The sequence below is a fragment of the Carettochelys insculpta genome, chromosome 5 (assembly GCF_033958435.1).
Source record: "Carettochelys insculpta isolate YL-2023 chromosome 5, ASM3395843v1, whole genome shotgun sequence".
Taxonomy (NCBI): domain Eukaryota; kingdom Metazoa; phylum Chordata; order Testudines; family Carettochelyidae; genus Carettochelys; species Carettochelys insculpta.
Genome location: NC_134141.1, coordinates 72,221,426 through 72,293,514, shown reverse-complemented (window position 1 = coordinate 72,293,514; position 72,089 = coordinate 72,221,426). Strand labels below are relative to the sequence as shown.

The window sequence follows — 72,089 nt, the reverse complement described above, 5'->3', positions numbered from 1 at the left end:
AGGCTTCCAGATCACCACAGAACTGTATCATGTTTGTGCGTGTGGTGGGGCAAAAAGAGAGTCCCCGAGAAAGGGCAGACTCTTCTGCTGAGCTGAGTGTGTAGCTGGACAGATTGATGCTATTGCTGGCTGAGTTAGTGGTACGACTGCTGTGGCTTTGTGTGGCAGGCAGGAGTTTAGAAAGTTTGCAGTCCTTTTTCTTCTGTATAGTAGTGAAGTGTCTAGTGTAAATCTTTTGTCTTATTTTAGTAAAGTTCAGCGGCGTGGAAGTTTGTGTTGAAGGTTGGTTATTGATGAAAGACTCCAGATTGGAGAGCTCTTTTTTGATGTTCTCCTCTTTGTTGTACAGGACGCTGATCAGGTGGTTCCTCAGTTTCCAATCTACACAGGAGATCCACTTCCTTGACACTACCGTGCTTATACACAATGGACACATCAGTACCACCCTGTACCGTAAACCCACTGACCGCTACACCTACCTTCATGTCTCCAGCTTGCATCCCAGACACACCACACGATCCATCGTTTACAGCCAAGCACTTAGATATAACCGCATTTGTTCCAACCCCTCCGACAGAGACAAACACCTACAGGATCTGCACCAAGCGTTCTTGAGACTGCAATACCCACTTGAGGAAGTAAGAAAACAAATCAACAGAGCCAGACACGTGTCACGAAGCCTCCTACTACAGGACAAGCCCAAGAGAGAAACCAACAGAACACCACTAGCCATCACCTACAGTCCTCAGCTAAAACCTCTACAGCGCATCATCAGGGATCTACAACCCATCCTGGACAATGATCCCACACTTTCACAGGCCTTGGGAGGCAGACCTATCATTGCTCACAGACAACCTGCCAACCTAAAACAAATCCTAACGAGCAACTATACACCGCACCACAGTCACTCTATCTCAGGGACCCATCCATGCAACAAACCTCGTTGCCAGCTCTGCCCACATATACACACCAGCAACATCATTACAGGACCTAACCGGATCAGCCACACCATCGTGGGCTCATTCAGCTGCACATCTGCCAATGTAATTTATGCCATCATGTGCCAGCAATGCCCCTCTGCCATATACATCGGACAAACTGGACAGTCTCTACGTAAAAGAATAAATGCACACAAATCAGACATCAGAAATGGCAATATACAAAAACCCATAGGAGAGCACTTCAATCTCCCAGGACACACAGTAGCAGATTTAAAAGTAGCTATCCTGCAGCAAAGAAATTTCAAGAACAGACTCCAAAGAGAAATTGCTGAGCTACAATTCATCTGCAAATTCAATACCCTCAGCTCAGGATTAAACAAAGACTGTGAATGGCTGGCTAAATACAAAAGCAGCTTCCCCTCTCTTGGAGTTCACACCTCCAGATCTACTGATGACAATACAACTCAGCCTGCCTGCCTGAGCTAACCTCGTTATCCCCAGCCTTGCTCTGGCCTATTTATACCTGGCCTTGCAGATTTCCAGGACCAGCATCTGAAGAAGTGAGTTAACTCACGAAAGCTCATGCTCTAAACTTTTCTGTTAGTCTATAAGGTGCCACAGGACCCTTCGTTGCTGCTACAGATCCAGACTAACACGGCTACCCCTCTGATACTTGAGATGTACACAGTTACTCTGGTACCTTGTTTCAACATAAGGTTTATATAAACAACATTGGTAAGCACACTGAGCTTTGCTGGCACTTGCATTAGCCCCCTTAGATGGTGTACCGTATGTTAAAGCTTAAGTGCACTTTTCAACTTACTAGCTACAGTCACAAGCTCCTTTCACATGTAGTACTTTAGAACTCTGGCTTGTTGGTAGTATCATAGAAGGTCAGGTTCAGAGATAGGAGAGCAAACAGAAGAAACCAAGCATAAGACTATCTAACCAAGACACATTTTAGATACAGCCAGGGATTTTTTTTTTTGTGCTGGTATGGGACAGTACACCGTACCGGTACCTTGGCAGTCCCAGTTGGGACCCCCTGCCAGGTGGTGGGGACATTGCTAGCACCACAGCCGTGATCCAGCCAGGGCACGAAGCCCCATCGGCAGCTCCAACCTTGGGGACCCAGTTGGAGGTCAGGGGTCCCTGGCAGCCCTGCATTGGAGAGCTGGCTGGGGTGCAGAACCTCACCAGCAGCCCCAGCGGTGGGTACCCTGGCAGGTGGAGGGAGAGCAGGGAGACGGGGTGGGGAGCTGGCTGCATACAGACTCTGCACACTGATTTTTTTTTTTTTAACAAATAAAGAACTGGATATAGCATCTCAAACCCATGTTACAACTGTACTCCCATTTCTTAGCAGAAAGACTGGCATGCAGTTTTTTCATTGGTATTTTCCCTTTACAGTTGTATTTAAAACTTCAGTAGGATCAGGCCTGTCATTAAAATTGTGTATTCTGAATAATGAAAGCTATTTATAGCCAAGACACAGAAATGAAACTAAATTCAGTACATTCAGCTCTTCATTGACAGAAGGTTGTTTATTTGTTTTGATAGATTTACCAACTCATTTAGGGCCACTCTACATGATTAGAACTCTGCCAGGCAGCCATGGATTAGAACTTGCTGAACTACAACAGGAAAGAAAAATCCATCCAGAAAAATATTTAAAACCATTCTTAAGGGCTTTTCCTAGCTTGATTCAGAGGATCAGGTCTGATATAAGGGAGAGAGAACCCTGTTTCATCAGGGCTCAGCTAAACCCTTTAGGTCCTCCCTTGCAGCAAAGGAGATAAATAAGCTGTCCCACAGCACACCCTGGCTCATTTATATTTCTTATACAGTGAGAGAGAAGGCCCACCTAGTTTTGTTATGAAGGAGAAAAACCAGTCATGTCTGAAGGCCCCTTCTATGTTAGCTTCCAGGTCTGGCAGATAAGCCCTCCAGATTAAGAGTTTTGGTTCTGGCTTCAGTCAAGACTAAATTTGAAGCTAGATTCTGAACAGGACTCTTCTCCCAATGTTTGTGCCCCCCGCCCCCCGCCTCTCTCTCTCTCTCTCTTTCTCAGAGTATGTGAAATTTGACTTTTGACCTAACCTTTGCGGTCTGAACCACTGCAAAGGTATTTTCATAGTATGAATGCCTTTTCTAATACAGTAAACTCTTTCATATTCTGCAGCCCTGGGACTGGGAAGTTGCCAGATATTCAAATATCCTGGGTAACAGGTATACCTAGCAATGCATAACACTAAAGAAAAACAAGATTAGATATTAACAGACAAACAAAAATGTATGCAGAGTACTTTATTTACCAAAGACAGTAGCATTGTACACTATAAAAGTACACTGTATTTGCTGTATTATTTGTATTTACTGTATTTACGGCACACGTAACTAAAATTTACTTATGGTTAAAATGATGGTTATTTGAGAATTCTGGGTGATAGAATGCTGAATATGAAAGAGTTTAGTGTAGCAGAGTATTGAATGAAGACCCTGAAGTCATTTCACAAACATTCATTTCACTCCCATTAGCAATTAGAAGTACAGAAAGTCAAACAAAATTAGAGCTCTGACTACAAACATTTAAATCCAAGATGTAGTAGATGATCACTATGATTTCAAGCCTTCTTCTGTCAGATAGTCCTCAGAAATCTATGCTAAAAAGTGTTCTAAACAAATCCATCTTTTATTCTGACACCCTGATTCTGTGTTGAGCACGACAATGGCAGACATCTCTATCCACACAGTACTTTGTTGGATCAGAGTATTTGTTTATTCCATACTAGATGTTAATTAACTGAACTTAATACAGCTTTTCCTTACTATTTAGGAAACACATCAGTTTTGGATCAAGTAACAGAGAGTAAGCCGTGCTAGTCTATACACTATCAAAACAAAAAGCAGTCAAGTAGCACTTTAAAGACTAGCAAAATAGTCTTAAATATTGAGTCTGTTCTGGTCTGGCTATGGTCTGAAGAAGTGGGTCTGTCCTACGAAAGCTCACCTAATAAACTATTTTGCTAGTCTTTAAAGTGCTACTTGACTGCTTTTTGTTTTGGATCAAGGTTATTCTTTTCCTCTGGTGATACATTCTTACAGCTATTAACTGTAACATTTTTAGTATTCCACCTTCTTGCTTTGACCTCCTGTTGTGAGCACTGTGACTAAATAAAATCAAACTGTATTTTCATATTTAGAAGTCTGGTTTCTGTTTTGTGAGAGCGCATTGTGCATGTCAATCAGATAATAGTCTATTCTCTGAGCACATCAGTAAAAATAGTTGCTAGTTTCCATTCCTAGGAGTCTTAAGGAGTTTGGACATGTCTATAGTCTTCTCTGAAAAGACAGATTTTTGTGCTTCAAAAACAAGATCTTGGGCTATTGGGAATTGTTAATATCTGGTGATAGTATCAGCAGTTTTGGAGGCGGAGTGAAAGTTAATGATGTTGGGGAAACAAGAGATCAGCTGTAAGAGGTCTGAAGAAACTTGATCAGATGCAAAACATTTCTAAAAGCAAGATAGCTCCCTGGAACAGGACGATGCAGAAGCTTGTTGACATTCTTTGGGCAGTGGAAGTAAGTCATTTGTCAACACCTCAGTTCATCCTCTTCCTCGGAGCATTCTGCCTCCAATAGATGGGTGATTTGGGTCCAGCCCTTCAAAAGACTCAATTAAAGTCCTCCTTTCAGAGCGGAAGTTTCCCAAAAGGAAGCTGTTTAGAAGACAAGACTTAAGAGGCTCTTGTTCAGCTATACTGAACCCACCCTCACTAGGTGAAACAGGTCCTCACCCCAATGATGCAGATTTGAAAGCTTCCCTTCTTCATTGGAAGCTCCAACTTCAGACCTCCAATCCACCAATGCAAGTCTGCCTTGGGCTATTTTATACCCAACTCCCCAGCCCTTGTCCTTCTGCATTACAATCTCTTCACAGGCCTTTTCACAAACTGAATGTTTACTTTGCTCAGGCTGGTCCCCTGCTCCTTGAGCACTCGCTCTCAGCACCTATTGCTTCTAGTTGCGTACAGCTCCAGAGCTTCCTCCACTGCCATTTCTACTGAGACCAGAATACTTGTTTATCTACTCCTGACAGTCACATTGTTCCTCCCCCTGTGTCACCTGAGTCCATCAGTCCCTGTTGGGAAAGCACCTTTCTCAGCATTCCCTTCCCGTAAAGGGCCAAGTCAAGTAAAAGGCAGCCCTCCCATCCTCCTCTCAAAGGTGAATGCATACAAAACTGCGGTCTTTGCCTCCCAGAACATGCCCTTTGTGACCACAGGCTCTCCAGTCCGTCAGAACTGGCCATGTTGTATCCTTTGTCATCTTCTTGCTCCATTCATACTTCGTTTCAGAGAACTTTTCTATTCTGTTAACATTCTTCTTGCTGACTTCAGAGCTGCATCTCTTCTTTGCCATGAGCTCCTTGGAGGTGCACTGTACATTTGCCCTACTGAACGATGGGAATGATTTGAGCAATCTTTCTCTTTCCCCGCCTTTAGCACTGCTTCCTCCAAACCTCTTTTCCCAATTAATCCTTCTCCTACACTAACCTACTTATTAGTGATCAGATGATACCCTTCTTTGCCAAACTTTTTCAGATTTGCCTTGCCTCTTTGCTTGGGATTGTAAGGCACATTTAATGTTCCACATAAGAACAAAGTGAAAATTAATCAAGGAAGTGTTGTCCTGTGCTCGTATAGCTAATTTTTTTCTATGAAAATATTAGACTGTTCTCAGACATTTCAGGCAAGTGAAACATTTGTCATTGGAAAAAATAGCTGATTCTAATAAGAAATGAAAGTGCGGTACCAAATAATTAATTAAGAGAAAAATGACTAAAGATCTGAACGGTAGGAGAACCATGAGTAACGAGCAACCAATCTCAAGACAAATTTGATTCTTTCAATCCATTCCCCACCCCCACCTCCCCCAAAAAAAGCAACTATGATGAGTGCTTAGGGGACTACATTTGATGGCAAATATAATATATTTTGATACTAGGAAAGCATTTGATACAAGGGCTAGGTCTCATTTTATTCAATATCTTCATTAATGATCTGGGAAAGGAAGTAAATAGGGCAATAAAACCTGACACTGGGGAAGAGTTACAAACATCACAAAGAATTTAAAAATTATATAAAGAGAGATTAGAAAATGGAGCAGAAAACATATAGAGATGCACCTTAGAAAAACAAATAAATAGACACGGTGCAAGAAGAAGGAAGAAGCAGTAGCACTGAAAAGCTGTATGCATGATAATGTACAGCAAGTTACACAATGGCTGAAACAAAGCCCAAAGCAATATGAGGTATCATCATAAGGTAGAGAGGAAAGTGTCTCCCTACATTAATATGATGCTGTTCATCCTGGGATATTGTGTTCATTTCTGGGCAATTCACTACCAAAAATATATTAACAAATTGGAAGGAGTTCAAAAAGTAGTAATAAAAGTGATTGTGAGCAGTCAGAGTGGACTGATCTATGAAACCACTAACAGCTTGGTAATTAGAGCCTGCCTTGGAGAAGCAACAGCTCAAGGGAAAGGGAAAGGAGGAACATCGTAGTTGGGATTTAAGGACCCAAGCAAAACAATGGTGTCAACTCTCGCAATCATGGGTCATGTAATATTTTGTTTTTGTAAAGCTTCTAGCCCTCATGATTTCTGAGAAAAGCTCAAAACCCAGGGGCCAGATTAAAAACATCAGAACTGTGAAAATTTCCCAATTTTTAATCCAATATATTTTTAAGAGCTGGGGAGTCTGACCTGTGATTTTTGAAAGGTTTGGGATTGGCAACATTGCCTCAATGAAATAAAGAAAAGGTGAATGTAGCTTAAACACCAGGAAGAACTGATAGTGGAATCTGTTTTGCTGAGAAAATCGTTTCCATGGGAAGTGCTAGAAGCTTGGATACTTGACATTTTTGAAATTAAACTGGACAGAATATTGGAAAATGTGCAGTTGGGCATAATGATACCTTAAATGAAAGGAAAGAGATTGAATCATCTAATAGTCTTTACTATCACTGACAGATAATACTGGAACTCAAACTGCATAATCTACAGTCTACCTTGGTAAGCAAAGAAAATGCAGCACTGTATAGTTTTCTCTGAACTACTCTAATTGAAGTATCAATTGGGCCTGATAGATCATAAACCTTTTACAGGAGATAGAGACAAAAGGACAGTGACAAAGCTATAAAATATAATAGTTTATGCTTAATAATTATGGGTGGTGTTATAAGGGCCAATGGTCGAGTAACTTTAATCGTCTGAAAAGTACAATAACTGCCCTCAGATGCTCTGCCAGGAATGTCTTAACTACTGTTATCAAATAAGATTTATTAATAAAAATAAGACAAACAATCAGGCCAGTAACTGACTGAGCATCACTGGCATGGATTTAGCATAGCTGCCAGAGTTGAGTCACCGTTTGTGACCAGAGCTCCAAAGCCCATCGGTGAGTTACTAATTCTAGCTAATATTGACAAGACTATTGTTCTGGCACATTCTTCATATACTAAAGACCCTCGTCTGTTGCTGTGTGACGTCTGTTTCTGGGAAGTCTTTAATGAACAGAGTTTCAAATCACACTGAGCAATGCGCACTAATTGGATTGGCAACAGCAGGGGGTTGCCTGGAAAAGATTATATGGAATCTAAAGAAACAAGACTAAAATCCTATCACATTACATAAAGTTGACATTCATTGTAAGAAGGGCATGGTTACTGGACTTTCTGTTCCCTGAATATTATAGTAAAAGCAAAACTGCTGGAGCAATACTATATTCTTCTAGGCAGTATGACATACAACACAAGTTTTCATAGATACAGTAATAATGTAGACAACCAATGAGATCACCTCCATAATAATTCACTATATGAAGCATAAGGAAGAGCCTGAGAGCTGGGGCCCAAGCCTTTGTAGCTGAATTGGTGCTGGTGGGCCGAATCCTGATTTCACTGGGGAGTGTTTGCCAAACCAAAGTAAACAATGTCTGTAGACAAATATCCAAAATGGCTGTACTGTTTTGGTGGCCTCTTGGCTGTTCTCTACTCAGGCTTTCAGATCTTTAGCTTAGGGGAAAATGTTCCCCTTCCCTCTCCGTTACTTGTAGCTGATTTGGAATGACTGTTTCGAAAAGAATGCAATATAATGCCACATTTCAGAGGTCACTTTGAACTTCTTCTGTTTACCTTTTTAAAACATTTGGGATTGTTTTGACCCCCAAGAGACAGCCCATCCTGTTTGACCTTAGTCTCCAATTTGTTATGGGTCTTATTTAGGATTTCCCTGCAAGAAAGTTGACAGTGAAGAACATACTGTACTGCAAATTGTTGTATGGCTCACAGTGACTTCTATAGGTCCTAGCTGCAGTGAGGGAGTTTTGTTCTGCAAAGTGTTAATATAAATATGAGGTCTGATTCTGATCGTTAACATCAATGGATCTACGTGTGAAGAAAAAGGCTATCCCTATAAAAGATGGTTCCTTCCTCATACTGCTCACGATCTAGAGATACACGAGGCATGTGAGAAGGTACAATATACCAGCAGAGTGCTCCAAAAGATTGTGAACATAAGAACGGTCATACTGGGTCAGACCAAAGGTCCATCTAGCCCAGTATGCTGTCTGCTGACAGTGGCCAAAGCCATGTGCCCCCGAGGGAGTGGACCAAACAGGTAACGATCAAGCGATCTCTCCCCTGCCATCCATCTCCAGCTTCTGATAAACAGAGGCTAGGGACACCATTCCTTACCCATCCTGGCTAATACCCATTAATGGACCTTTCCTCCATGAATTTATCTAGCTCTTTTTTAAACCCTGTTCTAGTTCTAGCATGTTATAGTGAGTTGCATATGTTCTACTTTCCAGGAAAATGCACCATCTCCGCTCTTTGCAAGCAAGCTGTTTAAGCATGGGCATCGGATAACGTAGGCAAGGTAGGGCACTGCCTTCCCAAGACTGTCTGCATTCTCCTGCTGCTGGGTTAGGGCGGGGGCCATGGTACAGCAGCCCAACAGTCTGGGAAGGGCAGGGGCTGGAGCTACAGCCTGGTTGTCTGGCAGCTGGGCCTACGGCAGCTCAGCCTTCTGGCCACATGGCGCTGTGCCCAGCCAGGCAGTGGAGGGCGGGGAGAGATACTAAGGGGGCTCAGCAAGGTCAGGGGCTAGGGGGAGTAACCTGATGTAGGTCTTGGGCTTGGCTCCTCAGAGCTGTTTATGCAGTATATGAACAGCTAGGGAGTAAGAGTGTCTGTGAACCTGGGCTAAAGTTGGCCCTGTATGTCTGAGTCGGGCTGCCTCTGAAAATCCTGTGCTGAGTACTCCCTTGAAAAATGCAGAAGAGCAGTCTGAAAGAGCGGCTGCAGAGCTCCCTGCAAACTGAGAGCAGGGGATGCCTGTAAAAATTTCTGTATGAAGCAAAGGAAAGCCATTTTGTTAAGAAAATTTGATTCTTCAGCAAAGCAGCAGCATTTCGTCTGCAGGTGAAGGATTTGCTATGTAGGGAACATAACAGGAACCAATGGGACATTGTAATCACCAGCATGGCCTTCGCTCAGAAACAAAGCACTGCTTCTGAGAAAGGGGATAGATATGAACCATGATTATGGTGATTACTGCCACAGATTGTTTGCACGTCATAATCAGCTGATCTGTGCTAAAGGATCCAATTATTTTGTCACCCCATCCTTCTTCTCCCCTCCCTGCTCATTTGTTTATTATATCTTGTGTTTTATACTGTATGTTATTTGGAGCAGGGATTTTAATACTCTGTTTACACAATACCTAGCACAATGTGGTCTCCACCTCTCTGAGGCCCCTCGTTCTTAGAGTAAATTGTTAAATGCTGCTGTAGATTCACATCCCTATCACCTAAATGTGCATTTTTAAACCAGCATTACATATACAAGGAAGTCATTCCAGGCCTGGTAAGAAGAATCCAAAGGTAGATGGAAGTTTTAAAGTAGTTATAAGGCACATTGCACAAAGCCACAGACTATGACTCCACTCCCTCAATTAGACATTGTTGAATATATATTGGTACTGCTGTTGTGCTTGGAGCTATGTTGTATACAGATGCAGTATCTTTCTTTTCTTAGGATCACCAGCAGTAGCTCGGGAAGAGCACTTACAGAAGACATTCTTCTGCCATTGGGGTTGAAGGATCTCAGTCAGTTCATCTTCACACCTGGCTCCCTGTGTAGAAGACTGTTGGGCTTGAGGGGGCACAAAATGTAGGCTCAGCTCCATACCTGCACCAAGTGCAGTACAGGGGAATTGGGAAATCTGGCTCACAGATTCCAGACAGGTGGAAAAACTTCACAGCGCTTGAGTCCCGCAGTTCTCCAGATGCACATATGCAGGAGTATATTATTGTCCTGATTTTTCTCTTTAAAGTTAATTTGATTATTTGCTTGGGTTTTCTTCCAACCCAAGTGACAGAGAGAAATGGAAGCCAAGCCTGCACTAGAAGCTTTTGCTGGTATAGTAATCTTGGCTAGAGGCATCATTTGGAAAGATCACATTTAAATACCAGCAAAAGCCAGAGTATAAACATACTTATACAAGTAAAAGAACATTTTATTTTGTTCAGAGACCTGTTATAAGCTCTATCAGCAAAAGCACTTTTTTGTTAGCATGAGCTTCATCTACCTCAGGGAAATCCAGGATAATATAAGCAAGGCCTAAACTGACGTGTTTTTTGGTGGTAACCAACTGACAGGAAAGGAGTTCTCACTTCCTGTTTTTGCAGATGAATGGGGGTGGAGGTAGTCCATGACTATGGGACCTATTTCAAGTTCTTCATATGATCATGCTTCTGGACAGAGTTCCTCTGGGCAGCATCCCCTGACTCCTTAGATGTCTCTGAGGAGTGGTGGCTGCTGTCCAGGGTTCTCTACTCAGTGCCCATTCATTTTTTACTTTGACCTTCCTCCTGTTCTGACCTGAGTTGTCCCACATGCTCAGTTGTGACCTGTGCTGAGGGAATGGGCTTTTAGTTTTGGCAGGCCTACAACTAGTACAGTCAGATAGAGAACGGGGGGCTGAATGGTATTCTAGCTGGCAGAACACCAGATTTGGGAACACTCTTAAGACAGTCTAGACAGCATCAACTGCTGTAACGATTCAAGCTTTCACTATATTGGGGAACTGAACGTTGTTGCTATGTCCCCCACACATGTTTGACAGTGCACATGAACTCTTTTAAAAAAAAACAAAAAAACCCAGAAAACTCCCTTCAATCATTCCCTGTGGATTCAGGTGCCAGAAGATTTCTCACCAAAGCGAAAAGGTTGCTCTTTAAAATGTAAGTGACTAACTGTGCTGCCAAGTTTTTCTTGGCTTAGTTCTTTTGAATGGGTTGCAAGACCATAGTGCTAAAATAGAAGAAAGTAATTGGCCAACTAAGTTTCAGTTCTCTTTGAGTTAATTAGGATGCTTGTACTTATGTCAGTTTTTAAAGAGAAAGGAAGACAATCCATACCATGCATTGCAACTTGAAGGAGACATACTTGGTTCCAGAAGCCTGTGTTATGGGCCAGCATTTTCAAAAAGAGCTAGGGAGTTAGATACTCATATGCCACTGAACACCAAAAGGGAACTGGATATCAAGCATCTTCAAGCTTTCTGAAAATCCCAGTCTTTATTAGTCAGAGAGCCTTTGCTAAATATTAATTTGTAATTATAGTGTGGAGGCTTTAGATGAGTTAAGAGCTGTCGCTGATGCCCCCACTGCTGAGCTTACACAACTGCAATTGACTTCACTGGGAGTCAAGAGCCCTCAATTTCTCTGAAAATCAGGACACATTAATTCATATGCTTGAATATGACCACAGATGCCAGATCCTCAGCTGGTGTTAATGGGCATCGTTGGAGTCAAATAAACTGCAACTATGAAAAATCATTTCCAAGACCTCTGACATACACTGAAAAACCAAGTGGGGGTTTATTTAGCCATCACCCCTTCATATGGGGCATCACCTGCCACACTTACTTCACAGCAAGCAGCAAGGCTCTGGTAGCAAATGTTAGGGTTGCCTTTTCTCAGGGGGAGTTGGGCAAATAGCAGCCTCTCAAGGAGGCCCACCTTCCCATAGGGGGGAGCTAGCAGGCAGCAGAACTCAAGCTGTTCCTGGCTCCAGTCAGCTGTCTTCTCTCCACTCCAGGAAGCACCCAAGTGAGCAGTGCTTTCCCCTTTTAACCTCCTCATCAGCTGAGGATCTGGCCTGAAGTGCCTCACCTTGGACACCCCCGTTGGGAAATGCTGCTCTTTGTCTTTGAGGCTTTAGGAGTCAGGATGTTTGCAGGAGTGAGTGATCCCAGCGAGCACGAAGGCATGTGATTTTAGAACAAAAGCTACAACTGATCAGCAATCAACAGTAGAAAGATTCTGTGATATTACTGTCCTGAGCATCACTGAGATAACTAAAACAAGACAATGTAACAATAGTAACTTACGGGGGAAGGAAGAAAAAGAAAAAAAGCAGAAAACACTCTCTGGTCTATGCCTTCCTCTCCCCAGTTCACCATCTTACAGTTTTCCCATTCCCCCCACCTGCAATGTGATGATGTCTGATTGTATTGGAGATCTAGATTCACCTCTCTGAAGACAGTGAAGTTAGTCAGAATTTACACAGGGGAAGTCAGCACAGAATGGCTGCGTCTACACGTGCACGCTACTTCGAAGTAGCGGCAGTAACTTCGAAATAGCGCCCGTCACGTCTACACGTGTTGGGCGCTATTTCGAAGTTGAAATCGACGTTAGGCGGCGAGACGTCGAAGTCGCTAACCCCATGAGCGGATGGGAATAGCGCCCTACTTCGACGTTCAACATCGAAGTAGGGACGTGTAGACGATCCGCGTCCCGCAACATCGAAATAGCGGGGTCCTCCATGGCGGCCATCAGCTGGGGGGTTGAGAGATACTCTCTCTCCAGCCCTTGCGGGGCTCTGTGGTCACCGTGGGCAGCAGCCCTTAGCCCAGGGCTTCTGGCTGCTGCTGCTGCAGCTGGGGATCCGTGCTGCATATACAGGGTCTGCAACTAGTTGTTGGCTCTGTGTATCTTGCACTGTTTAATGAAAGTGTGTCTGGGAGGGGCCCTTTAAGGGAGCGGCTTGCTGTTGAGTCCGCCCCGTGACCCTGTCTGCAGCTGTGCCTGGCTCCCTTATTTCGATGTGTGCTACTTTGCCGTGTAGACGTTCCCTCGCTGTGCCTATTTCGATGTTGGGCTGAGCAACGTCGAAGTTGAACATCGACGTTGCCAGCCCTGGAGGACGTGTAGACGTTATTCATCGAAATAGCCTATTTCGATGTCGCAACATCGAAATAAGCTATTTCGAAGTTGGGTGCACGTGTAGACGTAGCCAATATGTCCCCAAGCTTGTATGTTTTTTATGGTCTTAGATATATGTAAAGCACTGCACACTATGAGATTACATGATTATAATAATAGTGCCTCTAAATCAGTGGTTCCCAACCTTTTCACTAGTGCAGACTCCCAATCATGCCCTCCAAACAGTTTGTTGACCCCCATCAAAGCCAATGCTAGCCACTACACACAAGTCATTGAATGAAAAAGGAAACCATAACAGATTTTCGGACAGCAATTATTGTTGGAAGATATTTAATTTAAAAATTATTGTAACTTTGCAATTTAGTTAACATGTATTTTCTATGACCATTTTTATTTCTTTATTTTTCCATGGACACCCCTGCAATACTCTCGCAGATACCCAGGGGTCCACAAACCTCAGGTTGGAAACTGCTGCCCTAAATCATCTGCTGAATGATGTCCTCTATGGCCAAGAACCACCTGCAACACCAGAAGGGCAAAGCTCTGATACAGTGACAAAGTCAAGCATCTCATTGACAGCTGTGAAAATCCTGCCCCTAAGTTTGCTCATTTGGAGAAGCCAGGTTAAAGTTGGTGCAGTCACCACACAGATCCATCAGAGAGGCTAGGTTGAAGCCCACAGGCAAGCCAGGAAGCTCTGTTTCCTTCAACACCCACCTGGCAGATAGATCTAGCGTCACTGTGAGAAGGCTTGCCACATGCTCATTAGGCTCTTTTTCCATACCGTGCGTAAGCACCACTGGCAAACCAACTTTGTCCCACTTCCTTTCAGCTGTCAAGACGCTGTACAGACAATAATAATTTAGATAATATAGTTTATCATCTTGGCAAAAAAGGAGAAGTTACTCACCTGTGTAGTAACGATGGTTCTTCGAGATGGGTCCCTGTGGGTGCTCCACAGTAGGTGTTGGGCTCGCCCCGGCGCCGCAGCTCGGAAAATCTTCAGCAGTCTCCGTCAGGTCGCGCATGCGCTGATGCACATCGGCTCTTCGCACGCTTACGGTCATGTGCGCGATCCGGTCCCCGCCAGTTCCTGATCAACCGCTCCGGATGCCCCTGAAAAACACACAAACAGAGCTCCGAAGTGGGGAGGAACGGGTGGGTAGTGGAGCACCCACGGGGACACATCTCGAAGAACCATCGTTACTACACAGGTGAGTAACTTCTCTTTCTTCTTCGAGTGGTCCCCGTGGGTGCTCCACAGTAGATGACTACCCAGCAGTAACCCCCACCCCCAAAAAAGGAGGTGGGTACCCGATTTATGTGCAGCTTGCCCATGAAAGGACTGCTGTCGACAGGCGTGTATCCTCATCAAGCATCCTGTGCATGGCGTAGTGCTTGGCAAAGGTGTCATAGGAAGACCACGTTGCCACTCTGCAGATATCTCTCAGCGCGGTGCCTTTGAAGAAGGCCGTTGACCCCACCATCGCCCTAGTAGAGTGGGCTCTTGGCGGAACTGGCAGAGGAGTCTTGCAAATCTCGTAACACAGTCTTATACAAGACACAATGTGATTTGAAATCCTCTGTGAAGATAGCGCTTCTCCTTTTGACCTGGATGCAATGGACACCAGGAGTCTGTCCCTTTTCTGGAAAGGTTTAGTTCTATCGATGTAGAAGGCCAGTGCCCTTCTTACGTCAAGTAAGTGCAACCGTGCCTCTTCATTTGAGTTGTGAGGCTTAGGATAGAACAAGGGCAGCACTATTGGTTCGTTGATATGAAAGTCTGAAGAGACCTTCAGAACGAAGGCTGGGTGTAATCGTAAGACCACCGCTTCTTTTGAGAAGATCGTGCAGGGTGGTGTGGACATTATGGCTGCGAGCTCACTCACTCTGCGAGCTGACGTGATTGCCAGGAGGAAAGTCGTTTTAATAGTAAGTAGTCGAAGGGGGACCGTAGCCAATGGTTCAAAGGGCAGTCCCGAGAGGGTGTGTAGAACTAGGTCTAAACTCCATGATGGCGGTATTGGTTTCCGAGGGGGGTACAGATTCACCAGCCCCTTTAGGAAACATGAGACAACAGGATGGGCAAATGTGGTTGATCCATCCTCTTCATGCCGAAACGCTGATCTAGCCGCCAGATGCACCTTTATAGAGGATAGTGAAAGTCCGTTTTGTTTGAGTTGTAGCAAATAATCCAGAATCGTAGGTATGGTGGCGTCCTGGGGTATTAGTTGCCTGGAGGAACACCATTCGGAAAAACGCAACCATTTGTGCTGATAAGTCTTTCTGGTGGAAGTTCTCCGACTACACTCAAGGACTTGTTGTACTCCCTCTGAGCATGTAGTCTCTAAGGTGCTTAGCCATGGATTAGCCATGCTTGTAGCCGAAGTCTCTTCGGGTGCGGGTGCAGTATTGACCTCCGAGCCTGAGTGAGAATGTCCAGTACTGTTGGTAGGGGAAATGGCCGATGTTGAGCCATGCACCAGAGCAATGGGAACCACTGTTGCCAGTCCCACGTTGGGACTATGAGTATCATGAGTGCTTTCTCCCTTCTGGCCTTCTCCAAGACCTTGTGTATAAGTGTCGTGGGAGGGAACGCATAAAGTAGAGGGCCCTTCCATGGGATCATGAAGGCATCCCCCAAAGACTCCTGTCCCATGCCCGCTCTGGAGCAGTATTGGGGACATTTCTTGTTTTCTCGGGTGGCGAACAAGTCGATTTGGGGAAAACCCCATCTGCGGAACACTTGGTGAAGTAGGTCTGACCGGATCTCCCACTCGTGAATGGGCGCAAAGTGTCTGCTGAGTTGGTCCGCCTTGATGTTGTGGACCCCCGGTAGGTATGAAGCCTTTATGATTATATTGTTGGCGATGCACCAGTTCCAGAGTCGGACCGCCTCCACACAAAGCGTACGAGACCTGGCTCCCCCCTGTCGGTTTATATAAAACATGGTGGTGGTGGTGTCGCTATTCACGCTGACTATTTTTCCGCGCAGATAATTGTGAAAATGCCTGCACGCATTGAACACTGCCCTGAGCTCTAATATGTTTATGTGCAGTGTCTTCTCCGCGGGGGACCATAATCCTTGAGTGGTTTTGTTGTCCATGTGAGTCCCCCTTCCCATATGGGAGGCATCTGTTGTAATGAACACAGTAATTTGTGTTGGCAGAAGGACACCCCGTTAGGAGATTCTTGGGGTTTCCCCACCATGTTAGTGAGCTTCGTGCCTCTGTTGTAAGTGACACCCTCTTGTGGACGGTGTGGATTGAGGGTTTGTATACGGTTGCCAACCAATGCTGCAATCCTCGCATATGCAGCCTGGCGTTTTGCACCACAAACGTGGTGGTTGCCATATGCCCCAACAGTTGTAAGCACGTGAGAACTGGAACAGTGGGGATGTACATTAGTAGTTGTACGAGAGATTCGATGGCACGAAAACGAGCCTCGGGTAAATACACCCTTGACATGACTGAGTCTATCCGAGCCCCTATAAACTCTATATTTTGCGTGGGGTCGGTCTTTGACTTTGAGAAATTGATGATGAGGCCCAGTGAGGTAAATGTGTTTGTGGTGATGTGTATCATCCGTAATACCTCCGCCCGGGAAGTTCCCTTTAGCAGGCAATTGTCCAGGTACGGGAAAATGAAAACTCCCTGTCTGTGTAGGTATGCTGACACCACCGCTAAGGTCTTGGTGAAGACTCTGGGTGCTGAAGAGAGTCCGAATGGGAGGACTCTGTACTGGAAATGATCTGTGCCCACAAGGAACCGGAGGAAACGCCTGTGAGCTGGATGAATTGTGATATGAAAATACGCATCCTGTAAGTCGAGGGCTGCAAACCAATCGCCATGGTCTAGTGCCGTGATTATTGAAGCCATCGTAGTCATTTTGAAGCGCTGTTTGTGTAGGTACTGGTTCAGTGCGCTTAGATCCAAAATGGGTCTCCACCCTCCTGTCTTCTTTTCCGTCAGGAAATACCTGGAGTAGAACCCTTTGCCTTGAAATTGTTCCAGTACTCTCTCCACCACTCCTATGAATAGGAGGTGGTCCACCTCCCGCCTTAATTCCGGTAGGTGAGGGGTCTCTGAGAAGGGGTGCGGTGGGAGGATTTGGTGGAGGTAAACACTGGAAGGGGATTGTGTATCCCGTGTTTACAATCTCCAATACCCACTTGTCCGACGTGATGCTTTTCCATTGTGGGTAAAATGGCTTGAGTCGGTGATGGAACATGTACTGAGATTGGCACTGAGGTATGGTCTTGGCTTCGCGGCCCTCAACATACCCGTCAAACTTGCTGTCTTGCACTTTGCCCTGCGGAGGCATTGCCCTGCTGAGGCCGGCGTCTAGGGCCCTTATAATGTGTTTGTTGATGACGTCCCTGATCCTACCCCCGTTGAAATTGGGTACGTTGCTGTTGGTAACCATAACAGCGTTGCTGAGGATAAAATTTCTTCCTTCTGAACGGTGGGGTATATATCCCCAAAGTCCGAAGTGTCGCTCTGGAATCTTTGCTCGAGTGTAGGACTGAGTCGGTCGATTCAGCAAACAATTGTATTTTGTCGAAGGGGAGGTCTGCAATTTTGACCTATAACTCCTTTGGAATGCCGGATGTGTGAAGCCATGACTCTCTCCGCATTACCACTGCAGTGGCCACGGCGCACGCCGCTGTGTCCACCACATCCAGTGCAATCTGCACGCCCGCTCGAGAGGCGGCGTAGCCCTCTTGCACAATTGCCTTAAGAATTGGCCTTTTATCCTCCGGAAGGAAGTCCATGAGGGCAGTAAGCTTGGAATAGTTGTAAAAATTGTGATTCGACAAATGAGCAGCATAGTTGGCCACGCGGAGCAACAGAGTAGAGGAGGAGTAGGCTTTTCTACCCAGAAGATCCAGCTTCTTTATGTCCTTGTCCAATCCCCCAGATTTGTACTGGGACGATTTGGACCTGTGTTGGGACGATTCAACCACTAGCGAGTTTGGCTGTGGATGACTAAATAGAAATTCCATACCTTTCGCAGGGACGAAGTACATTTTGTCCGCTTTTTTGTTGGTAGGAGAAGCGGATGCTGGAGTCTGCCTCCATGATTGCATCGTCCAGAGGAATAGCACTTTTAGAAGAAGATGGAGGCCTGAGGTTTTTAAGGAGTCTGTGGTGTTTCTCCTGCACCTCCGCCACTTGAATATCTTGGGATTGAGCTACTCGTTTGAACAGCTCCTGGAACTGTTTCAGGTCATCTGGGGGAGAAATGTCTCCAGGGACCACGGCCTTGTCTGGCGAGGATGAGGAGGCATCACTATGGTATCTCTCCTCCAATTCCTCTGGATCCTGGCTGTATTGATGTGATTGCCTTTGTGGAATTTTGAGGTGGGGTTCAATGTCTTTAGACCCAGCCTCTGATTGGGGAACTCGTGGTGTTCCCCCATGTGGAAGCAGAACACTGTGGCGTTGAGGGGTGGTCGACGGGGATCCATAGTGAGACGTTGACCTCCTATGCTGACACCCCACATAATGATGGCGGTCGTAGCAACAGGGACAGGGGCCTGGTGATGGAGACCTGGACCATGACCCAAGGATGTAAGGGTGGTGCCTGGAATGTCGAGACCTCCGAGATGATACCGACGTATGAGGAGAGCCTCTGTGAGAAGACTCGTAGGGATCTCTGCTAGATGATGGAGAAAAGCGTGCAGACCCCTGGGATGGACTCCAAAGAAAAGGAGAAGGACGTCTGTGGCAGGCTGAAGGTGTTGCTGCCCGTTGAATCTCCGGTGGTGATCGTGGTGACAGAGGCAACGCAATTACCTCAGGAGAGGGGCTGCGGTGCCTGGTCTTCGTTTTAGCCTTTACCCTCTCGGGTGGTCTTATCGGTGAACTTGGTACCGGAGCAGGTGTCATGCTGATTTCCACTGCTCCCAGTGCCATTGTTGCCGGTGCCGTCGTCTTCAGTGCTGTCGATCCCGGTGCCGTTGTCCTCAGTGCCGATGTCCTCAGTGCCGTTGTCTCCAGTGCCTCTGGGGAAGTCTCGATTGGTGCCGCAGTAGCCGGTGCCAGACTGACTAGTGCCCGCACAGCTCTCGGTACCGTCTCCCCGGTAGCTGCAGGGCCTTGAGTGGTTGCATGCACCGCGGCTTTACCAGTGGAGGAAGCCAGCGTGCGCAGGCCCTTTGTTACACTCGTCCTGCTCCCAACAGTAAGGGGCAGGGATCGAGTCGGTGAGGCTCTTCTTTTCTTCTGCGCAGAGGAGGTCAAAGAGGCAGCCTTCCTCTTGTGCGATCCTGAAGAGCCCTCCGCATGCGTTGTCTCCGATGAGGCAGGCTGAAGTGCTTTGTCAACTAACAGCATCTTCAGCCTCATTTCTCTATCTTTTCTAGCTCTATTAGTCAACTTGGAACAATGGGAGCACTTCTGGGGAACGTGCGTCTCCCCGAGGCACCGTATGCATCTGCTATGGCCATCCGAAGCAGGCATGGCCTCCCGGCAAGATTCACACTTCTTAAAGCCAGGGGATGGCATTGTTAAAACTTAACTCTGAGTCCTTAGGTGCTAATAGCACACTTAACAGTCTATTAGGTGATGTGAATAACCGTTGGCCTTTGAAGGCTGACAAACAAAAGCAGCAGGCCTGCCCGGAGGCAGCCGCTGCGGTTTTAAGATAGTCTTTAGCTTTTAACAACTTTTAACAGAGTAACTAACTATAATAACTATAGAACTGCTAACTATGAACTGTTAAAAACTATTAACACAAGAAAAAATAAGATTTATCTGTCTCAGGCGTTGGAGCCGGAGAGGATTCTGTCTGCAGCCATTGGCGGTTGAGAAGGAACTGGCGGGGACCGGATCGCACACGTGACCATAAGCGCGCGAAGAGCCGATGCGCATCGGCGCATGCGCGACCCGACGGAGACTGCTGAAGATTTTCCGAGCTGCGGCGCCGGGGCGAGCCCGACACCTACTGTGGAGCACCCACGGGGACCACTCGAAGAAGAAGGATAAAATTCTCCTGACCTTCAGAAGGTTTGTCAAAGTGATACCCAGAGCGAATATAAGCCAGTCAGGTGTTTGAGTAAATAAAACTATGCCTACAGTAGGCTGTCTGGAGCCGTTGTTGGAGAACTGATGGTAAATATTAGGCTTGTCTGAACTATAACAGTCTGTCATCAGAAGTTATTGTTGGAAGATATCTTCTGACAAAACTTCTGTCAACAGATTCTGGCCAGAACGCAAAGCGGATTGAAAAAGTGATTGGCTCTGTCCACAGAGTGTGGCTGGACTGCCCAGCCGCTCTCTTGACAGAAGAGTCAACTGGAAGCACAGCAGACAGGGCTGACTGGCATGCTGGAAGCCCTGTCTGCCGACAGAGGGCCATGCAGAGCATCCAGACAGACTTTCTGTCCACAGATTCTGTCAAGAGAGGCATTCTGCCTCCTGAGGGAGTGGCAGAATGCTGTCGACGAAAGAGCCACTTTCCATTGGTTTAATGTGGACACTCCATGCGTTTTGTCAACAAAATGCCAGTTTGGTTGACAAAACTCTCTACTGTAGACATAGCCTTAAAGAAAAAGAATCTTGTTCACTGAAATTTGCCTTTTTCCTAAAAGAGATTCACTATATTTGAAATCCAATGCATTGGAGTGCAAATATTTCAGGACATTTAAATCACATTATGTATAAAATCTAAGTATGACTCTGGGTATAGAATTTCAGCTGGACATTCAGCATAACTAGAGGAAACATTTAAATTCACTTGCCCTTAATCTGTGCAGAAGGGCCATTCCTGCTCAGGAAGCACTAAAGCACATGCCTAACCTCATACACATTGTTAAGTGGGACTTAACCCCGAGCTTTGGCACATGCTTAGGTGTTTTGCGTCAATTGTCTGGACTGAAGCATGCACTTAAATGGTTGACTGAGTGGGGTCCATTGTTGGTAAAAGGAATTTTGTCTGAAGACTGAGGTTTGTGTAGAGCCCTTTGCCAGGGAATGCTCCACCCCCAACCCAGCTGGTGCCTCCTTCTGGTTGTTCTGCAGAATTGCATACACAGTCAGCATCCCTTCCCACAATTCCACACCATCTCTTTGCCTCTCTCTTGTTCTGCAGACCTCCTCTTGCTCCATAAGCTGCTGCTGTCTCTTTGTGACTAAGTCATCCAGCCAGGCAAATGTACACATTTTCCCCAGGCAGTTGCCAACTTTTGTGTTGTAAATAAGCACCCCAGCTTTCACAATAAGCCGAAAAGCCAAGCAAATCCTGTTTCAAAGGAAGGCCAAAACAAGCCAGTCCCTAAAAAGAAGTCCAACACTATGTGACTGGATCCCTGGGGGGCAATCTGCGACTGTGTGCCTACTGTACCCCCACAAGCTGTCTTCCCCTGGTCCTCTCCAACTCCAGCCCCTTCCTGGCACCTTCCGCCTTTCCCTCTCCCGCTCCTGCTCTCTTGCCCCATCCCACCAAGCTGCTCTGCATGCAGGTAAGTGATTGGATGGGAGCCAGATGGAAACCAGGAATTTTAACAGGCAGGAAGTAGGAACCAGAAACTTTAAACTAATTAAAGTGCACTCCACTTGTACCTCACACAGATCATCATCCCTCCCGCCCTCTCTCACCCCTCCCACAAGAGGGCAAAGCCGCAGTTGAGCTTTCTGATTGGCTCCCAGGTCTGGCCAATCAAAAACACAAGCCTAGTAAGATTGAAACAAGCTAAATTCCTTTTGGTTTTCTGTGGAATTGGTAACAATTCTCTCATTCTAGGGTACTTAAGTCTTCCTTCAGTCACTGTGGGCAGTCTTCCCATTTACCGGCATATAGTGGCATTCCAGAGGCTGGCTGGGCAACCTGGCCTCACCCTCTACTCTGGGTTTTGGCTCAGGGACTCTCTAGACAGTAGTCATGGGACTTCTCCCCACCACCCAGACCTTACTGCCTTTCCCTTACCATCTAACACTCCACTCCCCAACAGGTTTACCAGCTTGGTGACACCCTGCTCCCAGGAAGCAACTGCTGTCTGTCTGTCTCAGTAGCATCTAACAACTTTTCCCAGAGAGTGACTGCAGCCTATTTCCCAGCTATGAAGGCCACCTCTTACCAGTTTCCTGTCTCTATAGGCCCTGTTCGGTTTGTTCCTCCTCAGTTGGGCTCCATCAGTCAGTCACCTAATTCTCCTCAGCTGCGGTTAGTTGAATTTATTAGCCCCTGTCTCACTCTGCATTAGCCCCTTCTGGGCAAGTGGGGGGGGTAAACACTCCCATCTTACCCTCTCAGAATGCAGCATTTGATTCATTTACGAAATTTAGGCCTTTTTTTTTTTAAAGAATTGGCTATTGATTTGGAGTGTTTCCATTTCAAGGGGAGGGCCCAACCTGATACTGCTTGAGCCTGATTTTAAGGCATGCTAAATACTAGTGCCTTCCATTAACTTTAGCTGGAGTTATGGATGCTCAGTCTCACTGTGAATCAGACCCCAAGTGCTGGAAATTGGAAGCCCATAACCTGACATCTAAAATCAGTGGATACTTTGGAAACATTTTCACTGTAGTGTCTTCAAGAAAGATCCAAGGTCAAGAACTTACTGTACTTAACCAAATGCATAGCCCCCATCTTTCAAATATGTCTTTTAAAAAATAATTCAACCCTCTCCACCTGAAAAGTTCCCAAACGGTTTACAATAGTTTGTTGTGAATAAAGACAAATTCTAACAGGGCAGATATATAGTAAATTAGCTATTTAGCAGTTTAAAAGAAAAACTAGTGCGCACATTTTGTTAATATTTACATCTAACATAAAATCAAGAAAAGCATGAAACCAAAATGTAGCTGAGAACTTACCACACTGTTGCTACTTCTCTATGATTCTCTCCCACTCTTGTTCTTTCTAAATAGTGCCATAGTCTCACATTAGTGTGAATGTCTTTAAGGTCATATAAATATGTTTAAGCTTTCTTCTAATGGCATCTTTATGGTAGAAACTGGTGGAAGCTGGTGGTTAAATATTGTCATGGGGTGACTGGGTCCTTTAATAAGAGTCAAGGCACACACTACCCATGACAAATTTTTAATTGAAAGTCTGTTTTTTACATCTTTAAGAATTTTTAAAAAATCTTTCAGGCATGCTGTATCAGTCTAAAAGACTACTCACTGAAATACTGTTGAATAATCAAGACAAATTAATAGCTACAGCTTTTTAAATCTGTTTTTAATGTCTTGTTTATAACTATGAGCAACAGGGATTTGACTCAGGTATTGATTATCTATGCCCTTTGCTTCTTGGATGTTTGCAGTGCTATGCTCTATAGCTTTCTTGGTCTTAAAATGTAGGACTACTGCACTAATTCACTGCATTTAATGGAGCTGACATATGGCTTGATTTTAGTCTAACCTTTATTGTTTCATTTCACAGGGGCACTTTGCAAATTACCATAAGCAAACCTGCAGGCCTCTAGCTCTAAATGCATCTCCTTATCAGAACATAAGGCATGGCAGTATATTGAATACTAATGATTTGGAGCACTGACTGATAAAATATATGCATAGTTAAACAATATGTTACAAAATGAAATAACAGCAAATCCATTTATTCTTGGTGAAAAATGTCACAACAGGAAAAACACATTTACTCTCAGCTACATGCAGGAATAGAGATCGAAGTAGCTGAAATAATATAACCATTAAGAGTTATTTTCCTGATACCCAGCTATTCCTTCACATACCATCTTTCTATTTTTCTCTGTTTTTTAATGTATCCTGGCTTAAAGTTTTACAATAGGTATTTGTTGAGTTTGAAGCAAAACTTCCATCCTTTACTGCTTCACATTTTCCTATAAATTGTGACAATGCAGTAAAATGATAATTTTAGAAAGAGTCTGTGTAATTAGCTTGCAAAGTGTTTGCTTAAAATATTTATATTTATGTCTAATGGAGTAGAAGCTTGAGTCTTTTCAATATATGAACTTAAGTGTTAGTGGTTGAGGGGTTGATTCCAGGGAAAATATACTTTTCCCATGGTTGGAGCTCTCTAGAATGACGTTTATTTGAATGAGTAGCTGCTGAGCTCTCGTTTTGCAAGGCTGGGTTTATCCACAGCCCTCAAGATAAAATGGGCATTATAAAAGGACACATCTAATTGTTTAGCAAGATTTTAATCATGCAAGTATGCTGTAGGTAAGGTAAGGTAAGGTAAGGTAAGGACTTAGCTGATTTAAACTCCCCCAATCATAATACTTCTGAAATGATTCCCCTAGAATATTTTCATTATATTTATTTTCAAAGCTGACCACTGCAGACTTTAGGAGACTATTACTTCCTAATGTCAGTAATGTTTGAAAAAATAGCACTAGGAGAGTTTAATTTACTGTTTCAAGAGAAATCTGAGATAAATGATTCCTCTGCCACTTCCTGGTCCTAGTCACACACAAATGTACACTTAAATGTCACTGACCATGTAAGGTGACATATAGTAGGTGATCTTTAACCCTTTCTACCTAGCTTACATTCAGAAAGCTGAGTTTTAAGGCCTCCATTTTCCCATGTGTACAGCAGTGACTGGGTGAGGGGCAGACACTAGAAAGTCAGTAACATCTTCTTGACCCTGAGCTGGTCTGGAACTAACCTAAGAATAGCCTAGGGGCTGCCCTAAATTGCAGGGTGGGATAGTTCAGTGGCCTGAGCACAGGCCTTGAACCCCCAGTGTTGTGAGTTCAATCCTTAAAAATGCCCTTTAAGGGTCTCAAGCAAATAGACTATATTTGGGGGGAAAAAAATCAATTAGGGATGGTGCTTGGCCCTGCTGAGAGGGTAGGGGACTGGATTTGATGACCCCTTAAGGTCCCTTCCAGTTCTAGGAAGTATGTATGTAAATTGAATAATACATAGTCCCTCATGAGCCATATGTCAGTGGAGAATATTGTGGAAATGCCCATGACCCTATCTTTGTCTAGCCCCTGGCTTCCCAACAGCCTGCCCTGCCCTTCCTTAGTATACCCCATAGCTCCCTCAGACTCACACCAGTCAGGAGTTCCCCTTGTCAAAGGAAATTCAACAGGGACATATAAGAGCCTGATGCTCCACTGCCTGACACCTTGGGCTGCTATCTATCACCTTTGCAAAACAGATGTTAAAAGTTGCCATTCTGGTGAGGTAGTGGAAGACTCAAGGTCTATATTCTTGCATGTCACTTCATTACAAAGCCAGTACATGTGAGATATGTGCTTCTGTTGAGCAACGAAGGGTCCTGTGGCACCTTATAGACTAACAGAAAAGTTTAGAGCATGAGCTTTCGTGAGTTAACTCACTTCTTCAGATGCTGGTCCTGGAAATCTGCAAGGCCAGGTATAAATAGGCCAGAGTAAGGCTGGGGATAACGAGGTTAGCTCAGGCAGGCAGGCTGAGTTGTATTGTCATCAGTAGATCTGGAGGTGTGATCTCCAAGAGAGGGGAAGCTGCTTTTGTATTTAGCCAGCCATTCACAGTCTTTGTTTAATCCTGAGCTGAGGGTATTGAATTTGCAGATGAATTGTAGCTCAGCAATTTCTCTTTGGAGTCTGTTCTTGAAATTTCTTTGCTGCAGGATAGCTACTTTTAAATCTGCTACTGTGTGTCCTGGGAGATTGAAGTGCTCTCCTATGGGTTTTTGTATATTGCCATTTCTGATGTCTGATTTGTGTGCATTTATTCTTTTACGTAGGGACTGTCCAGTTTGTCCGATGTATATGGCAGAGGGGCATTGCTGGCACATGATGGCATAAATTACATTGGTAGATGTGCAGCTGAATGAGCCCACAATGGTGTGGCTGATCCGGTTAGGTCCTGTAATGATGTTGCTGGTGTGTATATGTGGGCAGAGCTGGCAACGAGGTTTGTTGCATGGATGGGTCCCTGAGATAGAGTGACTGTGGTGCGGTGTATAGTTGCTCGTTAGGATTTGTTTTAGGTTGGCAGGTTGTCTGTGAGCAATGATAGGTCTGCCTCCCAAGGCCTGTGAAAGTGTGGGATCATTGTCCAGGATGGGTTGTAGATCCCTGATGATGCGCTGTAGAGGTTTTAGCTGAGGACTGTAGGTGATGGCTAGTGGTGTTCTGTTGGTTTCTCTCTTGGGCTTGTCCTGTAGTAGGAGGCTTCGTGGCACACGTCTGGCTCTGTTGATTTGTTTTCTCACTTCCTCAGGTGGGTATTGCAGTCTCAGGAATGCTTGGTGCAGATCCTGTAGGTGTTTGTCTCTGTCGGAGGGGTTGGAACAAATGCGGTTATATCTAAGTGCTTGGCTGTAAACGATGGATCGTGTGGTGTGTCTGGGATGGAAGCTGGAGGCATGGAGGCAGGAGTAGCGGTCAGTGGGTTTACGGTACAGGGTGGTACTGATCTACCAATGTAATTTATGCCATCATGTGCCAGCAATGCCCCTCTGCCATATACATCGGACAAACTGGACAGTCCCTACGTAAAAGAATAAATGCACACAAATCAGACATCAGAAATGGCAATATACAAAAACCCATAGGAGAGCACTTCAATCTCCCAGGACACACAGTAGCAGATTTAAAAGTAGCTATCCTGCAGCAAAGAAATTTCAAGAACAGACTCCAAAGAGAAATTGCTGAGCTACAATTCATCTGCAAATTCAATACCCTCAGCTCAGGATTAAACAAAGACTGTGAATGGCTGGCTAAATACAAAAGCAGCTTCCCCTCTCTTGGAGTTCACACCTCCAGATCTACTGATGACAATACAACTCAGCCTGCCTGCCTGAGCTAACCTCGTTATCCCCAGCCTTACTCTGGCCTATTTATACCTGGCCTTGCAGATTTCCAGGACCAGCATCTGAAGAAGTGAGTTAACTCACGAAAGCTCATGCTCTAAACTTTTCTGTTAGTCTATAAGGTGCCACAGGACCCTTCGTTGCTCTACAGATCCAGACTAACACGGCTACCCCTCTGGTGCTTCTGTTAGTGATGCTGGCAGGCACGCTGCTTTTCTATTTCAGATCCAAATGGACTGATCTTGCTGTCATTGAAGACAATGGCAAAACGCCTGTTGGCTTGAATGGTGAAAGATAGCCCCAAAATATCATCTACATCATTCAAGAAATCCTTTGCAAATTCACTACAAACAACAAAATATATATTATCTTTTTCCCCCTCTCTCAGGATGACACTCAGGCTTTGTAAATCTAATTAAATTTCATATTTCTCACCTAAATGAATCTTTAACTTGGCTCTGTCTTGTTTTCTTTAAAAATGTTAAGACCACACAGTCGGGGCTCTGCTAATATACTGTATTATGCTATTATTAGACAAATGTAATTTTAACATCACATCACATACATGTTGCAGCTGCAGTTTGAACATGCCTTTTAAAAATACTTTATTGGATGAAATTGTCTCTGTCTCAAGAAAAATCTGGTGCTTTAATATATTTTATTATGCCTTTTAAAATTCTTTCTGTTTGATAAAAGCTTTGATATATTATAAATACCTGTAAAGAAAATATAATTTAAAATTCTGAGAGAAAACATTTTAGTCTTTTTTCCCTTTTACATTTTCACAAAACCCACACAGGCACCAAGCAAAGAATAACAATAAAAATAATTTACGTCTGTACAATATACTCTGGGTTGGAAAGATTCAAGACATAGATATTCAGGTTAGTTTTAAAGCTTCTCTCTGATGAAACTTTGGCTAAAGCATGGGGACTGGGCTTAAAGCAAAGGAAGAGTCATATGTTTTCCACATGGTTAGCATGAGCATTGCATTCAGGGACTGGCGATTGTTGCTGCAATCAAAGGTGAGCAGTGATCATTTTCACTTGCAACAAGGACAAGCTGTTACTGCTGTTCATTGAAGAAAACAGCCTTCTAAGACAACATCACAGAGCTTGACACAACACAGCTCGGCTGACACAAGATCAATGTGAAATTTTGCCCCTGAAACTTTGTCTGGCAAAGAACAAGTGTATTTCATGACACCAAAATGTTTAGCATAGTTTTTCAGTTTTATCTTATTTGTTCATGTAAAAAAGAAAGTTTATGAAAACATCTAAATGTTTTCTTTGGACATTTTTAAATGAAACATTTTGATTTTCAATGTGAACTACCATTTTGATTAGAAATGTCCATCACTTTTATATTAAAAACAAACAAACATGCTTGAAATTGAAATAATATATTTCCTTTTGAGCCAAACAAAATATATATTTTTGAGCCAAACAATATATATTTCCTTTTTAAGCCTACCAATCTTTTCTATTTTGGGATTTAATAAGAATTATTTTGGTTTAGGGCACTGGAAAAGAAATAAACATTTTTGGAAGTGCCAGTTAACCAGAAAATCAGTTATTCATTCAGCTCTGCACATATTCTAGGAATCCTGTGTTCTTTGCAAGGTAGGTCACAGTTTCCAAAAATTAAAACGTGGGTAGAAATTACACTGCATTCCCCCTGCCCAAGCCTAACTCTCAAATTAATCAAAGACGGTTGCTCCTGGCTGCTTGTTACTCTGTAGGCTAGTAGTGTTCGGGATCATCATGAAAACATTTTTGGTTCGGACCATTTCAATATTTTTAACCACTTTGCATGCTAAAGAAAATATTGCAAATTTAACACAGAAAGAAGAGGAGATTTAGTTATAAGCGACAGATCAAAAGGAAGTCATCATCTTGAGAAGCAGGCACAATATGATTCTCCTCTCACTCATGCTGGTGTAAATCAGGAGAAATTCCTTACATCAAGTTACTTCAGTGTAAAGCTGCATTCATGCAGAATTAGCCCCTAGAAGTGTATGCTACTATTGGAATGAATGAAAATCAGAGATTTTCAAAGATGTTATAAAAGAAAGCTTACTACATTTTAATGATTAATGTAACAGTCGTTACTCTGAGAGTAACGAGGTTTTCTTATAAACATTATTTCATAGCAGCTTTGAAAGACTGTGTCCGATCTCATGAAGAATTAGCAAAATGATAAGCTCTTGGTTTGAGAGATACCAGCAACACTTAAGAAATGCAGATACTGAAATGGTGACAAGCATTTCTAAAAGCTGGAAAATATAGATAGAGAGAGATGTGAAATCTAGGTAATATCTATTCAAATATCTTTGGCATTGTAGAGAAATATAACATTTTCCAGTTCACTTAGTCTTTGTATTCTCCTGCCCAGGGTTCCTGCAAATTTTTAACTGGATATTCAGATTTGTGCTATTTTTTGACTCTTTGAGCAATAAAAATACATCCACCTGGTGGTGCTGGAACAATTTTTATAGGGGGGGTGCTGAAAGACATTGAACAGAACTGTAAACCCCTTATATGAAGGAAGCCACTTCAAGTCAAGGGGTGTTGCCATACCTCAGCACCCAGAGTTCCAGCAACCCTTTATCCACCTCAAGTTTAAAAAATAAAGGTATGAAACATTGCTACTCTGATATCCACCATCCCTTAGCTATTTGTCTCCAATTTTCTCTACTCTAACCCCTTCCACTCAGCCAGTTCCCACAAATCAATTCAATCTTCTGGATGCAGAACTTTATTTCATAAAGTCTTTTCCATACTTCTTTCCCGCCTCTCTTTTCTTTTTCTAGCTTCTGACCCATTTTCCTGTTTCTTGTCTTTGCTGCTTCCTCTTTACTCACATTCCATTTCATCCCTTCCCCCCCCTTCTATTTATTCCTTCCTCTTTTTTCAGGTCCATATGGTTTCTTCCTAGTTTGCCCACCCCACTATCCCCTGAGTCCTCCCAATGTTGCGATCACTGGCATGCCCACGTATAGTCTTTCCGTGTGCTCTGTGGCTGGAGGTCACATTCAGATTAGGGAGAGGACAAGCTAATTATGGGTTTTGTGAAATACTTGCAGCCCAGTTGTTACTTATTCTGAGCTCTTTTACACCAGTGTGACTCTGGTTTACTATAAATCAGGTGTAACTCTCTGGTGTATGATCAGAATCAAGTCCTATACTTTCATCCAGCCATAGATCAAAAGAAAAAATTAATCTCCTGAATTCTCTTGATTTATAACTATCTGCACAGCTCACATCTATTGCAAGCGTCCTCATCTATTTAGAATCTTCACTAAGCCAGCATTTGCAGTCACCTTTAAATCTTATGAGAAAACTGGGTGTGAAAAAGACAGATATGCTCACAACAGGGAAGATGGTATTTCCCCATTCCGTGGCAAGCCCCATAGCAATGGCAGTTTTGTTCATAACCACTGCCTGCTAAAGGGATAAGCGGGAAACAGTAGAGAGAAGAAAAAAGAGTTTGAAGTGCAGCTATAGTGTTTTCAGAGGAATATAGTTTCATTTCATGCCAGAGGAAAGAAATTGCCTCTTTTTGTGATAATGAAGACAAGCTTTAAATAGAGCAATCACTGATACACTTCATCTTAGTGCCTCACCACTAACAAATTGCAAATTAATCCTATCTTTTTCCCACCCTGCTTGACATCCTGGTTAAGTTAGAAGTAATCAAAGTAGTAATCACATGAGTAAAGTATAGAATATACTTCAGAAAAGGGCCGTGGGGGAGGGGAGAGTGAATATTTCCAACTCAGTGCCAGACCCTACATTTTAGTTGCCTTCATTCAGAATATCAACCAAGGCTTGCAGCAGTCTATCATCTCTATGTTTGTATGGTTTGGCATTGTAAAAAAGGTCAACGTAGTCACTGTACAGAGCGTCCTCAGAGTCTTTTAACTGGGAGGGTTTGTTTAATTTTTCCAGGGCTTGATAGAAATGTTCATATGGAATATTTAACTTTTCATCTGGAGTCTTCTTTGGTGCTCGATTCTGGGTCATGTGTCGGCTGAAAGCACTTTGCAATAGACGAAGCATTGCCTCTGATGGGATCTTGTCTTCCATTTTATCAGTGCTGCTGCTGGTATCTTCAGTTACTTTGGGTTTTACACTCAGGCGCTCTTGCGTGGTATGATCCTAAAATACAGAATAGTGCCAAAAGTATTAGGTATCAGTGAAGTGTTTACTGAAGTAAGCCTTGTTATGAATAGGATTTGTGCATCTGAATAAATGCTACTTTGATCATTTAGGAAACACTGGAACCAGGCAAGTATTGCAAATATCTTGTGCAAAATAGCTGATACTTCAAATAACTGAAAGATCATAAAAGTGCAAATTTGGACTTTATTCGCTAGATGTTATTCCACGCACCTAGCCACCACCCTACATTTTACAGTGTTCCCTGCAGATCTTTACAGGTAAGCACTGTTGGATTGGGTTCAAACTTGGAAAAAACACCTCTAAGGAGACAGTGCATGAAATGGTGACTCAGTAGGTAGCATTTTTCTCTCTCAGGCAGAAATAAACCAATATCTCAGAACAGTGACTAAAGTTTTGCTGGAAGTGCTATTTCAGATGAGACATGAACATGAGATCCAGATGCATTCTGCCCACCAATTTCCCCCCTGCAGTGCTGGCTGAATAAAGTGTTATTTCTCTTTCAATTGTATGTTACTGAACACTGTTGCTCTGCACACAGCTGCTTCAGTGGCTGATTAACTGATATCTAAGTATTCTATGGATATATCAACCTACCTATCAGGGAAAGTGTGAGAGACTATGTAGCTGATAACTAGAAAGAGGTCTGAATACTTTTAGGCTGAGTCTACACTTACCCCAACTTCAAAGGGGGCATGTTAATCAGGGCAAAGGGACATTACTAATGAAGTGCTTGGGCGAATACACAGCACTTCATTAGGCTAATACTCCCTCCATTGCATCTTCCAAGTGTCAAACTTAGAAGTGCTGGCATGCACGTAGCCGCAGGCACTTCAAAGTGCCTGTGCTACTTCAAAGTCCCTCAAAATTTTGAGGAGTAAACAGACTTCAAAGTAGCACAGGCACTTTGAAATGCCTGTGGCTACATGTATGCCAGAACTTTGAAGTCTGAAGCTTCGAAATTGCTGCAGGGGGAGAATTAGCCTAATGAAGTGCTGTGTATTCACCTCAACACTTCATTAATTATCTCCGATAGCCCTGATTAACATGCCCCCTTTGAAGCTGGAGGCACGTGTACACAAGGCCTTAGAGTAGTGGATATTGTAAAAGTGCAAGGTTTTATAATTGTTCATATCTGACAATGACTGGCAGACACAGAGGCATGTATTTTTCCTTAGCAGTTCACCTCCAAACAGAGGAAGAGGGGGAAAAAGGAACTGGAGGCAACAGCATTAGTTACTAGAACAACATTTAGGATTATCAGAAGGCCCCCAAGCAATAGAACTATTTGTGGCGTGCTTCATGCCGAACCTCATAGCTGGCACCAGAGCTCTAGTGTTCTTTTAGGGCTGGATCCTACTTCTACTTGAATCATTGTTGGGGCTGAGATCCTAAAATTCAGTTTGATTGTTGGAGAGGTTCCCCCACACAATTCAGCTTCTTTACCAACTGTGGATTGTTAATTTTTGGAACTGATAACATAAACTGATCATTAGCCCCACACATTATGTCATAACATACTGCAAGGTAAATGAAACAATCCATTCTTGATACAGGTTGTATCACAATACTCACACAGCTCACAAATAGACAAAGGCTGGGTGAAACGAACAGAGAGACAGGTACATCCATAAAAGCAAAATTACCACTGATACCTCTACAAAGTCTGCCATCTTCTCCACTCCTCTCCTGTCATTCTGCACAGCATTGTAGGATGTGTATACCCGAGGCTGCTTCATGTGTTCAGGCAGGGTGGAAGTGCCATGCAAAATCAACTTCCAGTTCACAATTCTCCCCTCATTTTGCATTCTCCTAGACTAAAGAACAAACATGACTCTCATATTAGCAGAGAGTAAGAGGATGAGAGAGATACAGAGGGAGGACAACTGATGTCAACAAAAACAAGAATAACAAGAATCGCTTGTAGTACTTTTGAAACATAAATATAGATGCTGATTGCAAGCACAGAAATATATCACTAATATGATATACAATGTATGGTACATAGCAGAAGGTGAAGGAAAATTAATCCAGTGATTATTCTAAGTGACCCCAAATATGCCAAAAGTACATGTATGTTTTTAATGTCTCATTATCATTACTTCAGTCATTACATCTCCATCTACACAGCAGCCTTATTTAAAAATCAGCTATTCCAGAATAGCTATCCCTAATTTTTTTTTCAGGAAGAAAGGTGCTTTCAAAAGAGGGGGTTCCTTTCAACGCTGTCTACACAGCTGTTTTGGCTTTTGACATAATATCTTCTGGAATCGAGATCCTGCACGAGAATGCAAATGAGGTGTGAGATATTTAAATCCACACCTCATTTGCATTTCCCAGTGGCAGCATTTGCATGCCCCTTCCAAAAGGGAGGAGGAGCATAGCAACAGCTTTTAACAGCCCCTGTTCTGAAAGTTATTTGAAATAGGTGCTATTCTGCCTTCAATGAGGTTCACTGATTTCAAAAAAACACACACGCTCTTTCAAATTTATTTTGAATTTATTTTGAAATAGTGTGTGCATAGTGTAGATGACAGCAAAGTTATTTCAAAAATAACATCTCTTATTTTGAAATAACTTGCCTGTGCAGCTGTATCCTACAGGTGGCATTACAGAACTGAATGTCAAAAATTACTAAACCAAATATTTCATATTGTTAGAATATGATCTCTGAGCCACTGGACAGTGATTTCTGCACTGTGGTTTTTAATAGTGTTGTACAGTAGAAGCCTGAAACACTGCTCAGTACTGTGAGCAATAAATTTTGGGACCAGGACTGCATAATAGAGTGGTTTAAAATCTGATAAGGAAAAAGTCAACTGTGGAGTTTCCTGCGACATATTTTCAACTCACATAATCTTCAGATCTGCCTGAAGTAAGGCAGCTGCTGAAGATCTGCCTATTCTAATAGAAGACAGTATTATTGACAAAGAGGTTTAAAGGCAACTTAGCACTATTTAAAATTAGCAGTAAATCTAAATGAGGATCTCACTGAGTACCTGTACTAGGGCTCACTAGTGTGAGAAACTGTTTCTGGAATAACAAAATGTATCTGCCCTTAGTGACAAGCTTATTATCAAACTGCTTCAGTGAATTCTGGAGAACTAAGTGAGCTTGGACTGACTGCTCTCCCTTTGAAGAGAATGATTTCTCAAATCATCTGCGAAGCAGCTTCCTCCTCAGACCTCTCACAGATATAGTCTATATTCCCATGGGTTAAGTTTAGTAAACACACTATGTTTCTCCAGATTTCTTGGCTATAATCCTTGTGAGTCATTCATTGTTTTGAGAGAGAATATAGGGGAAAACATACATCAGACTTGCTTTCTGAGGGCACCAGGAATTAATAGATTTACAAACTTCTGAGTCAGTGAAAATTATGCATATATACAAAGAAGGAACTAGACTTCTAATTTTCAAGTAATCCATTACATATTCCACTTCAAAACTGCATATAGACTGCATTAAATATTTGGCCATATGATGAGTATGTACAGTGTGAAAAATTTTTAAAAGCTAAATTCTGCTGCCATGTGCATTGCCATGAAGTCACCTGATTTCAATTTTACATAACAGACAGCTGAACGTGATTGTTTCTTTTGAGTTCTATCTCTTTAGCCTCTCCTTTTCCACTTTTATCCAGGTGCATGTTTGGGTTTGTTTTTAAATAATCTATATTGTTAGTTTTTCACGGAACAAACTCCAGCTGTTCTCCATACTGGATCATGTTAGTGATCCTCTTGTCTATGTCTTCTACTCATGTACCCAGCTAATTAATACACATCCATGTACTTACCACATCAGTAATTCTCAAAGTCCAAGTGCCTTTTGGATTCTCTCCCCAGGTGTGAACAGACATGAAGTCCCAGTTTTTAAAGCCATTGGGAGACTTATCTCTCTCTCTTTCAGCCAATAACACAGTATTGGTGCCTTTGTTAGTGCAACAAACAAACAAACAAACAAAATTAATGGAGTTAGTGAGTGTCTATGGATTTTGTTGAACTACAGCTTCTGTAAATCCTTCTCTTATATCTGTTTTCCAGTTACCACCTACTAGAGATTTTTGCCTGTGATCAAGAACTGCCCACCTTGTCAAAATACCTGTGCTTTCTTTAAGATGAAATGGATCATTTGACTGTTGAGCCAAGGCTCTCTTTATCTCTCACACTATCAAACCACCAATGGCACTCTACTATCACCTTGAGCGGGTGCCACTTTACATTTGCTTTTGGTTTGATTATGAGGTGGGACAACATAGCTTCTGGACATTGGCTGTTAAATCATCCTAAAAATAGGATTTGCTGCAGAGGGTTGCAGTCAAGCCAGGAGATGTCATGGAGTATCAGGATCATGCCAGCAAAGTGGTTACATCCTAACCACCAGTAGCATACACCCACAAGAGAAGAGCTTGCGGGAGGTAGAAAGGGTGCATTGTGGTTTCTTACCTTCAATAATAAAAAAAACAGAATGGGTCGGGGGGGAGAACTTTTGCCACTTTAACTTCTGTGGGTTGAAATCTGCTTGCAATGTTTGCATAGGTATAAATTACAAACATTTTCACTAGGGTTGCCAACCCTCCTGAGTTGGCTTGGAATCGCCAGGAATTAAAGATTATATTATGTGATTGGCTTTCCAGGAATACATCCAAACCAAGCTGGCAACCCTTTGAAACTGTCACTGTGTTTTCAGTGACTGTGGGATGTCTAGCCCAGGAGTTAGCTATGCCTCTCACGGGCAGTGTTCCCTGTAAGCAGAGCACTTGAGTGGCTACTCAGAAGAGATTCAAATACTACCCAGCTGATTAACAGAGCATCCACAAGCCCTCCCAGACTGGCATCTTCCAAAAACTTTTAAAGTATACTCTCCATGTCATTATCTAGATCAGGCAGCAGCAACCCCAGCACAGGTGCCAAGAGTGGTATGCAAGCCAATTTTCATCGGCACGTGAAGTGGGAGCTCAGCCCTGTCTCTTCTCTCCCACACAGCCGGGAGCTTGCTCAATGCCATACTGCCTGTAGTTTAACAAAAGAAGAGCTAATGATAGCAACCACCACCTACATGGTAAAGCTCTGCATCTTAATTTATTTACTAACGAAGCTGCTGTAAGTAGGACTGCTAGTGATTTTAAAAAGTATCACTGGCACTCGGCCCATACATAGAAGTCAAAAGGTCAAATTTCAGCACTCCAATCTTGGAAAGGTTGCTGACCCCGGATCTAGCTCATTGATGAGGATGTTGGAATGAACCAGACCCAGAAGAGCTCCCCATTCAATATACCTTTCCAGATTTACTATGAACCAATATTAACTACTCTCTGGGAATGTTTTTCCGACATTTCATGCACCTATCTTATAGCAGCTCTATCTATGTTGCATTTCCCTAGTTTCTATCTATTCCCAGACAAAATCTAAATTAAGATGAAGTCAATGCTGAGAGTATGGCTCAGTAATTTAGGGTAAAATACATTACAAGGATGTTGCAATGATCCCCATACCAAATATTGTGAACCCAGGAAATTCAGAGTTAAGCTTGTACTTGAAAAAAAGCCAAAAGAGTTAAGGGTGCAAATGCATAACACAAATAACCTTAAGTCTGCCTTCTAGTGAAACTGTGCTCTAACTATATGATTAGGATTAATGCAGTTTAGTGTTTGTGGTCCTAGATTACACAACACTGATGTCAAAGGCCATATTAAATTGCTACCCCTCAACCTTGTGAAGGAGAAGTTAAGATTACTTGTTTTTATTAGGTATTTTAATGTAGCTATCACTTTAATATCGAGGTTTCCGATACAAACAAAAGGCATCTATGCACACCATTCAGCTGATAACAGTTGCTCACCCCCTCCTGGAACTCCACTCACTTACTGAGGCATTGTCTGGTTTCTAAGAACTATGTCCTAAAGAAACCCTAGTATGGTTACATACCCTCAGCAATGGATCATTATATCCAGAAGTCTTGTCTATGGAAGATGGGGTATTACAAAATGATGCATAAATACCAACCAATCACTGTTTCCAATACTACAATATCATTCACACTTAGGGTTTCCACCTCTGAAGTCCAAAAATTTGGACACTTGGAGTGAACCTGAGCCTGAGAAACTGGAGAGACGGGAGTGTCTGCTGATCATCTTCACAGAATTCTCAGGACAGCTACCTCCCAAACAGGACAATTCTTAGAAAACCTGGATAATGTAGCAAACTTACTTTCAGTATCATTTTCTGTTACCATTTTGAGGTCTCTGTTTTCAAGAATAACTTAAGAGACACAGAGGTACATAGTGGAGCATAAGGAGCCAAATCCTTGCATTCACCACATACTTCCTCCAGGAGTAGCACTGAGGATTTGGGCCTTTAAGGTCTGAGCTTCCCAGACAGTCTGGGCATGGTGCTGTGAACTCAGCCGTTGTGCACAGCCAGTTGGAACTGGACGTGGAATAAAGCAGAGTTTTTTGCAAGCACATGAAGGACTGAGAGAAAACTGAGCACCACATCAATCATGCACTTTTTTTGGAAGTAATTATTTTTCCTAGAATGTATTCAGCCACTTCTAAAGCAGGGAGATGAAGTGATTCTTAGATAAAGCTTAAGAAGATCAATGTCTCACACCGCAACTGCAGAAACTAATCATTTCTTTAAACGCATTTGTTTGCCTCCTGTACCTGATGGGGAAGTGAGGGTGACGTGAAGATCACCTCTGCGGGAATATTCAATCGTTGCTTCAAACTGCACATGCTCCAGAGATATAACAGAATTCTCTTGCCCTTCACAAGCTTTTGTGGGAATTTCAATGGTAACTTCTCCGTTTGCTCTTAATAACCTAAGAAAATTAAAGAGATTATTTCGTTACTTACTAGGTTATTACACAGAGGCCAGTGGATGCATTTTATACCTGTAACCTCATTGATCAGACTGGGAAGATATAAGGAAAATTCTGTTATTTCTTGCACATACAAAACTGCCAGTGAAATCCCTGGGAGCTCTGAGTGCACAAGAAATACAGAAATCAGCCAAACTGTTTAAACTGGGCCTGATTTCTTGACTATAGTACCAAGGCAAGCAAGCTTAACAATCAGTACGTAATTTCAAGACTTAATGGCTACATTGCTCTCCAAGAGATTGCTAAAAGACAGTCTTTTTACATAACAACATCAATGTATCAGATGTACATGTTTGCCTTAGCAAAATCACCAGCAGGGATATTATTGTATAGTTAAAATGGCTGGGGAAAAAAAAAAGCTGTAGCCTTCTGAATCATTTGTGGTAAATCCCACTGTCTCAAACAGCGCCTACTCCTTCCCGACATTTTCAAAACATTGTGCATGGCTTTCTCTGTTCATTTCTCATTAATTTTAATGAGAATCTGGTGCTTGAATCCCTGCACAATGCATTAAAAATGTAGTAGCTAGCGAGCTCTGTTTTTGTACTGTAGCATAAAAGGATTGCAGTAATGATACCTAACTAATAAGTATAATATACGTCAGCTCTTTAAATTCAAAACATGAAGGAAAACAGAACAGATGGGGAGGGAGGGATGTGAGAGAATTAAAAAGGCCTATAATAAAAATAACATAGGTAAACAGGTTTCCAAGAAGGGAAATGCCACATCATTGTACTATATTTGTACTTGGTGCACTTAGATGATGTCATTTATACATGTGTTATAACTATCTTTATTCCAGACAGCACAGTCATAAATTAACAAATGAAGACAAAGAAAGGGTCTAAAGGTTCTTATTGATTAAGCAGGTTAATTATTGGGAGAGTCATTGTGGCTTGCATGTATTAATACAGAGCCTTATATGTGCAATATATAGGAAATATCCGCAAGTGTCATATATGAAGTTTTATCAGAGTGCCTCTGAGACGGTTGTGTACATAGGAATGGAGAATGATTGTGAGTTATGCAGATCACCCTTTGAGTGCTGCTGATACAACCTTTGTATCACACTGTCACATATGGGATAGATTTCACACATAATAGAAAAATATTATAGGAAAAATTTTGAAAAAAATAAAACCAAATCAAACATTGCATTTCTTGTATTTCTTCATCTTAATTGGTTGTATTTAATATCACAGTGCTAGTATCCTACCGTGTCATCCATTCAGATGCTGGCTGTATTTTGCAACAGCCTTACACTCAACTATGTGAAACAAAGAGATAGGGCATTAGGCACCCACTCCATAGATTACTGAGAAGCAGACCAAGGCAAAAACAAATAAAATTAAATTAAATAGCACAGTGTCATATATACTTATTTGACAAATTTATGCAAGATATTCCCATCTTGCCTTAGATTAGAGAAAGAAAATGACATGAAGTATTAATTAACCATGCAAATTCTTACTTAGGTTCAAAGATGTTGTCCTTCACAATACACTCTTTCTTTTTAGGTACTCCTTTCCAGGTTTTAGGATCAGCTAAATCTACCAGTGCCTTGGCATTAAGTAATCCAAATCCAAATCTGCTATTCACCATCAATCCTGCTCCATTCTTCTTCCATCCAGGATTATTGGCCAGAGGGTCATATTCTGAAGTCCAGACTACCAAATGCTGCATATCTCTCCAGGTTAGGTTTGGGCTGGTTAAGAAAGTCTGGTTAATTTCTATGCAACTTTCAGTCACCCTTCACTAATAATGCAGTTTTACTCAGTACACACAAAAAACAATGACAAAAAAGAGTTCTCTGTTAGATGATCATCTGTTCCACTGCCTCATTACTATAATATCCGAGAGCTTCACACACTAGGTATTTATCCCAACAGAACTCCTTCAATATTAGGAAGTACTATTATGCCCGTTATAGAGATGGAGAACTGAGTCAGAGAGAGAGACTAAGGGCTAGATTTTTAAATGTATTTTAGGTACCTAAATACTTTTAAAAATGTGGCCCTGTGTGACATGCCCCAGGCAACACAGAAGCCTCCGGTGAAACAGACCATAAATTAAGGACTCCCAAGTGCCCTAAATATTGGACCTACCCTTCCTCCCTCATAGTGCATTTCTTCTCTGAAGAAGGATTTTGTGAAAATGCTGTTGTGAGGTTATTTTTCTAAGACATTTTTTCAAGCTACCAAGTCTGCAAACTCAGCACTGGCTTGGAGCCCCATTCGCTATTACAAAATTACTTCAAGATAACTGTTTCAGCCAGGAGTGTAAATAATCCACATCCCTGAGCAACCTAACTAAAATACCCTTAGCACTGGTGTAAACAGTGCTATATTGGTGGGAGACCTTTTCCCACCAACAGAGTTACCACCTCTTGCAAAGGTGGTCTTATGAAGCTGATAGCAGAGCTCTCTCCCCCAGTCTTCCAGTGACTTCACCATAAGTGCTACAGCAACATCAGTGCAGGTATGTCACTATAAATGTCTTGTGTAAACCTGCCTACAGAGTCAGGCTTGGGTACTTTCCATTTCATGAACAACAAGAAGACCTGTGGCACCTTGTAGACGAACAGATATTTTGGAGCATAAGCTTTCGTGGGCAAAGACCCGCTTCATCAGATGCATTAGTGGGGGGGTGTGGCTTCAGAGGGGTATTTAAAGAGTGGGGTCCCAGTAAAATGGAGGGCCAGAGCTGACATGGTCTATTCAGCAAGATGGAAATGGCCCATTATCAATAGTACGTATCAAAAGAGGAAAAAAAACAAGTCAGATCAGACAGGGGCATATGACCCATTGTCAGAGTCTAATGGGGAGATATTAACACCCCGGGCAGAGAAGCTGCCTTTGTAAGGTGCGAACCACTCCCAGTCTCTGTTTAATCCTTGGTTAATGGAGTCAAATTTGCAAATAAATTGCAGCTCAGAGATTTCTCTCTCCATCTGATTTTCGAAATTTCTTTGTTTCAGGACTGCCACACTTAAATCTGCTACTGAGTGTCCAGGGAGATTGAAGTTCTTCCCCACAGGCTTCTGTATATTACCACTCCTGATGTCTGATTTATGGTCATTTATTCTTTTACGTAGAGACTGTCCAGTTTGACCAATGTAAATTGCAGTGAGGCATTGCTGGCACATGATGGCATATATTATATTAGTAGATGTTCAGGTAAAGGAGCTCCTGATGGTATGGTTGATGTTAGGTTCTGTGATGATGTCACTGGTGTAGATATGTGAGCAGAGTTGGCAGCGAGGATTGTTGCAGGGGCTGGTTCCAGGCTTAGAGTTACTGCTTTGTGATTTATAGTGGCTGGTGAGGATTTGTTTAAGGTTGGACCCCACTCTTTAAATACCCCTCTGAAACTACTCCCCCACTCATGCATCTGATGAAGCGGGTCTTTGGCCATGAAAGCTTATGCTTCAAAATATCTGTTAGTCTATAAGGTGCCACAGGACTTCTTGTTCTTGAAGCTACAGACTAACATGGCTACCTCTCTGATACTTGTTTCCATTTCATGTATCATCACTAATACTAAGGGTTTTGCAGACTTATGTAGCACTTCATTTAAACCTGGGCAACCCTACCGTCTGAAGATTAGACGCTCACTGACCCATATGGGCCGTGTCTACACGTGCCCCAAACTTTGAAATGGCCATGCAAATGGCCATTTCGAAGTTTACTAATGAAGCGCTGAAATGCATATTCAGCGCTTCATTAGCATGCGGGCAGCAGCGGCGCTTCGAAATTGACGTACCTTGCCGCCGCGCGGCGCGTCCAGACAGGGCTCCTTTTCGAAAGGACGCCACCTACTTCGAAGTCCCCTTATTCCCATGAGCTCATTGCATGGCCATTTCGAAGTTTGGGGCACGTGTAGACGTAGCCATGCAGTCCCATTGCCTTCACAGATAACTGACTGGAATTTCAACTACATCTACACTGCTGTGAAGTTCAGATTAAGGGTGCGCGAAGGACAGTGAGTTACAAAGTGCTGCACTGTAACTCCCACACAGTGATGTCAGGGTCCTGAACTCAAAGATTCTTAGTCCTCATTAATGTGCTCCTCTTTGAAGAAAGTGGTGGTAATGTGAACTAGAAAACTTCTAGCTGTGTCCACAACTTCTACATGGAGGAATTATCACATAGCACTTCAGTATGCATGGCTATTCACACTTCTGCAGTCCCAACTGCAGGGCAGTGTAGATACGCCATCAGAAATTGTTGTTGATGAAACAGAATTCCAAGGCTCACCTTGTCTTATCTGTGTTGATCCGCATGCTGGGCAGTGGATAGAAGGACAACTACCATTTTTTGTATTCACTAGAGTTAGTACATCTGACTCTGTTGAGTGAGATGGTGCCATTTTTATATAGTCATAATATGAAAGGATCACATTAGTGGGGAATTTTGGAAGTTCTTACTTTGCTTCAAGAGCTAGAGCAAAAATTCCTGCTGCCAATGGAGCAGATGCAGAGGTTCCAGTGTGAGTCTCAGTACATTCATTGTGAAGATCCGCACTTGTCTGAAAAAAAACAACATGACTAAAATTAGCATGAAAAAGCTGAATGAGCACTATTGTATTCACACACAAAAACATAGTTATGAATCTTTTATCCAGTGCACCTTAATTCACCGTAGAGAAATTTTCCCCAGTATACAAAATAATGGACGTTTAAAATATGAGGCTAATCCAATCTATTCCTCCTACTACATCCATTTCACCTATAATTTTTGTATCAAAATGTCTTGTATTGGAACAAAGTACTCCCACACTGAGTATCTTGCCTTTTTCTGAAATCTGAGAGAGCTAAAAATAAGTGATTCAGACTCATCTGTGAATCATAAAACCCCATCATTGTGTTTGGTCTAGAATATTTAAAATTACTGCTTGCTTAAAAATTACTCACAGGATTAGTAGTAGCATTCTGCTTTCTCTTCAGCAGAAGCACTATAATTTGCAAATGAAACAAGTTTTTTATTTGAAAATGAAGTACCTAATTCCTATGCCCATATGCCTGCATTATATGAAAGTGGATATGCTAAGAGCTTTACATCTCAGCTATAGAGAAGCCACATTGGAAGGGCATTATTCTGACCTACTGAAATCAAAAGTTATTTTTACCTCCACATTTGAAGTACACCGTGCGAATATCATCATCCACATCAGAGCTGTTGTTACGGTTACTTAAATGTCGCTTTATCACATGTATTCTCTAAGACAGGGACTATTATATTATATTATATTATATGCACACACAAAAATGGTTCCTGCCATAAAGAGGGATCTAAAAATATAAATAGATCAGCTATATATTTATGTTTGGATAGATAGATAAATACATATTGTATGATTAGTTCCCTCTTTATGGCAGGAACCATCTTTGTGTGTGTGTGTGTGTGTGTGTGTGCGTGCATGCATGCAGCCCCGAACACCATGGGTCCTGAGCCTTGGCTGAGGCTTCTAAGTGTTATCACAATAAGCAAATGGAGACATAGAACACAATTCTTCCTCCTGCTGAGTGACAGTTGTAAGGTGAAGAACAGTTCTGCTTCTACAATAGTCATGAGGCATTGGGAGTGCTCAGAGCTGTACAAAAAGGGTTGAATATCAAGTACAATCGAGCTCCGATTTTTAGAAATTCAGAGTTGCTTTGAAAGCTAAATGCTTTATGCCAGAAGATATTTTGAAATCAAGTAATTTTTATTTTCCTGAGCAAAGTTTCAAACTGCTTCACAGCTATAGTTTTGTTTCAAACTGAAATTCAGACTTGAAAACAAAATCATGAAACTTGTTTACTTACTTTAAAAAAGTTCACTTACTTAATAAAAAAGACCTGTCCAAATTTTTGGTGCTCTAACCTATCAATAAGTATCAACAGGATTAAGACAATAATTTCAATTTAACCAGCTAGATACCTATAATTTTCTTTTTCCATCTCCTTCATTGTGCTAGGAAACAAACCTTCAGACCTCTTTGAAAACCCTAACAAACAGATGTTTTTTTCAGTGTTCCCTAAAGGTCATCAAATTCCGGCTATTTCAGAGAAAGGATAGGGCAGGGAGCAAGTTTCAGAATCCTGTTATCCTAACAGCGCATGCCCTGCCACCTGCAAATTTTGATTTTGACGAAGCTATATTATGGGGTAGAAAATTTTTTCCACACAAAAAATGTCAGGTATTCTAGTGCTGATGATAGGCACTTAAGCCAACTGACCATTCATGATATGTAGTGGAAATTCTTAGAGATTGCCTAACATGTGGAGATTTCATCTCATGAGAGAAAGATGCAAAAAAACACACACTGTCTTTAGGGCTAGATTTAAATTCCTGTTCTGGTCTCAAAGGACACATATCCCACAAATACGATGATTCTCCTACTAGGAAGGAATGAAATATTCTGAGACAGTTATGTTTGTGTTAAAAGGTCCATGTCTCACTAGACATGGACTTGAGAGACTATATTCAGGTCTGGAAGCAGATCTGAACCGGAACTTCTCCACATTTAGGTGTGGTGCATGGGGTTTGGATCTGTCTCTACTCCTAACAGGTAATCACTCCATGATGTCACCTGTTTGGATTCTGAAAAGCATACATTTTTCCAGCTAAGGTCAGCCTGAATTTTCCTTCCTTTTTCTGATGGTATGAGCCCTACATAGTTTTGTATTTTTATGATTCACCTGCTTTGACTCAGACACCATCTGCTTTTTGAGACTCTTCCACAACAAAGATCGATAAGGCATGGTTCTAAATATCTCCTATTTTGCAGGATGATATCATAGCAAACTATCACATTTACATAGTGTAACATTTCAGATATCAAAGGTAATGAAAGGAAGGTAGAATGCAGTTGTTTTAAAATTAAGGGATGTTAGAGGGTTGCAAGAATTTTTGCTATGTGCCAATTCTTCAGGTTTCCAGCCTTACAGTATTAGGCATGTAAAGCATAATTAAATGATATACTTAAAATCAGGTATCTAAAAGCTGTTTCTGTTTTGTTGTTTTCATATACAAAAGAATTCTGTGTGTGCTCCTCTAAACTAAAGCATGTTTCTTAAATTTGGTAAAAACAACTTACAATTCTCTGGTCGGTATAATCTCCACTGCTGTATGCTGTGGCCAGTGTTGAGGAACATTTTTCTGCATACCAGGGAGAAAGACCTTGTTGAGAAGCACTGCTGATGGAGATAGTGTAGATACTATCTGTGTAACCATCACAGTCACAATTGTCACCCTGACGACCACCATTCCCAGAAGCCCATACAAAAATGGAACCTCTTCCATTTCGGCCCTAAAGAAGAAGAAGAAGAAAAAAAAGAAGTGATTATCATAAGAAAGTCTACAGCCTCTTTAACACATTCCCAGCAAAAATCCACCTATTTAAGTGATCTGCAGATTATAAAGAATAATTGTTCATATAAATCATAGAAGTTAGAGATACAAAAGATGTAAAATCTCCCATCTCCCTTCTGTGGAAGGACTGCTCTCTATAGCACATCATCTTGTGACTGGTCCAGTCTACTTCTAAATGTCACAATCAATGGGGCAGCTGGGAATACATTTTGGATGCAAATCAGGAGAAAGTGATCAATAAATGTGATTCTTCCTATGAGCACATTTGGTACCTGGTGTATTTAGGAAAAACAGCAATATTTTTTTCAATAAATGGAACTTCATTAATTTCCTCTGTGTTTGTTATGATTACAGTAATATTGGTAAGCTGTATGGCTAATGTGTGAGATGACATTTTCACATAACTCATTTTGTAATTACGCCCTTTACAATCTGGCATTTACTTGATGAAAAACTGCAAAGCCATCAGCTCATTTTATTGTAGCATCTACTCATCTCTTCCAAGTCTGTGGGCTTCCAGCCATCAGTCTCAGAGAAAAACTGCCCCCACTTCCTATTCCACTTTCCGATGTATAATGAATTAGTAGCAGCTCTAAACATGCTGACAGCTAGAGATGTGGAGAGCTGGAGCCTCATGAAAAATGTCATGCTTTTCCTAATTTAGACAAATATTTACAATTACATCTTAAACTCTTGTAGACTTTAAGTGGAAAGTATCTGTTAATGCGTAGAGCAGAAGCTTACATTTTAAATTCAGTATTAGGTACACTCATTATAGAGAGCAACTAGAAAAGCAGATCATCAATTAATCCTGTCTAATCAGTGTTGACGTTGCTGGTTCATGGGCCAAAGAGCGATTGCAGCAATCTCAAAATAAAAATAAAAATAGAAAAACAAGCCACATTCTTCCCATTAGCATTGGCAATCATCATGGGAAACCACAATAAATCAAATAACAATATGTTTTTGTAACTATGGCCCCAATCCAGCAACACACTTAAACACATGAGAAACCCCTTTGACTTCAGCAGGAACACACGTAGGGCTAGTCACGGGCTTATGGTTAAACATGTGCTTAAGTGCTTTGCTGGCTCAGGATCTAGAGGGCCAATTCCGAAGCCAGCTGAATGCTGTCATCTCTGACTAATTTCAGTGAGAATTGAAGGCACTACGTACCTTGCAGGTTGTATCCCTAATGGATTAGTTTAGTACAAGTAAACCTTGAAAAAATGCTGTGCTCTCCACCAGTCAAATTCGTCGTACCTTGATTTCAGGTGCACTGGTTCCTTATGTTTTCCAGGGCCCTTTCTGTCCATCTTCCTTCCCACCCATGTGGGAATCAATCTTCCTCTCTCTCCTTTTTCAGATTTCCATCTGCCTCCTGGGGGCTCCCTCCCCACCTCCATCTCTGCCTTAACAACACCTAGCTCAGTGGTTAGACGTGCCGTCCATTATCAGCCTCCCACTTCTTCTGCGGTTGTTGACCTTTTCCTCTCCAGACTCCTCTCCTGTAGCTCCACAGGCACTCCTTCTTCCGCCTTGCTTTCTCTTCTCCATTTATCTGTCTGCTGCAACTCCTTGCCTATGCTGTCTCTAGACCATGTTTAAATGTCTTGATACCTCCTCCTGATTAACTGCTAGGAGCAGTGTGTGTGTGTGTGTGTGTATACACACCCAGCAATTCTCATTCAATACACTGCTTGTCTTCTAGCCAGGTCTATGGGGATATCATAAAAGAGAATTCAAAAGCTGCTGCTTTCATTATTCTCCAGCATACATTCCTACTACCTTCACTTTAATTGGATCATGTTATGCACAGCACAATTAACATAGTGCAAGTAACAGAATAACACAATTCATGGACTGAGTGCTAAAATGCATCACCATTTTACAAAATGAAGTATTTGTGAAGTGGACACTTTGTATAAAATTTTTATAGGCGCCTCTGTGCAGAAATCCAATTACTATTCAGAGCAAAACAAGCAAAGAGAGAGGAGGTGGGGGGAGGGAGGCACAGAAGCAGCAAAAGGAGGGCTGAAGAAGAAAAGCTAGTCTGCAGAGAATAACCCTTTGAAAGCAGAATGCTGTCAGAATGTTTTCATAATTCAGGTCCCAGCTGGGAAATTTTGCTGAACCTCTGTATGAACATTCCTCTAAAGAATTATTCAGTTTCTCAAATCTATTTGAATGAACAGAGCATTTTAGCAAATAGACAAAGAACAGTCCATTTTGTCACCTCCAAGAACCACTGCCTGCAAGATGGGCTGTATTTAAATGTTACTGTCTGTCAGATGGCTTACCTGTTTGATCCCATATTCAAAAGCCTTCTGTGCTAGCCTGCCAGGTCCCTCTACGGTTTTACCATCATCATTAGGGCCCCAACTTGCACTGTAAATATCTACATGTTCTGGATTGAATCCAATTGAACTAGCTTCAATGGCATCGGTGACTATTCCATCCAGCATTCGTATACCTTAAGTTAAAAAACAAAACAGGTGGAACAAATCTATTTCATGTTCCTTTACATTATCATTGTTAATTGTTTGTACAGAACCTAGTATCATGGGGTCCTAATCTAAGATTACAATATTGTAAAACATTTCATTTATGGATCATCCTTCCCTTGAAGATTCCAGTGCATTTTATAAATATTAAAAGTGAACTTATAAAAATTGGACTGTGCCCCACTATTTCTCCCCATTTTTTTCTTTTTTATAGTGTACAGAGAAGAATGTGAGGGTCCTTTGTTTCCAGTTTGTTTTTTGCCCTTGAAATATTAAAAAGAACAAATATGGCTTGGTCTATTTTTTTTCCAGCAGAACCTCCTAAATATCTCATAGCAGATGTATTGTATGCTTTTCTTTTAAGTTCTCTCTCTCTGTTGAATATTTAACAAAGATTTCTTTTCTCACACAGTTAAATAGGTATTATAAAAACAGAATTTTAGAAGTCTTTTGTCTTAAAAGTTTTCAGTTTAAAAATTTATATTTAAAATGAAAAATTACAAAACACTCTCACTCAAGGAAAAAAAAAACAAAAAACCTTCCCATCTCAGTTACTAAGCTTGTGTTTTTAGATGATATTGTTTTACTAGCTATCCAATCCTGAATGCAGTAAATATTGCAGAAATTTCCCAGCTCTCTTCACACTAATTGGCTACATCTACACTTGTCCCCAACTTTGAAGGGGGCATGGTAATCAGGGTGATGGGAGATAACTAATGAAGTGCTCCTTATGCATCACAGCACTTCTTTAGTAATGTTTCATCACCTGATTATCATGCCCCCTTCGAAGCTGGGGGCAAGTGGAGACATAGCCACTAATTTCTATCATTGTAAGCAATGTGGGAAGACCCAGTGATAACTCAGAGCAGGGCTAATCTCCGTGGTGCTGAAATTCCACTGGCAGCCAGTGGCTCATCCCATCCACACTAGAACTCCCCACACTGCTAACACTGTTCACTACGGTGGGGAACTTTTGCAAAATCCCAGCAGTGATGCAGCTGGTAATAACAGTACAAGGGTACTAACAGTACAATTGCTAATGTAATGAGGCTTCAGAAGAGGTTTCCATGGCACAATGCTTTGGATCTGTCTAAGCTAGAGATGCAGTAACAGAGAAGCTGCAACATTACTGGCAGTTGCCAAACTATGTATTATAATTCTTTTAGTGCAGAATTTCTCATACTTATTTCCAAACAAGGACTGACAAGACTTGAATTTCTAATAGGAGAGAAAAAAACCAAACCAAACTACAGGTTTTCATTTTTTCCTTTGCATTGTTCGGAAGAAAAAAACAAAAGAACTGACTGAAGGATGAGGGACGTAGATTGCTATATACAGCAAAAGACTTAGAACATTGCAGCTAGTATAGACATTGGGAAAGCACCAAAAGAGGCAAAGCCAGATGTACAGATTTGTAATATAATTCAAGAACAAACAACTATATTATTAGCACACTAGTGAAAAACACTGCAAGCAAGACTGCTGTTTTGATTTTATTCCCTGAGAAAATTCTTTGTTTTCTAAATAAGTTCAGGGATATGATTATTGCAATGTTTTTTCACTGCATTAGTTTTCACCAGTAAGCAGAGTCATTATATGTCCATACACTTGTCTTTCCCTTTTCTTCCACAACTGCATGCTTCTTTCCCATCATCAGCCTCATAAATGCAAAAACAGGCAAAAGCATAAGGAATTTCGGACAGATACATGTATCTCCCTGACAAACAGCATCACATTCACCATTGAAACTCTCATTAAGTCCTTTATAAAATACAACTTAATCATTTGATATCCTTGCCGCATCAAAGAAACAGTGCTGTGATGATTTATGTGTAAATTCCATTCACTATATGGCAGATGGGATAAACTACATTTCTTTTTTCTACAAAAAATAAAGAAGGGAAAGTGCACATATATAGTAAATGAAACAGAAATGTAACACATTTAAAACAGACACAAGAAAACATTCCTCAAACAATGCAATAAGCCTGGTGGACTCATTGCCGAATTATTTCAATGACTGCAAGAATGTAATAGGGCTCAAAACAGTATTGAATATTGAGAGTTATAACATCAAATATCTGACAAATAAACAAGCATGATGAAGCATAGTGGTAAAGATTTTTATCTATAGTTGAAAATCACATAATAATGCATACAAACATGAATGAAGTAACCTTCTTTGTATATGCAAGTGCTTGAAAATTTGTATAGAGGGTATGCAATTTTTGTGAAGGTGCATCCATATCACCCTGCTTTGAATATTTGATTCTTGGTGTCTTCATCTTCTGAGAGACATTTTATTTAAACTTTGTGTGAAAATATAAAGCAGAATGGCAAAGGAGGATAGGAAAATGACATCTGCAACAGTTCTAAATCCCTCTAAGAAAACAGGACTCAAATGGTGAGAACAGCAGTTACAATTGTCAATCCCAGCGCAACTGTCCCACTTGAGTCAAAGGTGAAAATGTGAAATTGAAAAACTATAAAATTACAAGGCTATTTTTTTTCTAAATTACCACTTGCAACTGATATTTTTGCTCAAATCTACTTCACAGATCTGTAATAAACTAGCCCCTCAGACATTTTTCTAAAAAAAAAAATAGGAAAAAAAAGGGTAGTATTGACTGACAGATAAACAAGCCTTTTATCTGTTTTCAGAAATAAAGTGTAATCAAAATGGAAATAAGTAATTGAAATGGAAACTACAGTGATCTGAATACCTTGATTGAGGCAACCCTCATATATACTATGCAGACAGGAACAAAACACTCTAAATAAGAGTAGATATGAAATTGGATTTTCTTTTGTTCAGAATGAGATAAACAACCCATCCCTTTATTTAAAAATAAAGCTTCTGTTTAGTTGCAACCACTAATCATATTATGGATCAAATCTGGAGAAACCAATGGCTGCTTTAGATTTGAGACAATATACATGTAGCAAAGTACACTATTTCTGGCACAAAACCTGATACAGTAAGAGACTGAGTGCCTCTTGAAACATGCTAAGCACACTCAACTCAAAGTGACTGTAGCTCAGAGTGTTCAGCTCCTCTGACTGAGCACTCAGCACCTTGCCAGTCCAGTCCCTTTCTCAACTTTGTTTCCATTCACCTCAGAAAAAGTAATGTTTAAATCAAAATATTGTTAGGTTTCTTACCTCCAACTCTGGAATTGTATGCCACGCCAACGCCACATTTCCTGTTATTGGCCTGCATAGCAATTTCTCCTGCGCATCGGGTTCCATGCCTGGATAAAGTAAACGATCCCTTATGTCATATTATAATTCAGTGCATTTCTTTATCCTACAGAGCTACATGTCATTGCTCTGCAAGAATTAGTGTGTTCTTTTATCACCGAGATGTGAACTCTATGAGTATTAAATAGGTTTGGAAATATATCTGTCTTTAAAAGAAGATACTTTTTGCACCTAGGCTTTGGTAAACATAATTTAAAACCATCTCATGATCAATGGATCATCAGGATGAGGCTGTAAGGGCCTGATTCAAATCCCTTTAAGTCACTAGAAAGATCATGATGCTACTATGTATATACTATGAGCTATGTGATACCTGCTATAACCCAAAGTACAACAGTGACACATATCTGGAGTGCGAAGAAGATGATAACTCCCTTAAAATATAAACATGAAAAAAGCCACTTTTAAGCAAAAATTATTACACTTTATTTATTTTAGGATGTGACTGGTAGCATTTAATATATGTAAACGTCCTTATCTTTGTGAAATGATTCCTCGAAGAAGATCTTTTGTACGAAAAAGTCTAATACCATGAGGCATTCCTACCTCTCAAAGCATTACAAGACAGCTTAACTACCCAGAGTTACTTCATCTAGTATTACAGCTTGGTAGGCAACAAAGTGCTTCTAGGTGGAATCCATTTACATATTAATAAATATCAGAGATAATGCAGGTAGATTTAAAAGATAATATCATTGGAATAAGCGGATAATGGCCTCTGACTGCTACATAAATGCTGTAGCAAAGCAGAGACATTTTCAAAATCATTTATCTAGAATATTTATCCTGATAACTTCCCATTCTGATAACTTTATTTCTGTTAAACCAAAGGATTCATGATGTGGGTGCTACCATTGTGCACGATGGACAGTAGGGAACCAGAGTGTCCGTTCCTCATTGTACCATTATTAAATAGTGACACCCTACCTGGGTCACAGAACTGATTTGTTCTATGCTACAGTTTGTAAACAGGACTGTTCTCTTCTCTGTGGACCAGCTCTCTCCTTAAGCTACCACTGAATGACCTAAGTGCAGCAGAACTATCAAGGTGTTCTACTTTGCAGAGAAGAGATGGGTTGCTGGGAAGTTGTGGGAAGATTCTTCTCTCCTTCCCTGCTACAAAATTCCACAAAATGTCCCTAAAATAACTGGCTGTGCATGTAGGAGGGAGCCTGCTGCACCTCCACAAGTGATGGTGTGCTGAGTATGTTCTCTAGTGCCTAAGATACAGGTCACAATGGGCACGTCTACACAGAGCTGTTCTCCTGGCAGTTCCATGCTAATGAGCAGCCTCACAATTCCAAATGGCTAAAATCCCCTCTGTTGCCAGGCCCAGGCAATCTCTCCCCAAAGGCCTTCCAATGAGGCAGATGTATTTCCTCACCTCCCCAATGCAAGGCATAATTCAGGGCAAAGTCTGCACAGTCAGATGGTGTGCCCTATCATTAGCAATAACAGCAGAAGATTGTTCCCTTGAGATTACAGATATGTGATCAGTGCTTTATACATAGAACTACATGAAGCAGAGTGCTTCAAAGAATAATAGGGAAATTAAATTGAAAAAACTCATCTTGATCTGGAAATTTATTCAGTGTCCATGTATAATGTGCAACACATAATTTTTCCCCCTTTTACATGTAATAGCCTTTCTGAGCACAAATATTTCTCAGGGTACTGGTGAAGAGCTGTGCATTTTCCTGTTCTAAGGTGAAGCATAATACTTCATTAGTTTGACTCTTTTCACGAAATGAGAAGCTACTCACTTGTTTTCATTTGTTGGATCATATCTGGGAAAGGGATCGTGATCATTGTCATTGAAATCATAACTTGCCTCTGGATCCTAAATTAAAAAATAGACTTTATAGTTACAATGAGAAAATATCCTCTAAAACAAGTGTTAATGTTTCTAAAGTCTATACTACTTGATGGCGTAATTAGATAGGTAAATGTGACATCAACTCTAATGTATACTTTCTTCTTATCATTAGTCGCCATTCTTGAGGTTTAGGTAAACAGTTTGCTTTCATAAAATAAAAGCACATAACATTTCAATTAAATTTCTAGAGCACATATTGATTAACATGCACAAGGAAAGTGTTTTGCTATTAAAGTTTTGGTGGTTGGAAGGCAAGCATGAGGAGGCCTACAGAAAAAATATTGTGGTATTTGGAAGAAGAGCATGAGATGGTTTATTTATCATCAAGTCACTCTGCAAACATTAATTAAGGAATCCTCACAGTTAGAGCTGTTTTGACTGACAAGTGTTTGTTAAATAAAAAGTGGCTTTTTTCAAAACCAATTTTTTCAAGAAAAATTGGTGAAATCTTTTGTTTACAATCTGTTTTCAGTTAAAAAAAGTAACAATTTCAATAATATTGTCAAAAGTATAAGTTCTACTTGTTCTTAGCAAAACGAAAAATGGGTGTTTTAAGAAATCTTTGAAACTACAACAACTTTGAATATAAAGGCTGTGGTATCCCCTTTACTGGAGGTTTTTAAGAACAGGTTGGACAAGCAGGAGTAAGGGATGGTCTAGGTTTACCTGGTCCTGCTTTAGCTCATGAGGTTGGAATTAGTAACTTCTCAAGATCCTTTCTAACCCTACATTTCTATGATTCTCTGAATATAAAATCCACAAAGGCTAAACAAGTTTTAATAATTCAGCATTAAACCTTTGTATCTAAACATGACCAAGGGCTAAAACACCCTGAAAAACCCTGTCCTGATGAACTTATTACTCAACTCCTGGGCAATGTCTACACTAGAGTTTTGTTGAAAGAACTCGGGTGACTACAAATGCATTCTATTGGGAAACTGTCAACAGAACACAGCAGTTTTCTCAGGAGAGTTACATTGCATAATGCCTCTGTCGACAGATTCTGTCAGAAAAAAAATAGCGTAGACAATCTGGGGAGCCCTCTGTCAACAGAGAGGGCTTCCAGTTCACCAGGCAGCCCTGTTTGCAAAGCTTCTGACTGGCTGTTCTGTCAACAGAGGGCTGGGCAGTCTGGCCACTCTTAGTCGACGGAGGTTATGTTGGAGAAATGTGTCCTGACAGTAACTTCTGTCAGCAAAGCTCTGTGGCTACGTCTATACTTACAAAAAACTTTGAAATGGCCATGCTAGTGGCCAAATTGAAGAATACTAATGAGGCGCTGGAATGAATATTCAGCACCTCATTAGCATGCTGCCAGCCATGGCACTTCATAAATGCCACAGTTCGCTCGCGCGTGGCTCATCTACATGGGGGTCCTTTTTGAAAGGACCCTGCCAACATCATCTGATAGGAATAAGGGGATTTCAATGTCGGCAGGTTACTTTTGAAAAGGACCCCCAAGTAGATGAGGCACGCGAGAACAAACCATGGCACTTTCACAGTGCACAGCCAGCAGCATGCTAAGGAGGTGCTGAATATTCATTTCAGCACCTCATTAGTATTCTTCGATTTGTCCACTAGCATGGCCATTTCGAAGTTTTTTGTAAGTGTAGACACAGCCTGTGGTTTACACCCAGCCCTAATGATAAAAGCCAAGATCCAGATTATGCTTGAGATAAATATTTCAGTCTCTCTGACATGTGGGAGCTGTCTTGCTGAAGAGAGAGAAAGCCAAAGAAGAATGTTTATATATAAGTATCCACCACTGATTTATCTATCCCAGAGCATTCTAAAGCACAAACTTACATAGTTAGGGTATATGTCAGTGTGATTCCACTCCAAGCCATCATCAAGCACTGTTATAACAACACCTTTGCCTGTAATCCCTTTTTGCCATACAGGAATAACATGAAGATCAAGTTTTGGCAGAGACGGAGTCACTCTTGTATCTTGCTGGGGGGGAAAACAATAGTAAGCATTTAAACATTTATACATTCACATTACGGCTGTCTAATGCACAGGTATGTTAGCCATATTAAAAATGTCCTTTAAATCAATCTTGGTTTGAGTGTGAGCAGAATTTGCAAATTCCGCCCAAGTTTCATAGAAACAAAACAAACAAACAAAAATACAACAATAAAGATGGGTCTGTTCATAGCTAGGGTAGCTGGGGTAATGACACATCTACCTCCCTCTATCCAACCTTTCTCATTTCAATCACCATAAAATATATGATCCTCCTGGAAGATATCTTAAGTGTGAAAGGAGCATACAGTGTCTTATGACAGTATTAGGGAGATCGAAGAGGAGGATATTGTGACTACATATCTTGGATAGTTGAGTTAATGGTCAAATCTACAAAGCTTTGTCCTCTTTCAGCCACTGAGAACCAAACTGAAGCCATCCAGGATGTAAAGAGCTGTGTGTTCTCTAAACTGTGTGTCACCTTTGACATCCAGTTCAAACAGTGGAAAACAATTAGAAAATGAAAGGAATTAAAGTGACAGGCTGATTATGAAGGACTGTTCTGAATCGCAATTTGCTATTTACTACCTTCAGTGGAAAATTTCTTGGAATCCTGACTCACCTGAGCCCTCTTTTCTTTCAAACAAGGGTCTTTAAAGATTAACTTTTAAATGGATTATTTTTCTTGTGTAATATTAACGATAAACTATATACGTATTAATATATGACAGGTTTACTCCGTCCCTCTATAAAAACAAAAGCATAGATTCAGTCACTGTTTTTTAAGTGCTTCTCAGCAAATAAATATATTATTAAATAGGAATTTTTAATTTTTTGTAAATCTTTGTTTCCAGAAGATTGTTGAATGAAGCCATGAGGTTCAGACAATAAAATGTATTGTGGGAACAATATTCCTTGTTTTCTGGCAGCTGCAGTTCAGGGAAATAGTCTAGGTCACAAGACTGTGCTATAGTAATGATCAAATAATTGCTGATCTAAGGAAGCTGTGAGGCTAACCTGAAGTATAGGTAAAAGAGGGGTTCTATTTTGTCATCAGTGCACCCAGTAAATGAGCAATGTATTTATTATTTGAAGAAGGAAGTACCTTGGAAAAATATTTAACCCTTAAACAACATTTTTTATCTGAGGATTTCAAAATGCTTTGTGTAGAAGGGCAAGTATCATGATACTTATGTGGACAAACTGAGATGCATAGGTGTCCAGAGTTACATAGGCTACATCTACATGACTTGCTGCTGCTGTCAGGGACATGCAAATGAGGGCCCTCGAGAATGCAAGTGAGGCGCTCATTTACAGATCACACACCTAATTTGCATATTCTCATGTGATCAGTGTCCTGGCTGGGGCTCCAGTTGTCAGAAAACAAGCCATGTATATGGGGGTCTATCAACCAAATCCCTGCTTGTCGACAGCCCTTTATCTCTCATTTTTGTCAGTGATAAGAGGTTGTTGACAAAGGGGGGTTTTTGGTTGACAGACCCCCACCTACACGGCTTGTTTTGCGGTGACTAAAGCCTCTGCCGGGAGAGTGATCACATGAGGGTATACAAATGAGGTACATGATTTGTACATGAGCACCTCATTTGCATGGTTGAGTGCCCTCATTTGCACGACCTTGACGGCAGCAGCACACCATGTAGATTTAGCCATAGTGAATTACAGGCACTGTTAAAAAATTTGGTCTTCTAGACTTCAGCCCATTGCTTTTTCTACAAGACCACTGCCTTTTTTTGTATTTGTATTTTCACCATTAGAAATGAGCTGGGAAGAGAATGCTGAGGAAAGGGCCCCTTGAAATGTAAGATTTTGTATACCCTCCATGGCAAAAAACACAAATCAAAACAAAAAAAACAGCTGACCAACCAGCATTGAGGCGGGGGAAAGCCAGGCTAGTCGAAGCAGACCAAACACATAAAAGCTCACTGGCACAGCAAGACAGCACCCCCTTGAAGATGGCGCACAGGCAACTGCCACCCCTAGAACTAGCCCTGCCTGATCCCTCAGACAATACCTTCACCTCATTCCCTCTTTTTGAGCCAGTGAAGTCTGAGGGTATAGACATGAGTAGATGCACATTGTCATTATATGTGGTAAACAGGATTAAGTCTAGTTATGATGGAGAATGTCCAGCTGATTCGCAGAGGGGCAATGTAAAACTCAGCCATTCAGCTATTTGGCTGGGTTGTCACAAGAGGCCAAGAACATATACAGGAAAGGAAACCTTGTCCTCCACCACCTCTTCATTAATGACTTAATCCTATGGTATGAGGAGCAGCTTCAACTCCAGTCAAAGTCAAGAGAAGTTGGGCTGCCCATTACCTTGCACATCTGAAGCTTTATTATCTGTTGACACGTACAATGTGCATTATTGGCTCCAACACAGAAATACGCTGCCTACCAAAGAGGTGGAACAGGGGACGCTGGTATTACTTTATCAGGCTAAAATTCATGTTATTGTAAACATGGCTTTTAACAGTTTAACAATGTGATAATGTATCACATAAATCCAGTGATCAGAAACTTAAACTGGTGGTAATAATTTTTGTATGTGTGAACCGTGCTTTTTTTTAAAGAATGCTGCTTGATCATATCAGTTGATGAGACCTATCATTTTCATGAGCTACAGTAACAGAAGTAGCTGCAATCTGTTCCTTTCTGCACTCCCTCTTTGACATCAATAAAATAGCACAACTGATCAGTACAAATAAAATTCATCACCTGCTTATACCATATAAAAATTAATTCTTACCAGGTACCACTGCTGATTCCACATAGGATCATTGAAAAGGTTTTCTGCTGAGTCACTGAAGACTGAACGCTTAGTTCGCTTCTTTTCATACTGTTGCTCTGCCCAGGACACCTACAAATATTTTATCAACAATAACAAAGATAAACCAACAGCAATTCATTGGTTTTGAAAGTGTTTCATTGTACAACATAACCCTGGTATCTAGAGGGAAAAGTGGAGGGTTCATTGCTGTAAAGTGCATTATCTGCATTAAAGTGTATGGAGGAGGATTCAGTGAAACCATGATACTATAAAATCATTTAAAGTACAGCTAGAGTGAAAATCTTTTATCTGCAAATGGCCGTAATGCACATTTTTTGTTGAAAGAATACAGCTGTTAGAAGACGGCCTAACCTAAGGTAGTGACTCAAGCAAGCAAAAACACTGTCTGTTTCACTCTTGAGCTTCCAGTTTAATATCTCTCTATATGAACTAGAAAGAACAGGAACCGTGAATTTTTAGAGAGTGAAAAGCCATTCTTGTCACAGTCTCAGCAATGTTACTACTCAGAGTCCATCTGTTACTTAACGCCTCTTTCCAAATGTCACTTACAACCACACTCCACTTCAAAAGGTGAACAACTAAAAAACAGTGAATAGTACCTAAATCAACACTAGCATGTCTCTAATAAAGTCAATGGGATTGCATCCAAATGAGTACTTTCAAGCATCTTTGTGGATGTGTCTATGCATGTAGCTGCATACCAGTTTTATATACCTGACTATGTCTAGTTTACTTTACGCTATTTTCAAAAGATTTCTCATTTTGTCTCTTGGAAAATATTACTCCTTTGGCTATTTACCCAAGAAAATTCCATTCAGTTTTAACAGAGACAGATTCTGGGTGGAACCTTATTCTGCAAATAGTGCCACTGGTTTCATTTGGGGAACCATTCATGGAAGTAAGATGCTCCTCAACATAAGTAAGGGTATCAAAATCTGGCCAAAACCTGGTGTCTGATGCAGATGTGCTTTTTGCTCCATTTTTCAGGTGGGTAAAGTAAAACAAGTTAGGTGACTTCCAAATCCTCAATTCAAGATGTTCCAGGCTATCTAACCATTTGTGCTAAGTATTAGATTAGATTTTTCTATTAGGACATGTCTCTCTATGCTGTACACCTTTTTGGTTTACACAATCTGTCATAGGCTATCTCCATCACAATTGTGACTATGAAAATCCTAATTTAATGAACAGTTATATTGATTTAATTTAAATGTGTTTCATGCAAGGGAAAGTTAATGGATAGCTCCACCTAAGAGAACATAGCTTAAACTTTAAGGCTTCTACATATCTGTAATTTCAAAGGACATTGTATAATTTGTATTTTCCTGCTTTGTGTATATTTAATGCTAAAAATACTCTGCTCCATTTTTTTTAACCAAAAAGGCACTGTAAAAATGCATGCTGAGTGACAGCCCCAGAGACGGCAGTCCTCTCCTTATCCATTCAACAGGAATAACATGGACAGTATTAGGGCAAGACATATTCCACGATTGCCCCATCCATGTGCAGAAGGACCACTTCTATGCAAGTATGGACAGTAATCCATCATTCCCCGTCATATCCATTCAGTGCTTGGCCTGTCTGTCAATAGTTAACTGTTAGTGTTGGGTGTGCTCATCATTATTGTGATGAGGATAACTGCCCTCTGGTATATGAGCGGAGACCACCAAACCCATATGTCAGTGAAAAATAGAGTCTAACACCCAAAATGTTTTCACTACGCATTTGGGCTCAATTCAAACTGTCAATCTAATAGAGAGAAACAAGACTTTGTATGAACCCACTGTGACCCAACCCAAAAGGCTGATATATAGAATGGTTAAAATTATCCCTTGAATTTGATGTAATATTGTTGCCAGAAAATGGATTTCTAAACTAATCTGAATATTGGTAAGAAGATAATTATAAACATTTTAAAAACAGTCAAAACCTTTACATATTTTACTTCAGATTTTGGGCTGATTATAAAGAGGATAGCTCCAGCACCTTATTTTTTACATTTAGATAAACAAATATCCTGAATACTATAGGTCAAAAGTTGCCCTAATTTACATCCATACAGCCCTACTAATGTCAACGGAATATCACAAACATAGGTAAAGGCATGATTCTGTCCAATGTCCTTTTTTAAAACAGTGTTTATTCTTTTAAGGCAGACCAGCTCTTGAACATCTTCAGAAAAGATGTCTGTCTGTATTGAATTGAGACATTGTTTTGTGTTTATATACTTAAATAATTACATCTCACTCTTTCAAATAGCTTATTTGAATTTTGGATGGTAAATAAAAAGCAAACTGGAGATGATTTTGCAAATATCACCTGCAACATTTCAAAGCACTCTGTTCTGTACTTCAATAAATAAACATGCTACAATGATTATCACAGAAATCAGTCACGCAATTGCCCCCAGTCTCTTAGTTATAGCAAAGAAATGTACTATAAATAAAAAGGTGATATTTCCCTTAGTAATGGACACATTAAATATAATTGGATTAAATGAAAAGAACTGAATCTAAATTCTGGATCTGATTTACTGAGTATTATGGAGGTGCCAAAAACGTGAAGACAGCTGTGGATGTGAATTTGGAAATGCAACACTCATTTGCAATAAATCAAACCCAAAGTGTTGATGTAAATGTCTCCACATTTAGAATGTTCACATTTTTCATCTTGACCCTATCTTCATTATCAAAAGAAACATTGGCAGTAAGACCCATTCAGAAGTGTGTCTTTGAAAAAGAGCAAACAGAACAAAGTATATCCTAACCCTATTTTTCTCATCACAGATTAGTTTTGCATGTAGCCTCCTAACAGAAGCTCAGTCTAATTTTTTTCTCTGAGTAACTGATCACTTGAATATTTTTGTTCTTAAATGATTAAATGCTATTTCACACCTGGATTTCCAAATAGTATACTTAGATTAGCTTTAGATTTTTGCCATTCCACTAGATAGCAGTTTTAACTTTTATGAAACTTACTTAGGCTTTAAGATATGGAAAAGTTAATCGGTTGTCTAGTGTGTTTGAAAATCAGTCAACACCTTTACTATGAACAAAATCAGAAAAATAGAGTGTTTGTTTCACTGATGTAAATAAAACCCTACAGCACCAAAATTCCTCCATTGCTTCTGCTGCCTGATTTCGTGGGAGTTTTGGGTGTCCAAAGACAGCAAGAGTGGGCCTTCCTCTTTAAATGTTAGTTGGACAGGTTGTTATTGAAACAGGATATGACCTCAAAATCTCCAAACTTTTTTCTAACATGTTTTCTGATATGTAAGCACAGCAAACTAGACCTAAATTTCCTAGAAATAGCACAGGATGAGCTGAAAGCTGGGCCCGCTGAAGTCAATGGAAAGACTGTCATTGACTTCAACAGACTTTTGATCAAGCCCTGAACTTCTTTATGGCTGTGCCTACACTGCCTCCCTACTTTGAAGGGAGGCTGGTAAGTAGGGTGTCAGGCAATTATTAATGAAGTGCTCCGCTGTATATGCAGCACTTAATTAAGCTAATTATGTCCTGTGGCAACTTCAAAATGTTAAACTTCCAAGTGTTGGCTCACATGTAGCCGCGGCTAACCCGCTGGTACTTTGAAGAAGGAGTAAAGGGATTTCTGAGGAGTAAAGGGACTTCAAAGTTGCCCAGGCACTTTGAAGTACCGGCGGGTTAGCTGCGGCTACATGTGAGCCAACACTTCGAAGTTGCCACAGGGGATAAATAGCTTAATGAAGTGCTACAAATGCAGCGCAGCACTTCATTAATAATCTCCCGACACCCTACTTACCATTCTCCCTCTGAAGTAGGGAGGCAGTGTAGACACAGCCTACATGTATTTTCACTACCTAGTCCAGAACTATTACAGGTTTGAAAGTACAAGAGAACAATTTGCGTAAAAACACATGGCAGCTAAAGGCCTGATTCTGCCAGTCTTATTACAGATCTTGACTAGTGTCTTTCTCTTTGAAGTCAATGGTCCTGTTTATAGAATAAAGCTATTAATGAACATAACTATGGCTGGAAGAATATATAAGACTTGCAATTTGTGTGTCTGACCACATTACAAATCAAGGAATGAGATGACAACATTGATACTGTACATCAGAAAGTGTAAATACTACACTTACTCGATGGTCATCAGAAAGTCTCTTAGTGATATGAATGGCACTTCTTCGAGATCTTCTTGGATGACTTCTATGTCTGAAGAGATAGTGATTTTCTAGTGATCCAATCTATAAGACAAAGGAATATGTTACATAATGCCATATACTTCCCATTGCACACAAATACCAACGTTCATAACTTTGTCAGCATTAGAGTCCTTCTTCAAATGAGTGAAAACCAGAAAAGATGTGTCATATATTTTTATTTAAAAATAAAATACTTCCTGAAGTGTTAATCGCTAAGAAAAATTGTGTGTGTTTTTGGCATAATGTTGGGAAAACCAGGGGCACACGCTAAAGTAGTTACTCTTGACTTACATTGATATAAGTGAAAGTAAAACTTGGCCCCTAACTTTTACATATTTTAAATATACTACACTTTTAGGACAAGATATTATTCTGACCATGGCACATGCTGCTGTCTATTCCTTCTAGGGTGTTGATGTGACTGAGTAGGACAAATGTATATTCTCTTGGAGTACATAAGAACATAAGAATGGCCATACTGGGTCAGACCAAAGGTCCATCCAGCCCAGCATCCCATCTGCCGACGGTGGGCAATGCCAGGTGCCCCAGAGAAGGAGAACAGAAGACAATGATCAAGTGATTTATCTCCTGCCATCCAGCTCCTGCCCTTGTTCTGAAGGCTAGGGCACCATACTTTATCCCTGGCTAATAGCCATTTATGGACCTAACCTGCAAAAATTTATCAAGCTCTTTTTTAAACCCTAATAGAGTCCTGGCCTTCACAGCCTCCTCGGGCAAGGAGTTCCACAGGTTGACTGTGCGCTGTGTGAAGTAAAATTTCCTTTTATTAGTTTTGAACCTACTACCCATCAATTTCATTTGGTGTCCCCTAGTTCTTGTATTATGGGAAAAGGTAAATAATTTTTCTATATTCACTTTCTCCACACCATTCATGATTTTATATACCTCTATCATATCGCCCCTCAATCGCCTCTTTTCCAAACTGAAAAGTCCCAGTCTCTCTAGCCTCTCCCCATATGGGACCCGTTCCAAGCCCCTAATCATCTTAGTCGCCCTTTTCTGAACCTTTTCTAATGCCAATATATCTTTTTTGAGGTGAGGAGACCACATCTGCACGCAGTACTCAAGATGTGGGCGTACCATAGTTTTATATAGGGGAAGTATGATATCTTTTGTCTTATTATCGATCCCTTTTTTAATAATTCCTAACATCCTATTTGCCTTACTAACTGCCGCTGCACACTGCGTGGATGTCTTCAGAGAACTATCCACTATAACTCCAAGATCCCTTTCCTGATCTGTCGTAGCTAAATTTGACCCCATCATGTAGTACGTGTAATTTGGGTTATTTTTTCCAACATGCATTACCTTACACTTACCCATATTAAATTTCATTTGCCATTTTGATGCCCAATCACTCAGTTTGCTGAGATCTTTTTGTAGTTCTTCACAATCCCTTTTGGTTTTGACTGTCCTGAACAACTTGGTGTCATCTGCAAACTTTGCCACCTCACTGCTTACCTCATTTTCTAGATCATTGATGAACAAGTTGAACAGGATCAGTCCCAGGACTGACCCCTGGGGAACACCACTAGTTACCCTCCTCCATTGTGAAAATTTACCATTTATTCCCACCCTTTGTTTTCTGTCTTTTAACCAATTCCCGATCCATGAAAGGATCTTTCCTCCTATCCCATGACCACCTAATTTACATAAAAGCCTTTGGTGTGGGACCGTGTCAAAGGCTTTCTGGAAATCTAGGTATATTATGTCCACTGGGTGCCCCTTGTCCGCATGTTTATTAACCCCTTCAAAGAATTCTAATAGATTAGTTAGACACGACTTCCCTCTGCAGAAACCATGCTGACTTTTGCCCAACAATTTGTGCTCTTCTACGTGCCTTGCAATTTTATTCTTTACTAGTATTTCTACTAATTTGCCTGGTACTGATGTTAAACTTATCGGTCTATAATTGCCATGGTCTCCTCTAGAGCCTTTTTTAAATATTGGCGTTATATTGGCCGTCTTCCAGTCATTCGGTACCAAAGTGGATTTAAAGGATAGGTTACAAACCACTGTTAATAACTCCGCAATTTCACATTTGAGTTCTTTCAGAACCCTTGGGTGAATGCCGTCTGGTCCTGGAGACTTGTTACTATTCAGCTTATCAATTAACTCCAAGACCTCCTCTAATGTCACTTCAATCTGAGTGAGTTCCTCAGATTTGTCACCTAAAAAGGCTGGCTCAGATTTAGGAACCTCTGTAACATCCTCAGCCGTGAAGACTGAAGCAAAGAAATCATTTAATCGCTCCGCAATGGCACTGTCTTCCTTGATCGCTCCTTTTATATCTTTATCGTCCAAGGGCCCCACTGCTTTTTTAGCGGGCTTCCTGCTTCTAATGTATTTAAAAAACATTTTACTATCGTTTTTTGAATTTTTGGCTAGCTGTTCCTCAAAATCTTTTTTGGCTTTTCTTATTACATTATGACACTTAATTTGGGAGTGTTTATGTTCCTTTCTATTTTCCTCACTAGGATTTGACTTCCACTTTTTAAAAGCTGCCCTTTTCTTTCTCACTGCCTTTTTAACATGGCTGTTTAGCCATGGTGGTTCTTTGTTAGCTCTCTTACTGTGTTTTTTTATTTGGGGTATACATTTAAGTTGGGCCTCTAGTATGGTGTCTTTAAACAGTTTCCATGCAGCTTCCAGGGATTTTAGTTTAATTACTCTACCTTTTAGTTTCTGTTTAACTAGCTTCCTCATTTTAGTGTAATTCCCCTTTTTGAAATTAAATGCCAGAGTGTTTGACCGCTGCGGGGTTCTTCCCAACACAGGAATATTAGAAGTTATTATATTGTGGTCACTATTTCCAAGTGGTCCAGTAACAGTTACCTCTTGGACCAGATCCTGCATTCCAGTCAAGACTCTCCCCTTGTGGGTTCCTGTACTAGCTGCTCCAAGAAGCAGTCATTTAAGGCATCAAGAAATTTAATCTCTGAATCCCGTCCTGAGGTGACATGCACCCAATCAATATGGGGATAATTGAAATCTCCTATTATTACTGTGTTTTTTATTTTGATAGCCTCTCTAATCTCCCTTAACATTTCAGCATCACTATCACTGTCCTGGTTAGGTGGTCGGTAATATATTCCTAATGCCATATTCATATTAGAGGAATGAATTGTTATCCATAATGATTCTATGGAACATTTTGATTCCTTTAGGATTTTTGCTTCATTTGATTCTATATTATCCTTCACATATAGTACCACTCCACCACCCGCACGACCTGTTCTGTCTTTCCGATATAATTTATATCCCGGTATGATAGTGTCCCACTGATTGTCCTCATTCCACCATGTTTCTGAGATGCCTATTATGTCAACTTCCTCCTTTGATATGAGGTACTCCAGTTCACCCATCTTATTAGACAGACTCCTAGCATTTGTGTAAAAGCACGTTAAAAAACTACCACTATTTATATGTCCGCCTTTCACAGACGCGTTGGATTTTTTTATATGCGATTGTTTCACATCTGATCTTACCCATATATTATTTCCCGCATTCCCTATCTGACTAACTTCTAGGGAATCCCTATCTATGGAGCCTCGTGTAAGAGAAGTCTCCGTCCGATCCAGGTGCTCCCCCGCACCAATAGGCTTTCCCCCACCTCTTAGTTTAAAAACTGCTCTATGACCTTTTTAATGTTTAATGCCAGCAGTCTGGATCCACCTTGATTTAGGTAGAGCCCATCATTCCTGTATAGGCTCCCCCTACCCCAAAAGTAGGCAAATATGAGATCCTTGAGCAGGTAAAATGGGCCATCCACCCCAGTACAGCATTGTTTACAGTTATGAAATCCATATTTTAAGATCAGAGGTCTTATAGCCAACAACAGCAATATCCATCCACATCCTAGGAAAGGAAGATCTATCAACTACATGAAAAAACTCCCCTAGGAAAGGCAGTGGCAGTTAGGTGATTACTTTCAAAGGGATCAGATCGAGGCCATAACCATGGACCTCCTATTAAATCTACTAGTTTGTTTCAAGAAAGGTTCCCTCTTTGGTGGACAAGCTCTGTCTTTCACTACAGTCTCCGCTCAGGGGGCAAGCTGGTGCTTGGGAAAGCTGCACGGGGCTTGCAAATGGGAGACCGGAATAGCAGAGATGGATTTTCCTCGTGGATCTTTGCTTTCAGTACCATCTCTCCTGCTCGGGTTATTCAGACAGGGGGTTTTACTGCTTGCAGACGGGCCCGGCTCCTACCGCAGCCGAGCTCTCGGGCGGGCGGCCAGAGGGAGAGGAGCAGCAAGGATGCTGTTACGTCAGGGCAGCTACTCGTCCCTGACAACGCCGGCATCCCGGCGCCACAAGGAGCCCGCCAGCTGCTGGGAAGAACCCGCCGCACCTCAGCAAGCCCCCTCCCCGGCAGGGGGCAGCACGGCAGCTCCGAGACCCCCGCCCGCCAGGAGCTCGCCTTGGCGCGAGCGGGTGGGAAAGAGCCTGGGACACCCCAGGCTTTGCCCTACGCAGGGCGGGGCTCGGCCTCCCACTCCCGGGAAAAGCAAAGTTACCCGGGCCAGGGGCCGCTGCATGGCCTGGGGCGGAGGCCGCCGGGGGCGGGAAGCCGCCGGCCACACGCCCTGGCTGTTCCCATGTTGCAAAGCCGCCCCTGGCGCAGGCGGGCTGCAGCCAACTCCCCGCGGGGCGGGAGTTTCAAGGCAGCCCCGGGCTGCGGGGAGCTGGTTCCGTCCTGCCCGGGAGGGATCGGGCCTGGGCCCCGCCCCCGCCCCGCGCCTCGGCCCCGAAGTTACCTGCCCCAGCAGCTCGTACTCCAGCTCCTCCGCGATGGCCTTGGCGGCGGCCGGCCCCCCCGGGATCTCCGCCGCCCATTCGTTGACGAACTGCTTCTCCGCGCCGCCCAGGCTGGCCGCGCAGCAGGCGCAGAGCAGCGCCAGAGTCGCCGCCCGGTGCGCGGCCATGGCCCGCCGAGGGACGCGGGAAGTCGAAGGGGCGCTGAGGGTGCGAGGCGGGCTGCAGGCAGCGCGCAGCGTCCTCCAGTCCGCGCGCCTCGGCTCTGGCTCAGGGCTGCTCGGCGCCCAAACCCGCCCGCGCCGGGCTGGGACCGAGGGTGTTTACACGTCAAAACGACGAAAGCCAGCCTGACGTCAAAGGGAGCTGGCCCCGAGCGCGCGGGCTATTCCTGGCCGGGGGAGGGGAGGGGAGGGAAGCGGGGCTGGATGAGCCTGAGGGGCGGACGCACATTCAGAGCTGGGGAGGGGGGGACATCCACTTGCTGAGTCCCTGATCCGCCCCGTCCCGCCTGGCACAGGCGCTCTCGCAAGTACCTGGCCCCAGCGAACCACGCCGGTGCCGGGCCTTAGCTGGGGCCTTTGTACGCCCCTGTCTTGCGGGAGGGGGCGCTCAGGTGTAGGCGGCACTAACGCATGTCCCCTGCAGCCCCTGGCAATAGGTTGCACCAAACTCCACGGCCAACACCGGGGGTGGGGGGGCGCAGTGTGCTGCTCGGCCAACTTTCTGGCGCTGCCGCCCTGCCGGGGGGCTTCAAACCAGAGGGCTGAGAAACCCGGCGGGAGGCCCCGCGGGTGGCGGTCCCCGCGAGGGGCGCGTGGCTTGCAGAACAACAGTGCCTCGCCGCGCGAGCGACAGCCGGTCCCCCCGCCGCCAAACCGGTTCGCGTTCCGGCTCCTTTTGCACGGGGCTGTTCAAAGGGTCGCTCTGCCCCGAAGGCCCCAACTATGCGACGTGCCCCCTGGCGTGGTCTGTCCAAGCCAGTGTGCAATTCGAACACAGGTGGGAAGCAGGAGGCATTTAATTTCGCCTTCCCGAGCGATGCGTAGCAAAGCGATGGGGGGTGGGGGAGCGCCCTTTATTTTCTCTCGCTCCTACTCCAGCTTTTGGCAAGAGGACGGAAGAGGGTCCGAAGTGCTCAGAAGCAACCCTGCAGTGGGAACAGGGGAAGGAGCTACCAGGTTTGCTCAAATGCAGTTTCCAACCCAGTCTCCTTTCAGCATGGCTGGGCTGGACAGCGACTAGCAGCCGCAGCCGTACGAGCCACGCATCTGGACTGCCTCGACCCCCTCGGCTGTGAATCTCCGCTCCACTAGACGCTGGCTTGAGGATCAAACTTGTGCTTTTTAAATAAGGCAGTAATTGAACGGTGGCGAGTGTGTTGGCAGACTCCTGGCGGTAGCTCAAGAGGAGCATATGGCTGCTGTTTTTCCCTACAACCCCTAAGATTCATCCTGTACTGAAAAGTGGAAATGAGTAAAGATTTCGTCATTCAATTAAAAACAAAACCTTTGCGGGGTAGTTTTTAAAGCTGCTAGCCCTCCTTGGGAGAAGCCCTGCGCAGAGCAGAGAAGAGAAGGTTTGGGAGAACAGAACATTTTTCAATTAAGCTAATAAAACAGAGCCTGCTGTGCAGCAATGCTTGATTAATGCCCACTGTCCCTTGATACCTTCATCGCACCACAGGTATGCATTAATCTGCACCACTACCCAGTCTGATTTTGTGATAATCTTTAAAATAAAGCACAACTGTTAATTTTTTAAATAGTTAAAATATTATTTTGCTATATCATGGCATAACTCTGTTCCTCAGTAGGGCTGAAGCGAGTTATGAACAGAAAATAATGTATATAATCATTTTAGTTTCTGCTCACAATTTCCTCCCTTCTTATATTTTATTTCATCTTGTGCTGTCATTTCATCTTCTTCCGTCTCTCCACAGCTCTAAAATCCTCCTTAAAGCCACTCACTACACTTGGTTTGCCTGACATAACCCACCTGTCCTAAACCATTTGCCAGTTTGGTTTTGTAAGTGAAAAAACTGCATTTGAGGCTGCTTAGTGCTCCCACTCCTTCCAGAGATGTAGCTGAACATGACATTTACATATATATTTGCCAGGCGGTTTGACCGCCACCCAACTTCAAGTAACCTATTGATATTCCAAATTTGGCCTGTTATTACATAGAGTGCATACTGGTAAAATGTTTAGAGAAAAAGAAAAAGTGCCATTGTGCTATTAAGAAATGATAATATTTTATGATGTAGCTCACATGGCCTACTTTAACCCTCTCAGAGACATTATGCTTTAAAGATTAAATTTGGCTCTCTTATGCAAGTGTATGACTCCCACTGACGTCAAGTCAGTGACTGGTGTAAAGCATACAGAAATCAAATTGTTTTTAAATGTCAAAGTCATGGCACAGGTGCAGTTTTCCTGGCACGGTTCCACAGCCTGATCAGCAGATATGTTTTAGTTTGTAGGGACCACCTAAAATGTGAGACTAGTAAATGGCCTCTCTCTTTGGGCAAAAGCCTCCTCTCAAACACAGAAGCAGTCTCTACTATTCTGACATAATGGTCTTCCAATGTGTAATGAAATCAGATGTGAAGGTGCTCGTATTCTGTGGTGATGAACTGGGATGACATGTCTAGATAAAAATTGTTAGACACTCTAGAATCAAGGGGAGATGTGCCATGCAGCACTAAGAGTGGAATTGTGCTTTACTTTCCCAATACTAAATAAAGCTAACATAGATAGTTGAAATACAAGTGGTGGAGGAGAGGTCTGTTAGAAGAGAAAGTAATGACGGACAAATCTGCAATCACCAGACCACTTTACAAAGAGAAAGCAAGCTGCTTTTGCACTTCAGAGACGTGCCATGGGCAAATAGGTTTGTGTTCTGCTTTATTTGGGCCTTAAATCATGCCCAGGGTGTCTGTCTTGTGATTCCTGCTGTCAATCATTTGACAGAGCTGGGCTCCTCAGCAAGGGAATGGGAAAGAAGGAAGGAACTGAAATGGAAAAAAGAGTGAAAGTACAGCACAAATATGTGAAGGGCCTGACACCTTGGTATCTAAGTCCCTAAACCTGAAACTCACTGAATCTAGATGGATTCCTAGTCTGCAGGGAGCCAGTGCCTCATGTGTGCAGGGATCTGGGATGAAGTGTTGAACAAATGAGGTAGAAAGTTAAAAGGTACAGAAAATGGTAGAGGTGGGGAGAGGATGAAACATTCTGGCCTAATGAAGGGACCACATTTGCAAGAGATAGAAGTAGTAAGATCATAAAAGCAAGAGTTTTAGAGAGACCAAGGGAGGAAGAAGAATGATGTAGTAATATTATTGCTCAAGGGTCAGCAACCTTTGCAAGGCGGAGTGCTGAAGTTTGACCTTTTGACCTCTATACACAATCTGAATGCCGGCGATACTTTTTAAAATCACTAATAGCCTTACAACTCAATTAAGATGGAGTGGTAATTTATTTTATTTTGCCATTGATTTATTTTATAAATTATATAGTAAACATCAGAAAGTAAGCAATTTTTCAGTGACAGTGTGCTAAGACACTTTTGTGGCTTTATATTTAGTTTTGTGAGCAAGTAGTTTTTAATTCAAGTGAAATTTGGGGGTGCACAAGACAAATCAGACTTCTGAAAAAGAGTACAGTAGCCTGGAAAGGTTAAGAACCAGTGGATTAGACAGGATAATAATAGAACAGCAATAAAATAATAATTTTATTAGATTTTCAAAGCCAAGTATGGGACATATTTTCCATGAATTTTTATGTCTTAATCATTCCTTGATTTTATCAGGGTTCACTGCCAACAATATGATTTTTTCACTTTCCTGGATAATTATGGTATAGGTCTCTTCCTTCCGTTTTCTAGCCTTCTTAATTGTTGTAAGCACTCAGTACAGTGTCTTGTCTTATGCAGATATTTATTTCTTTTTCAGCAATATCATAATATTGCAAGCTCAAATTACTTTTTGTGACATTTTCCATTTGATATTTGAGCAATTTGATAAAAGCAGTACTGTATCTGTGGGTAGGAAATTATGTCAAAGCTACAAAAGGGTAATTTTAATTCATATTACAAGAATCTCAATTTAATAATAATGCAGTGTAAAATAGCCTGTAGAGCAGCATGAACAGCATTCTTTGTGAAGCCAAGTATAGTTGTTTCATGCTTCATAAACATCAGATTGCTCTGTTGTTTGTGAGTGACAGATGTGTTTATTCTGTGATGCCCCCTGTGGTATTGTGGCTAAATATATGCTAAAATACAATCGTTCAGAGCCAGTTAGTAAAATACATTTCTAAATCAAAACAAAAAGCAGTCCAGTAGCACTTTAAAGACTAGCAAAATAGTTTATTAGGTGAGCTTTCGTGGGACAGACCCACTTCTGTCTGTTCTGGTCTGGCTATGGTCTGAAGAAGTGGGTCTGCCCCACGAAAGCTCACCTAATAAACTATTTTGCTAGTCTTTAAAGTGCTACTGGACTGCTTTTTCTTTTGATAGTGTATAGACTAGCACGGCTTCCTCTCTGTTACATTTCTAAATGCACAACTTAAATTTTACGTAAAGATAAACTGCTTTTCGAAACTCATATTGCTTTTCAGTTTTCAGGAGATACTTGTTTCCTGATGGGCATAAGAGATGGACAGACATAAGAACAACCTTTCGACAGAGAAAAATTAATCAAAGACTCATTTTCAGTCTGTAACTGAAGAGATTCATTAAAATTCTTTAAGCAAAGGATAGTTTTTTGGCTAAAATACAGATTCAGAAATTTGTTTTCCTTTGAACACATTGAATTTGTTTCCCATGTCTAAATATTTTGAGAAAAACATGACTCCACTGTAGTCCATGGTAATTTTGCCATTGACTTCAGTGGGGCAGGATTTCAACCCTCAGGCCCTGGTTTTATCCTCAAAGTTATATAAATCAGGAGAAAGTCTACTGAAGTTAGACAAAGTATAGCATTGTAACACCAGTGTAAAAAGAACAAAAGACCTAAGGCTCTTGTGTCAGTTCTGATTCTAACTGCCTGAGTAAATCACTTCGGCTACGTCTACACTACAGTAATCTGTCAACAGAAGTTACTGTCGGAAGTGATCTTCCAGCAAAACTTCTGTAGAGAGGTCACATCCACACACAAAAGTGGATTGAAAGAGCAATCTGCTTGGTCAACAGAGTGTGCCAGACTGCCCAGCTACTCTCTCAACAGATCAGCCAAACGGAAACTCTGCAAACGGCTGCCCAGTGAACCAGAAGCTCAGTCTGTCAGCAGGGAGCTCCCCAGA

At 41.9% G+C, this 72,089-nt stretch overlaps 1 protein-coding gene across 1 annotated transcript; it reads right to left on the bottom strand.

The window, feature by feature from the left end:
* Positions 1-30,780: 30,780 nt before the first annotated feature.
* Positions 30,781-66,953, bottom strand: PCSK1 (proprotein convertase subtilisin/kexin type 1). Its single transcript, XM_074995955.1, has 14 exons — positions 66,786-66,953; positions 61,943-62,047; positions 57,778-57,888; positions 54,849-54,995; positions 52,930-53,006; positions 51,068-51,156; positions 47,702-47,874; positions 45,127-45,339; positions 42,473-42,573; positions 39,518-39,751; positions 37,829-37,986; positions 34,961-35,094; positions 32,820-32,981; positions 30,781-31,143 (listed from the first exon to the last, which is right to left on the bottom strand). The coding sequence occupies exons 1-14, from the start codon at positions 66,951-66,953 to the stop codon at positions 30,781-30,783; spliced, it is 2,235 nt and encodes a 744-aa protein (XP_074852056.1).
* Between the last annotated feature and the right edge of the window lie 5,136 nt (positions 66,954-72,089).

Coding starts and splice junctions, on each gene's coding strand:
- PCSK1 (XM_074995955.1), bottom strand. CDS start 66,953: ATGGCCGCGCACCGGGCGGCGACTCTGGCGCTGCTCTGCGCCTGCTGC. Junction 51,157..52,929: donor GATCCAACAAATGAAAACAA/GTGAGTAGCTTC, acceptor TACTTTATCCAG/GCATGGAACCCGATGCGCAG. Junction 37,987..39,517: donor GACAACATCTTTGAACCTAA/GTAAGAATTTGC, acceptor TAATTTTCTTAG/GTTATTAAGAGCAAACGGAG.